Consider the following 65,508-nt stretch of genomic DNA (forward strand, 5'->3'; position numbering starts at 1 on the left):
GTGTAGACAGGATGGATGGGTATTCCTTGTGTGGGATGCCAGGTTGTTGTGCTCGTACCTTGGTGGTTGAGCAAGGTTGGGAGATATCCATCTTGTCATAATTAAGGACCGAGTTGATGTGTCATCTTGCCTAATTCCACCATCGTGCAACCACTCGACCGTTGTATGGGCAACGGCTTAGCATAAATCCCACTAGCTGAATTGTTAGTCCTCAGGGGTGCTGGTGAGCAACGGGAGCCCATGAAAAAGGAGTAAGATCTGGGTGACTTAGGTCCCGGTTACGGTCTCATGAATGAGCCGTGAACCCCTTGGGTGCTTCCGTGAGGGCTAGTCAGTCTTAGCTAAGGTGGGTAATGGCTTTGTTAGGATCCGCGCCGACACTACGGTGATCGTACTGCGGTACCCTACTTGTGGGAAAAGTGTACAACCTCTGCAGAGTTAAAACCTATCCGGGTAGCCGTGTCCACGGCATTGGATGAGTTAGCTTGGTCACATAACTAGTTCTTGGGCAAGAATGTCACGCGTGCGTGGGTGTGTGAGCGTGGGATTTTGGAAGATTCCGGCAGTTGTGCCGTGCGCTATGGCGGACGGGGGGTCCGATAGCGATAAAGACTTGGATCCTTTGTGTAGGATCAACCCCACTCAATGTTCGGGCACTAGAGGAAAGCTTTACAAAAACCCTTTCGAAAACAAACCCTTGCATATGTTGAAAATTTAGCTTTACTGCAAATAAACTCTAGCCTATCCTTGTCGTAACCTGTGCATAAACTTGCTTGTATCCCCCTCTGTGGATGGGGTTGGACTTGTTGAGTACGTTTGTACTCACCCTTGCTTCGTTGCTACAGAGGAAGACCCGGACTTCGTCGCCGAAGACCTTGAGTAGAGGTTGTGTCCGCACCCAACGCTGCCTGTGGCATTGGCCTACCCAAGATGCTGCTGCTGCCGTGTAGTCCCGAGTGCTGTCTTTTGGCAGTCGCTTGGTTAGCCGCCGTTATTTATTTACTGTTTATCGCTGCGTGGCTTTCACGCCCGCTCCCTCGGGAGTTGTACGGTAACTGAATTATCTGTCGAATAAATGTGCTATCAGCCTCCTGGGACTGATATTTGTATCACATTTAAACTCTACTTATCAAAGCCGTCGTTGGCTGTAGGACGCGACCTTAGGACTGGATTAGCCCTTTTTGACCAAAACAAAAGAATTACAAAATTTCTGCCTACCTCTGCTCCATTGTAAAACTAATTTGTGCCCCGGATCTTTTCCAGATGCCCGAGGAAGGATGGGTCAACAGCCACTGCCTGGAGGAGCCTGGTTTTCCCAGATTGCTGTTCGCCTGCATGGACTGCCTCGGGATTTATGATCGTCCGGAGTACACCAGCAGGGAGTACGAGGACCGCGGGACCCCTCGGTGTGAGATGATTATCTACATCGGGCGGAGTAGCCGCTACCCGGACATCCAGCCATGGAATGTGACTGCCACCGGCTTCCGGCATAAGGATACTTATCAAGTGGCAGCCCGGAAGGCCCTCCGTTTCCTGTGCCAGATCTATGAGGGGCACATTGGCCGCACTCCGATGAGGTTCTACCCGCCTGTCAAGAAGAACCGCCCGGTTTGGCTGGCCCAGGTAAGAACCTTGGAGGGACGTGGACAGCGCGAGGATGACCCCACCGTGCTGCACATGGCTGCCTACCTTCTCACCTTGGACGAGCTCTACGACGAGCAGGCTGCTAAGTTGAAGCAGCAGACTCGTAGGGCCGAAGACGCAGAGGTTATGGTGAGGAGGCTTCAGGTGAAGTTAGCCGCTGCCGAAGCTCGAGCCGCAGCCGCCCAAAGCAACGAGGCCATTGCCGTTGAGGCTCTCAAGGAAGCTGAGGATCGACACTCCAAGGAACTGAAGGATGCCCACCTCACCATCCGTGCCAGAAGAAGGATGGTGGCCATCGAGGACGAAGAGGCCCCGATCCTTTAAGGAATCCCCATTGCCCCAGGGCCCAGTAAGCGGAAGAGCCCGGATGCCACCCCGGCACCACCGCCTTCGGAAAGGAACTCCGAGGTGTTGGATGGAGTAGTGCCCGAGACCCCTCCAGCAGGTGGGACTCTGAAGGATGAGGTGCTGGCCCTTCTCCTTCCATTAGAAGACCACTCAGTCCAGGGAGAAGACTCGCCCCGTGAGTAGTATGCCCAGCCAGAGTTGCCCAAGGAATGCAGCCTCCATGGTCCGCAGTTTAGAATTGTACCCCTCCAGTTGTGTTGCTGTAACCGGTCGTGTAGTACGTGTTTTGGCCTTACCCCAGCAGTGTTGTACCCCTCCCCCCCGTGGCAAAATAAATAAAGTCGCTTGTGTTTGTTGCTTGTTAGTCTGTGTGTTTGTCGACAGGAGGTGGATTCTATCTCTTCGAAAATACGAATTAACCACTTTAAAGATCACTAAAATCCAAATCGCACTCTCATAAAGTCTCACTCAATCTGCAGATGCCGCCCAAGCGTGCCACCAGGACTTCCCCAAGTCAGGCCCATGCCACCCCCAGTGCAGAGAGGCAGCCAGAAAGGCAAGAACCGCCTCCGGCAGCGCTTCCTGAGGAGCAGGAAGTGAGCCAGCCAGAAGGAAGGGGAGAAAGCTAAGTGGGAACACAGCAGCCACCGCCCCCACCGGTTATTGATCTAGTTCAAGTGATGAACAACCAGACCCTTCTGCTGGAAGCTCTAGCCAACGCCGTTACTCGCCAGAAGCCCCGCGGGCAGAACATGAATGAGAGGTTGACGGACTTCCTCCGGACCAAGCCACCCACTTTTGGCGGGTCTGTCAACCCTCTGGACGCGGATGACTGGCTGCGCATCATCCAGAGGAAGCTGGAGCCATTTGGTTGTGAGGGCAGGGACAAAGTTCTCTTGGCTGCCCACCAGCTCACTGGGACTGCCCTAGCTTGGTGGGAGAACTACTGCTCGGCCGCCCAGGATGCCTCCACTATCACCTGGGATGAGTTCGTGACGGAATTCCGTCGCTACCATATCCCCGCAGCCACCATGAAGCGCAAGGCGGATGAGTTCCGTGAACTCCGTCAAGGCAACCGATCTGTGGAGGAGTATACCTTTCAGTTCATGGAGCTGGCCCGTTATGCTCCAGAGGAGGTGGACAAGGATGAGAAGAAGCAGGACATGTTCAAGAAAGGCTTGAACGCGGAGTTGAGGACCCTACTCACTCCCCAGATCTACCCCGACTTCAACACCTTGATGAACATGGCCATCTTGACTGAGAGGGCCAAGGCAGAAGAGCGGAGGGACAACAAGCGTCGGTTCCTGGAGAGCAAGGCACACCAGCAGGACCGATTCCAGAAGCCAGGGAGCTTCGGTCACCCCTTGCCCAGATCCCAAGCTCCCATGCATTATCGGACCCAGTCCCAAGCATCTGGCTCGCATCAGACCGCTGCCCCATTCAGGAACCAGAACCCTATCAAGGCCCCACAGAGCAGCGCCAGCCAAGTCACTGGCAATGGTAGGGCATGCTTTAACTGCAGGGAGCCGGGGCATTTCATCGCCAACTGCCCCTATGCCAACAAGCCAGCAGCATCAGCCTTGTCCAACTCAGTAGCTAGGCCCAGGGCCGCATTGTCAGGAGCCAACCGTGTGCCAGTCCGCAGCAGCGGCAACCCCAACAACAACAACAGCCAGCAGATGAGGCCGCCCCAGCAATCATTCGGACGAGCCCGCGTCAACCACATCGGCGCGCAGGAGGCTCGCGAAGCTCAGGGCGTGGTACTCGGTGAGTTTCTAGTCAACTCAGTCTTGGCAACAGTACTTTTTGATTCTGGAGCATCACATTCCTTCATATCCTCAAGTTTTGTGGAAGAACACCATATACCTACAGTACTACTAAAGTTACCCCTATTAACCCGGACCCCTGGAGCCGACATTCAGTGTCGACTAGGTTGTTCTCGGGTAAGGATCAATTTAAGTGGGGTAAAATTTCTAGCGGATCTGGTAGTACTTAAGTCTAAGGGGATAGATGTGATTCTTGGAATGGACTGGTTGAGCCTGCATGACGGTCATGTAGGTTGTGCTGATAAGGTAGTGCACCTGACCAATCAGGATGGTGTGCAAGTGACCTGCCACACCCGAGGAAGTGGTCCAGATCCCATGGTGTTCAGCTTGGAGACCAAGACCTTAGAAGAGGTCCCGGTAGTGAGTGAATACCCGGACGCCTTTCCTGAGGAACTACCTGGAATGCCCCCTGACAGAGACATAGAGTTCGTAATTGACCTCGTCCCCGGAACCTCCCCTATAGCCAAGAGACCCTATAGAATGGCAGCCTCAGAGTTAGCCGAACTGAAGAAACAGTTGGGAGAATTGCAGCAGAGTGGCTTCATCAGGCCTAGCTCATCCCCGTGGGGAGCCCCTGTACTTTTTGTCAAGAAGAAAGATGGGAGTATGAGGATGTGCGTAGATTATCGCGCACTAAATGAAGTCACCATTAAGAACAAATACCCCCTTCCCAGAATAGATGACCTATTCGACCAGCTGAAAGGAGCCAAGTATTTCTCCAAGATAGAACTGAGATCAGGGTACCATCAGCTCAAGATCAAGGAGAGCGACAGCCCGAAGACAGCCTTTGTCACCCATTATGGTCAATTTGAGTTTACAGTGATGTCCTTTGGATTGACCAATGCACCTGCTTATTTCATGAACCTCATGAACAAGGTGTTTATGGACGAGTTAGATAAGTTTGTCGTAGTCTTTATTGACGACATACTTATTTACTCCAAGAGTGTTCAGGAGCATGAACAACACTTACGGGTGGTATTGGAAAAATTGAGAGCCCACCGACTCTATGCTAAATTCAGCAAGTGCGAATTTTGGATGGAGAAAGTGGCATTCCTTGGTCATATCTTGACCGCGGAAGGAGTAGCAGTTGATCCTGAAAAGGTTGAAGCCGTTTCTAACTGGCAGCAACCCACCAATGTTAGTGAAATCAGGAGTTTCCTGGGTTTAGCTGGGTATTATCGGAGGTTTATTGAGGGATTCTCCAAGATAGCCCGGCCCATGACGGAGTTGCTCAGGAAGGACAAGAAGTTCACCTGGACCGAGTCATGTGAACGGAGTTTCCAAGAGGTGAAGAAGAGATTGACGATAGCCCCAGTATTAACCTTACCAGATATCCAGCGAGACTTCGTCATCTACTGTGATGCATCCCGACAGGGGTTAGGATGTGTCCTCATGCAGGACGGGAAGGTTGTGGCATATGCTTCCCGACAACTTAAGCCCCACGAGCAGAACTACCCAACACACGACTTAGAGTTTGCAGCCGTAGTGCATGCCCTCAAGATCTGGAGACATTATCTGATTGGGAACAAATGTGAAATCTACACCGACCATAAAAGCCTAAAGTACATTTTCACCCAGCACGATCTGAATTTAAGGCAAAGGAGGTGGTTAGAACTGGTAAAGGACTACAACCTAGAAACCCATTACCACCCCGGCAAAGCTAATGTTGTAGCTGACGCCTTAAGCAGGAAGTCCTATGGACAGCCCGGACCCAAGAATGCCAGTCTACAAGAGGAAATGGCCCGGTTGAATATGCATGTCATTCCCCAGAATACTAGCCGCAGGCTAAGTGTGCAGCCCATCCTGGAGGATAAAATCTGAGAAGCCCAGAATTCAAACCAGAACATAGTAAAAATCCGCAAGCAAACCGGAGAAAATAAAGCCCCGGATTTCAGAGTAGATGACAAGGGAACTTTGTGGTATAAGAACAGAATTTGTGTCCCCAAGGACGGAGAATTCCGGCAGACCATCATGGATGAAGCCCATAACTCGGCATACTCCATTCACCCCGGATCCACCAAGATGTATATGGACTTAAAGCAGAAATACTGGTGGAATGGGATGAAGGCAGACATAGCTCAGTTTGTCGCCCGTTGTGATACTTGCCAAAGGGTCAAGGCCGAGCACCAAAAGCCAGCCGGCTTGCTGCAACCCTTGCCTATCCCGGTTTGGAAATGGGATGAGATCGGCATGGATTTTGTAGTAGGCTTGCCCAGAACTCAAAAGGGAAAGGACTCCATATGGGTAATAGTGGACCGACTCACTAAAGTTGCTCACTATTTACCCGTACGGACCACTTATGGTGGAGAAAGGCTAGCTCGACTCTACGTCGACAACATAGTGAAGCTGCATGGTGTGCCTAGCAGGATCATCTCGGATAGAGGAACTCAGTTCACCTCTAGATTTTGGAGGAGCTTGCATAAAGCCATGGGCACCAAACTGGATTTTAGTTCAGCCTATCACCCCCAGACCGATGGCCAAACAGAGCGGGTAAATCAAATCATGGAAGATATGTTGAGGGCGTGTGTCCTCACCTATGGAAAGGATTGGGAACAAAGTTTACCCTATGCAGAGTTCTCATACAACAATAGTTACCAAGCCAGTCTAGGCATGTCACCCTTTGAGGCCCTTTATGGTAGAAAGTGTCGGACCCCTCTGATGTGGTCAGAAGTTGGAGAACGCTCCCTAGTCGGACCAGCTTTCATCAAGGAAGCAGAAGACCGTGTGGCAGAAATCCGAGGGAAGCCAAAAGCAGCACAGTCCAGACAGAAGAGCTACTCGGACAAGAGGAGACGGGAATTGTGCTTCAATGAGGGAGATTTTGTCTACCTCAAGGTATCCCCGATTCGGGGCACTCGAAGGTTTCAAGTACAAGGAAAACTAGCCCCTCGGTATATTGGACCATACCAGGTGTTAAAGAGAGTTGGAGCCGTAGCATACCGTATCCAACTGCCCGAAGAAATGTCGGATATACACCCGGTATTTCATGTCTCTCAGCTAAGGAAATGCTTGAGAGTACCGGAGGAACAAGTACCCGTAGAGACGATAGATTTACAAAAGGACCTTCGGTATCAAGAAGTGCCTGTCAAGATTTTGGACACTGTCACCAGAAGGACAAGGAATACCGCAGTTCGGATCTGCAAAGTACAATGTAGTAGGCATGGCGCAGAAGAGGCCACGTGGGAACGCGAGGACGCGTTAAAGAAGGAATTTCCCCATCTCTTCAGGACTCAGTCGAATCTCGAGGACGAGATTCAATTTAAGTGGGGTAGGTTTGTAACATCCGCAAAAATTACCAACTAAAATCACCCGTTAAAAACCGTCTTTAAAATCTTTTTACCACTGAGCTCCCGGAAATCGGAAATCTTCCCGGCGATTTCGCCGTCCCGGTACCCATGCCGACCCCTACCTTTTATCTGTGCCCGTAAATCTCGCCGCGCGCGTGCTCCGACCGCGTGCCACAATCGCCGCCGGTCTCTCCCTTTTTCTTTCTCTTTTCCCTCCCCCTTTTTTCCTTTTCTTTTTCCTTCCTTCTTCTTTTCTCTTCCTTCTTCCTTCCTTCTCCTTCCTTCTTCTCTTTCCTTTCTCTTTCTTCTTCCTGGTTACTGGCGCTACTCCTCCCGGCCGGCGTCACCTCCACCACCAGACCGGCCCCTCCCTGGCACCATTAATTTCCGCCGGCACCCGCACCCCCCTGGCGCCACGCCGCCCGGCCGCCTTGGGCCCCGCCGGCCACTCCGCCGGTCACCTCCGCCCGGACCGGCCCCGCCGGCCACTCCGCCCCGGCGCCTAGCGCCCGACCCCGCGCTCGCCCGGACCCAGCTGCGCCCGCGCCCGGCGCGTCGCGCCGGTCCGCCCGGCCCCAGCCGGCGCGCTGCGCGTCGCCACCGCCGGCGCAGTTGCCGGTCCCGGCCGACCCGCGAGCGTGCCCGCCACGCCGCGTCCCGGCCCCGCACGCCACCGCCGGCGCCCTCCCCGCCGCTTATAAAAGCCGCCCGACCCTCCCCACTCTCCATCCGCCAACACCACCACTCCCCGCTTCCCCTGCCTCCGCCACCCGAGCCGCCGCCGCCGCCGCCGAGACCCACCACCGGCCGCACCCCCTTCCCTACCCAAATCCCCAAGGTGAGTAGCAAAATGGGGCCTCCACGAACCCCTCCACCTTCTCCCGCCGCCTCCCCTCGCCGCCGGCGACCCTAAGCCGCCGCCCCTAGGCCCGGCCGTGCCCCTCCCTCTCTCTCCCCCTGTGTACTGTGCGCACTAAAGGAAGAAGAAAGCCAAATTCCAATCTAACCCCCTGAAATCCACTATTCGCAAAATAGTCCTCCCACCACTCTCATAGCATTTTCACAGATAAGCCCCTCCACCCCCGAAAGTATTTGCAAATAGGTCCCTGGTTTATTATAAATTAGTCCTAAACCTCCGTTTAAGCCCCTAATTCATGTTTAACCCGTCATTCCATGCGCCAAACTTCCTCCAATTAAGCCCAAATTTCACCACGTCATCCTCTGGAATACTTTCGCCGATCCATATCCAAATTTCCCGAAAATAATCCTTCTACCTATTTTCCGTTCACGTTTTCCGTTCGGAGCTCACGGTTAAAAACCGATCTTTGTTTTATTTATTTGTGTGTCTGTTTGTGTGTGTCGTAGATCGCGGTTTGCCCGAGGAGGAGCCCGAGGAGGAGTTTGACCGCGAGCCCGAGCCCGAGGACCAGTACCGCGAGCCGGAACTCCCGGAAGGCTTTGAAGACGGCAAGTCCAATCTCACCCTTTGATGCATACTTAATACCTAGTTTTTCAAACACAACCTACTGGCCCATTTTACAAAATGCATATTATTTCATCGCCAGACATGGTTGGATAGCCACCCCTTGATTGTTATGAACATTCCTTGTTATCCTATGGTTGTCTCTACATACGACTTGCTCTGTCTAGATGATAACCACTGCTAGAACGCTTAGGAATTTGTTACCCAACTGCAATCATTATTACCATGGTGTTTTCGGAAAATAAACGGGTGTGTGTGTACAAGTGAGAGAAATGGCTTTTCGGGTTCAGGGGAAAAGGATGTGTAGACAGGATGGATGGGTATTCCTTGTGTGGGATGCCAGGTTGTTGTGCTCGTACCTTGGTGGTTGAGCAAGGTCGGGAGATATCCATCTTGTCATAATTAAGGACCGAGTTGATGTGTCATCTTGCCTAATTCCACCATCGTGCAACCACTCGACCGTTGTATGGGCAACGGCTTAGCATAAATCCCACTAGCTGAATTGTTAGTCCTCAGGGGTGCTGGTGAGCAACGGGAGCCCATGAAAAAGGAGTAAGATCTGGGTGACTTAGGTCCCGGTTACGGTCTCATGAATGAGCCGTGAACCCCTTGGGTGCTTCCGTGAGGGCTAGTCAGTCTTAGCTAAGGTGGGTAATGGCTTTGTTAGGATCCGCGCCGACACTACGGTGATCGTACTGCGGTACCCTACTTGTGGGAAAAGTGTACAACCTCTGCAGAGTTAAAACCTATCCGGGTAGCCATGTCCACGGCATTGGACGAGTTAGCTTGGTCACATAACTAGTTCTTGGGCAAGAATGTCACGCGTGCGTGGGTGTGTGAGCGTGGGATTTTGGAAGATTCCGGCAGTTGTGCCGTGCGCTATGGCGGACGGGGGGTCCGATAGCGATAAAGACTTGGATCCTTTGTGTAGGATCAACCCCACTCAATGTTCGGGCACTAGAGGAAAGCTTTACAAAAACCCTTTCGAAAACAAACCCTTGCATATGTTGAAAATTTAGCTTTACTGCAAATAAACTCTAGCCTATCCTTGTCGTAACCTGTGCATAAACTTGCTTGTATCCCCCTCTGTGGATGGGGTTGGACTTGTTGAGTACGTTTGTACTCACCCTTGCTTCGGTTCTACAGAGGAAGACCCGGACTTCGTCGCCGAAGACCTTGAGTAGAGGTTGTGTCCGCACCCAACGCTGCCTGTGGCATTGGCCTACCCAAGATGCTGCTGCTGCCGTGTAGTCCCGAGTGCTGTCTTTTGGCAGTCGCTTGGTTAGCCGCCGTTATTTATTTACTGTTTATCGCTGCGTGGCTTTCACGCCCGCTCCCTCGGGAGTTGTACGGTAACTGAATTATCTATCGAATAAATGTGCTATCAGCCTCCTGGGACTGATATTTGTATCACATTTAGTCTCTACTTATGTGGGGACGCTTCAGGCAGGCTGGTTGGAGGCGACGGAAGTTGGAGGCGAAGGAGAGGGAGGGGTGCGGGAGGGGGGACCACGCGGAGAGGAGAGAGGAAGGGGGCAGGGTGTGGAAATTGGTGGGGAGGAGCACTTTTAGCCCCTTTTAGGGCCTCTTTGGGGGCTAAAGTTTTTAGTCCAAACTTTAGCTATTCTACACTTTTTGCCCACCTGTTTGGATCCCAAAAGCTAAATTTTGGACTAAAAGTGCAGAGCTAAAATTTAGCCCTTGGATCCAAACAGGCCCTTAATAACCGATGCTTCATTAAGCAAAAATAATGTGCGAATCATCAATCAATGATGCACATCCATAGTGCATTTGCATATGTACTCCCTCCATAGTTCCAAATTACTATTCGTTTTGGCTTTTCTATAAACATAACTTTTACTTTGTATCTAAACGTAGTATAGGTGTATATAAAAACTATGCACTTAGAGAAGCCAAAATGAATAGCAGAAAGATTATTTTGTTGTAAAAGTTGAGATGCAAACTCAATTCATAAAAAATCATACAAAAATGACAAATTTCATGTGTATGTGCACTATAAGACAAAATTCTTGGGCATTTGTATTGTAGTACAAATGCGTATGAAATTTGTTATTTTCATATTAAATTTTACAAACGAGTTTGTATCTCAACTTTGAGACAAAGTATATATATGGATGGGATGTGCATAGTCTCCATATTTTTTGAAAACTTCTAAGTATGTTTTTCGGAGGGGTTTCACGTTTCTGTCGAAGAGATGATTTGCACTAAAAATTCTACCCGTGGCAGTGAAGGAAGAAATCTACTTCTAAGCATACCGTAGAGTATTCGAGTATTGAAGATGTCCTAAGCCACTTAACATAGTCAAAACAAATGGCCCATTATCCCCGTGTCATTCAAAGGATGACCATGAACTATTCCGGCATAAGCTTCTCTGTTAGCTAACTTATCGTGTAAAGCAACTAAGATCCCCTTTGGCACGGCTTAGGTCAAAGGGGCTTCGACTAACGCGCATTATTTAGCACTGTATGTTACTATAGCGCGAAGTCGGGACAGATACTGAGATCTCAAAATGAACTGGAAAGGAGGTGAAATCCAAAAAAAAAAAAAGACTCCCCGCGACTTCGGTTCCGCTTACAGTTGCAAAACCGAATCCCAAACGAGCTCTAAGATTCCAAGCAAACTTTGAAAGCATCTATGCACTTGTTAGTCAAATGCGGTTCTGTTTGTCGTAGAGCTAGCATGGTTACGGCTGCGACCTACTAGAAGAATTGCACGTCAGCATTTTGGATGTTATAAAAATAAACAGAATGGAAATAAATTAAATAGGATGCACTGTTCTATACTATCCTAAACCCATTCAGCACCATATATAAAACCAAGCTGCCCAACTAGGTGTTTGCAAACGTTACCGAGTGCCAACAATCATGATCTATCCACTCATCACATTAAGGACAACGAAGCTCATCATGGACACACCCTTTGCACAATTAAAGGAGGTTGCACGAATTAGGTAGGCACTCTTTGGGCGGCTTTGCATTTCCTCACGCCAAGAAAGTTCGTTTGGTACGTTGGCAAACTGTGACTATATCAAAACGGTGCCAAAAACAATTGCCAAAGACCCAGAGAATCAGTAAAAAGTCAAGGACTATATTTTGTGGTGTGTGTAATACCGAAATTCAAAGCCAACGAAGCGTAAACCCTGCTTATTTTACTCCATTATTGATCACGTCGCACACTTGACACTGATATAAGTTGCAGCTGCGCTACGCCTTCCCTCCCTCACCACCCCAACCATTTCTCCGCTGCACTGAGAGCTCGGCGGCCACCTTGAGCCTCCAGGCCAACAACCTCTCTCCAGCAAGAAACCAAGAACCAGCGCGCGCGGCCAGCCAGCCATGCCGAGCGCCGCCGGCGGCGCCACCTACAAGGGCGGCATCAAGGGCTACTGGAAGCGCCGCGGTTACGACCGCCTGGACGCCGCCGCGGCGCAGCGCCGGCCGCGCCTCCCCACCGCCGAGCTCGGCGGGGGCTCCGGAGCTGTGCCGCAGCCGGAGCAGGCCAGGCGCCGGCGCGGGTGGCGCGTGCGCCGGCGGGCGGGCGTCGTCGGTCGGCGCCTCCTCCGCGCGCTCTCGCCGCGGCGGTTGCTGGCGCGGCTCCGCGACACCTACGTGAACGCCATGCTCCGGCTCGCGTCCTCCGCCGCCGTCGCCGGCTACGGCGCCGCCGGGCCTTACTGCACGGCGGCCGACCCCTTCGCGCGGCCGCGGCCGCTCACCGGGGATTACGACGAGAAGGCGCTCGTCGAGATCTACCGGGCCATCCTCGCGCGCGGGGAGGCCGCGCCGGTGGTCGCAGCCGCCCGGCTGCCCGCGGTGGTCTGATGATCTGCCGGACCCGGCGGCGATGCCGATGGGAGTGCAGGAGCTCGTCGCGCTCCTCTACGCTTCTTGTTCTTGCCTCATGCAAGACTCGTGTATGCTAGAATTTCCTTTTGTTACATATATAGCGCATGAACTTGTATGTTAAAATGGAAATTCTATTGCTCTCAAGTTCGTACTACTTGGAGTGGCACTCGCACGGTCGCACCAGTTCACCACACGCTTTGAAGTTGAACCTGTGAATTTCACTACAATCTGGAAGAAACCTTTCAATGAATGTCGTCTCTTCATAGGGGGTTTGCAAATTCTTTCAAATTGAACAGAATTACAGTGAACACGTACAAAACAGAGACCGAACAGTGCAGACTGCAGACCACACATAGCTTACATTTACACCATCATATACTTTCAGTACGATGGCCAATAACGTACAGAGAATTGACACACTAGCAGCCCTTCATTTTGTTTATTTGTTTCTTGGCTAGATGAATGGCTCGCTGTATTCGTTTCCCTCCATGTGAGTATGGTATGCGACTGACGGCTAGTGAATGATTGTGTACCAGTAGGTGCAGGTCAACCGAACTCCAGCTTCCCACGTAAGGCGTGATGCTTCTTCGGCACTACTAGCAAGTAGTATATTTTCAGAATGGCGACAGGCAGAATAAAATTCGTTGGGATTTGGCACGTCAAGTTGGGTGCCGTTTTGGTTGCACTCCCGATCATCCTACGCAGCCGGCTGCTTATCATCCGCTCTGCTTGTAGCAGTAGCTACCTCTTTGAACACAATTAAGGATCGAAAAAGAAATTAAAAAAATCACGTCCCAGTGAATCTCAAATTTAAACTACAAACTAGTATTATAATCGCTAGCGCAAGTTCTTCATCTCCGAAGAGAGTTCTACCGGCACACTCGCAGTCGCGAGCGTGATGATGCGATCTTTGGTGGTGCCACGCCTTGCCACGTCCACGTCTCGTCGGCACCCTCCCCATGGGACAATTTGCAGATGCGCCGATGCGGCGCCCGTATTGCCCGGCCGGCGCCCGCCATCACCATCATGGGACATCGCTAGCTACCAAAGTGCCCATCCATCCACCCCCATAGGCCATGGCGCCAACCAACACTAGCTCTGCTGCCGCCAATCCGCCATATCACCTAATTAAATCCGCGCGCAGGCGGCGCGTTTACTGCGCCGTGGGGGCGCGCGGCGGTCGCCATCGCCGCCGGCTGCCACGTAAGGCCCGCGCGGCGCCGGATGGCGACGGGACGCAGCGCGCATTGCCCGGGCATGGCCGCCTGGCCGGGCAGCAGCAAGACGAGAGCTTGCGTTGCGTCGGCCACGCCGCGTCACGGGTCTTTTGGGGGAGGAGGAGCGGGACTTGGCAGGGGGTGGTGCGGGCGGCGACGAGCGGAGGAATACCGCCCGGGCGGCGAGGGCGGGTCGCTTTCGCGAGGTTCCCCGTCAGTTTCGGGATAGCGTCAGGATCATGCTGCGCTTCCGCTTTGATGCCCCTGCACGTTAAACTTGGAATGATGCGGGGACTGGTGCAGCAGCACTGGTAGTCTAACAATTATAGCACGGGGGTGTTTGGATCTTTAGTTCCGGTTAAAATTCATGTCACATCGAATATTCGAAGGTTAAGGTAATTATAAAACTAATTACATAGATGGAGGCTAATTCACGAGACGAATCTATTAAACCTAATTAATCAATTATTAGCACATATTTACTGTAGTACTATATTGTCAAATCATGAACTAATTAGGTTTAATAGATTCGTCTTGCAAATTAGTTTCCATCTGTACAATTAGTTTTATAATTAGTCTATGTTTAATACTCAGAAATTTTAAGAGGTTCTAAAGAACCAAACATCCTCTGAGAATGACGCGCGTAGGCTTTAATTATGATGGATCGGCGGTGATGATGATGGGCACAAAAACGCTCACCAGGAAAACACATCATGGCTCCCGAGATCCGGATGTTGGAGGGCTCTCTACCAGGAAAAAAAAGTTGTAAATTGTCGTTCGGCAGTTTTGACAGCTTTTGTTGGAGCTGAATTTCACAGCTTATCTCTTCATGCTCATCGAATGCTATCTTCGGCTCTACTATGAGTAACAAATTCAACAATTTTGACCCCCTTTACCTTACCGTGCTATTTCCCTCATTTCTGTTTTTTCTTGTATGCCAATGCTGCCATCTGTAACCAAAAAAAAAACAATATTAGACGTGCTACTTACCTTGCTAGAGCCTCTATTGCCACGTTGACTCGAACCTAGATATATTCACATGTCATTTGAGAACCATCAGCAGCACGGCCTTTAATGAAGAAGGTGATGACGGTGGGAACGACCAAGCCTGCAGCCATTTGTGGAGCGGAAAGAATAGCACGTAAGCTCAGGCTATTTGTCACTTAAGGCGATAAAATTGCTGATGTCACCTTTAGTGATGGCACCTAGGAATGCGCGGGGCCATGCTTTGTCCTCCGACTTTGGCGATTACTGCTGCCGCATCCGCTACCACCGGTCACGTCCCTCAATCACCGCCGCGCCCCCTCTCCTCTGCTCTTCCCCGCGCCGCCGTCCTCAACCGTCTCCGGTGACTCACGCCACCGAATCCGCAGCCACCCTAACCTGACTTTGCTCGGGAGCTCGCCGTGACTCCCCCACCACCTCCACATGCTACCGGTTGTCTTCCACGACCCGCGAAGTCCCGCCCACAACCCGCCACCACCGCCCGCTACCTACCCGCTGCCGACCTCCTCTATATCCTGGCCACACCAAAGACGGTCTCGCGATCGACAATCCAGAACCAGAAGCTCCAGAATCCTGAACCCTAACCTTTCGACGGTGCAGCAAGAATGGCGGGGGCACAGCAGCGGGAAGATGAAGAAATGGGAGATGGAGGTGCTGACATGTGAAGCTCGCCTGTTAGCTGCTATAGGTCGCGCGTAGGCGACGGTCATTCCCTGTCGCATATGCGACATCTGACGTTCGCGGCCGCAAAAGCGTTAAACATCTGAATGGAGTCTGAATTTCTATGGCCCATTTAGGCAGCAGCTGGATTAGAAGAGAACTCCGCAGGTGTGAATGGGCCTGGGCCACAACCAGTCAACCACTTCTCAACAATCAGCCCTTCTCCTCCGCGTACGACTATAACCGTTTGTCGCCTCAAGGACGACGGATAGGCCGCATCAATCGGCCCAACAACATATTTAATTCGCATGCGTAGAAGGTCCACTTGTATGATTGCTCGGGAGCTCCTGCAATTATTTTGGCTCCGTTAGACTTCCGTAGCCTAGAGCTTTGTTTTAATTGGTCCAACCACTAGCTTCTACCTAGATCTGTGTGTGCGTCATGGACGGTCGTGATTCTTTTTTCTGATTTCGGTTTTCATGTTTTCTTTTTCGTTTTTTTCCTTTCGTTGTTTTGCTTTATTTTTCTTCCGTGTTTTCTTTCGTTTGTTTTTCCCGTCGTTACTTGCGTTAATTTTTTTCCTTCCGTTTTTTTCTTTTTACTGTTTCGCTTTCTTTCATGCGTTTACTTTTTTTTTCCATTTTTTTCTCCATTCTGTTTCATTTTCATTCTTATATTTTACCGTGGTTCTATTCTTTATTTATGCATATCAATTTATTTATTTTTATTACTTTGTTTTTTAACTAATTTGGATATTTTTTCTTAAATTATAATTTATATTTTTAATTCATATCATCCATCATTATTTTCGTATATAATTGGAGGTTATAGGTTTTCCCATAATAGTACTACTTCATAGATTAGTTGGTGATGCAAACTGATTTATTACTTTTACATACTAACTTGTTCGTCATATGTACATATTTTGTTCATCTTCAAGAGATAATTTGTTCACCTTCAGAGAATAATTTGTTCGCTTTTCAATAGTATTGTTTATCATCTGTACATATTTATTCTTCTCCAAGAATAATTTATTCATTTTGCAAAATAAGTTGTTCAGCGATGTCAATTTATTTGTTCGCAACGTTCAACCTTTTGTTCGCAGTATATTATTATTTATTTATCATGTTTAATATTTTGTTCTTGGTGTTGAAACATGTGTTCGCAATGGTCAAAATTAATTATCTTGTATTAAAAAAATGTGATTTTAAAAATATTATCAAAATATAGTCGAGTGTGATCTTATTCTGAATATGCAATATGAAATCGAAATTTAATTTGGATGCTCGGATTATGATTTATAATTTTTTAGTTTCGAATTTGCATGTACACGTGTGATGTTGCATGCATGTAGTCTCTCCTTCTCTCTGATCTTAAATGCTAAGCACGTTTCGATATATCACTACGAACAACCCAAATAACTAAGTTGGCATGTAGCCACATGTACTCTTGAGGTGATAAACCGCGGATCTGTCGCCCTCTGCGACAGCTAGCCGCACCCTTCTCCTCCTCCTCCGCGGCTCCGTCGCAATGGCCCACCAAACCATACCGTGCCCAGCCCTACGGCTAACCGTGCGCGGTGCGCCAGGTCCGTCCACGCTCCACGGCTCAACCTCGCCTGTCCTGTTACCATTTCCCAACCACCTCCTTCCCCAGCTTTCCTCTTCCCCCACGCTTGCCTTGCCAGCATCATTTGCTCATCACTCGCCGCGCCACAAGCCAACACCACCACACGCGCACACGCACGGCCGTTGAGAGAGAGACAGACAGGGAGGCGCACAGGAGCAGTGGAAGAAAAAAGAGGCCCAGAAACCGACGGAAAAGATCATCACGACCACCGCCCTCAAAAGCGGGGAGGAGGAGGCCGGCAAGGATAGAATAGAAGAGGGAATCCTCCTCCGGGGCTAGGGTTTCGTTCGATTTCGACCGCCCGCCATGGACGCCGCCGACGACTGGGGCCACTCCTCGTCCTCGTCTTCTTCCGCCGCTGCCGCCGCTGCCGCCGTGAGGCGCCTGCAGGCGCGCTATGGTACGCCCGCCGGCCGATCGGTTTTTTACTCCATTTCTGGTTCGTTCTGATTCCGTCTGACGCGGGGGGTTCTTTTTTGATGCGTGGTGGCTGTGGGCGCCGCTGGTTGCTTCGCGCAGATCTGTACATGGGGCTCAACGACGCGGACGCCGGCGGGGACGAGGCCGTGGACCCGCGCGGCGGGGCGGAGCTCTACAACTGCCCATTCTGCGGCGAGGACTTCGACTTCGTCAGCCTCTGCTGCCACATCGACGACGAGCACGCCGTCGAGGCCAAGAGCGGGGTGCGTTGCTTTTTATTCCATCTTGTCCTAACTCTTTTCTGCTGATACCTGAGATTTTTTTGATAATTGCTGATACCTGAGATTGGTGGTAATATGCATTTCTAGGCATGCGTTTTTTGCCCTTTTGGTGGGGGTGCTTACATCGTGGGGTTGTGCCTTAGATGTTGGCAATTCACAATTATGATGATTACAAGGACTGCAGCTTAGAGTGCCTGGAAATATACCTAGGTTTGTCGTGTCCAGTGCGGAATACGTTTATTGCCTGCTGAAATACTAGAAAGAAGGGATGCTGTGCTGGGAGATTCTTTGTCCCTTCTTTTTTCTGGAGGTATTTTGGATGGAAATAAATAAACATATAAATTCTTTCTGTGGGTGCTGTGGTTTTGTGAATGGGTTGTCATAGATTGGAGCAAACAGGTGTCAGCTCTTAAGAACATCGTTGATTGGAATTGTGGGATGGGTTTACTTTATGGGGGTTTAGGTTGGTGGGTTTCTTGCTGGATTGGAGAAAAGGTATTCTCAATGATTGTGTTTGTTGGAAAAGAGGCTGGTTTTGGTTTTGGGCTGCACCGGGAGGGTTTTATCATATGGGTTAGCTGAACTTTTCTCTTTTGGGTTGGCTTAGGTGTTAGCATTTCTTGTTATCCAGGTACATTTATTGTTTATGGTCTGCCATTTCTTGGAAATCAACCAATGGAGTAGGAAATCTGTTATTATTCTTGATGTTTTAAAATGTGAATAGCTTCCTCATTTATCCATAGTCTCTCTGTTTCTGTTGATGTGCAGCACCCATGTTGGCGTCTAAACGTCTAGATACTTTTCCCCCCCTTTTTCCTTTTTTTTTTTGGGGGGGGGGGGGGTTCTACGATTTTGTAGGTTTTAGGTTGGAGAGGCTCTACTATTTTTCTTCGCAGCAGATGCATGCTCTGGTCAATAAGACTGTTTTGTAAAACTGTGACTTGGTAATTACTCCTGTGATTGGTATGTTTGTTATGAATGAATGTCTGTTAGTTATTGAATAGATTTATAGAACAGCTAACGTAACATTGTCCATCCATCTTGACTTTGATACAACTTTCTGCTCCTTAAGAGTGTAAAAATATCTGTTTGGGAAACATGATTCTGAAGATGTAGGATTACATATTGCATACCCTGCAGAACCATGCTCTTGGTAATGTAAATGTTTTGTCAATATATTAGGTGCTAAGTGGCCAATCAATTTAGAAGCAGGAAAGCCTTGAGCATTGGTTTTTCATCCAGATGCTGTTGGGCCTCTAGCCCAATTCAATCAAGCCTCAGTGGGCAAATGTTTACCTCACATATCTTGGAGCTGTGAACGCATACGTCAGCGTTTGGGTTCTTACCATTTCTCCCAAGCTTTAGTTGGATTGTTTTCGGTACTTGTAGAAACAGGTTTGCTTATTCTACCAGAAGTGCAAAACTAAACCATGGTTAACCAGCACAAAACGTGATTGACATAGATCCCACATCATTTCTTCAATGTTGCTAGTACATGAGAGTCATTACCATTCCTTGCAGTAAGACATATAGTTCATTCGGTCTATTGTACCATCCAGAGTTTATTTTTGGATGCCAGCCCAATTGCCTGTCTCTGCTTGTTGAAACTTGAAGAAAAGTTTGGCGTGTTGTCATTTTTGCCTTTATCACTTCTGCTAGACTCATTGCTGTCTCCCATCTATTGTTTTTCTTTTGCTACTCTTTCTTTTCCTTGTGATGAATCTGTACTTTGTTCAATGTTTCTCTGTTCAGAAGATTGAATATGTAAATTTCAAGCAATGCACTCATATTCTTGAAGATTTCTGTTTTGACATTTAACATTGTGATTCCTGGTGCTCAAACTCCATTGGACATTTTTCCTTTTGGAAGTTTACATGGGTTGAAACCGGTTCGAAAGTGTGAGTGCTCACCTGGAACCATGGCTATTTTGAAGGGGGTACAATGCTGGGTTACTTGGAGTCTATCAAGTGAACTATCTAGATTCTTGCAAAGTTCTACAGAGCCATCTGAAAAGTGGTAGCTATTTTAAGAGTAATAATGCATACTAGTTAGGGAAGTATTCCAGTTTGATTGCTTCTTTTATTACTTTATTACTCCCTCCGTCCCAAATTACTATTCGTTTTGGCTTTTCTAGGTACATAGCTTTTGATATGCACCACCTAGATGTATACTATGTCTAGATACATATCAAAAGTTATGTATCTAGAAAAGCCAAAACGAATAGTAATTTGGGATGGAGGGAGTAGTTTTTAAGGCGGGATAGCTCTTTAACCTTCCTTCACAACTAGAAGCACCCTACACAATGAATTTAAACAGCAAATACTCACGGAGTTTGCTTAAATGCTCTTTCAGGTATGTCCCATCTGTGCTACAAGGGTTGGGATGGACTTGATAGGACACTTGACTATGCAGCACGGGAGTTATTTCAAGATATCCTTTTTTTACTATGCTTCTGCTTCTGCTGATGTCTTTACATGCATTTCTACATTTTCGCATTGTGCTACAGTTGAAGATATATAGGCTTGCTGGGAACACAATTTACACATTGATTTCCTTAGCGAATAATACATGCAACGCAGGCGCAGAGTCCGAAAAATATCTTCAGGGTCCCATTCTTTGCTATCTTTGTTGAGAAAGGACTGGAGAGATGGCAGTTTGCAGTCATTTCTCGGTGGATCATCCTATGTATCCAATCCTCCTGCTGCAGCACCAGACCCATTTTTGTCATCTTTAATTTGTAGTTTGCCTGTGGCTGAACCATCCAAAGATTTACATTCCAACTCATCTGACAATAACTTTTTGCTAAATAAATTCCCAGATGAAAAGACTGTAGAGAGGTATGTCACCTCAAGCTTGTTCTTTCTGCCGCCTCATTCAGCTCCCTCTTTGCCACGATACCATTGTATCTGGTCAGTGGATAATAGTTCATAGTTTTTCATGTTATGTTCAATTTTCATTTTTTTTTGTGTTTGTGCATGATCCTTATTGACAAAACTTGTGTTGTGCAATGTTAAAATCACAGCTTTCATACTAATCATTTCAATTTGTTATTTTTCTTAATACATCTTCCATACTAATCATTTCAATTTGCTATTTTTCTTAATACGTTCATAATTCATCCTTCATGGATATATTGGTCATTGTACCCCCTTTGTGATGCTAAGATGTACTTTATGCTGATTGTCATCATTCTTAGGTCTATTTGCAATGTGCCACCGTTCAAAGAAATAGGTTGAAAAAGTTGCACTTTGAATATGTCATAAGGGTCCATAGATTGATGGTTGATGTCGTGGTCCTTATGGCTTTGTGCTTTTACCAGAAGCTATAATTATATTCATGTTGGAATGATGACTGATTTTGCTTTCTGGGCTTATTTTTTACATTTTCATTTAGTGCTAACCAATGCTGTGGATATCTACATGACATGCATGCATGATTGCATCCCAGAATGCCCTTCTTTTGCATCTGCTTGTAGGCCTATGAAATGAACAAACCTTGATTTTGTTTGTCTGCTTGCATGTATTTCTTAATTTCTCAATGCTAGTTGTAAACGGCCATCTGAAACTTGTGTGCTGAACAAAATCTTGAACATTACAGAATGATGTGGTTACCATATTCACTTCAGTGTCTAATCTTTGATTAAATTGGTGTGGTGGTGAATCTACAGAGCTGAACCATCCCTGTCGGAGAAGGATCAGAAGGAGAGGGCTCAAAGGAGCAAATTTGTCCGTGGGCTTGTGCTCTCGACAATATTTGATGATGATGACTTGTAAAGGAGATCATCTTCCTTTGATAGCAGCTACACTGCACAATATAGTCAACGAGCACAAGAAAGGGAACAGTCTGCACTTTCTCAATGTTGCTTCTGCTGCTGCTGCTGCTAGCAGACCTTCATGGCCAAACAGATGGTCCATCTAGGTTCATGTATGTACACATGGCATAATATGCATGTATGTATGCATGTTTATCTCCCTACATGCCCATAGTGTAACAAGAGAGTAGGGGAGGAGGAAGGTCGTTGTATTCCAAATTTCCATGCCAAATAAAACAGGACAATGTCCGTGGAGTGGAATTGTGCATATAAGAGTAGGGATGTACTCGTCATGTTTTAGGACATTCTATTTAATTGTTGTAATAATATGCTGTGTTTTGTATATGCTGTTATCACATTCCATCACCGCTCACTTGAATCCCTTCCACCGCTACACGTGAAACTTAGGCTCAGCTATTTTTTACAAGCTACCCCCTCCATTTTTATTTGTAAAGGGCATGCATATCAAAATTGAAACTTTACAATTTTTATCAATAATTTAACTATCAATTTTATATTTTTATAGTGTAAACATTATACGGTTGGATTCGCAATCAAATATACTCTACAATTCAAATATACTCTACAATGATCATAAATTTATAAAGATAAACAATATAAATTAAGATAAATGAATGATCATAGTGTAATTTGGAAGATCGTGCCAAGTCATATCATACGTAATAATTAGTTTTTAAGGGATCCAAAATCCAAATAATTCCTTAGGATTGCTTGGGGGCAAATTTGCCATTATTTTTTGTGAATATGGCCAGCAGCTCACGCAGATGTTCTGGGATGTTTACCAAGGTGCTTCTGCAATTACACATCTTAGTTTCTTGCTCGTCGGGGCTGATTTTAAATTTTTACCTGAATCTTGATCTGAAACATACATGGTGAAGTTTAATAAGAATCTTTACGGCCATGGTCCAAGCCTTTGATGTTACCTCAATAATAGTCTCAGTTTAAGCTTCAAAAAATATTGTGCAATTATGTCCTGAAGCTAAATTATGCAGTCTGTTTGCATATTTTAGAAAAAAATGCACTTCTTCTGTTCTTCATGACACGGAAACATTGTGAAGCGAATGAAAATATTGGCTTTCTTGCGGAAGAACAGCATGCTAGGTTCCAGGGCTCATGTCAATCCGTTAGGCACAAAATCGAGTAGGGGATTCCACGAGTTCAGTTTCTATTCAACCTCAATATGCAAAACATACTCCTTTCCTATATCCGTTAAACCATTGCACGTAACAATCAAGTAATTATTATTAGTTTGTCTTCTACATTGAGAAATAAAGATTTTCTATCTACCATGACTTGGGATTAACACCATATTTGGTTTAGTCTCATGACGTAGTGTTTATAAACCCAGCCCTGAGAAGCTGCATGGATGCTCAGCACATTGTTCTCTATCCTGTTCGTGTTTGAACAAATAAAATTTTACATTACAAGATCTAGGGTAATAATGGGAGCATTTAAGTCACGCTTCAATTAGGTATATGGAGTAAAGACGACATTTTAGAAATCTAATGGACTAGATAGACATTAGTGTCAAAGAGGAAATATACCCTAATTCAAAAATATGAAATATAAAACGTATTTGTACCATATAGGTTGCCGCACCTTTCAGTTTTAATAAACAAATTTCTAGCTCCATTAATATATAAAAAAATAGCCTTTATCCTTCATCATCAAGCACCACCTTTTAATCTTAATCTTTGGGTTTTAGTCTCATAATTTAACTTAACAAAAACTTTTCATAGTTCCTACTAACCATTTTCAGAGTTCCAACTAATAGTTTCAAGTGTCAAACTTGAAAATGTAGGGTCGGCAATTGTTTTTGTTAACTTTAAGATTCCAAGTTGCAGTTTTAGCTTTTGAATCATTACTAAAACTTTCAACTCAAACTTTAATTCTTAGCTCGATTACATGTTTCTCATGTAGGCGTTAAATTGCAACGGAAAGTGTAAAATGGATTCTAAAATGTTTAGGAAAAAGTAACACAAGTAAGAATACTTTATAATTATTTAAGTATGTCTAAAGTATAAAACGATTACGACAAATCATCCTCCATTCCAAACTAAAAAATGTTTTTTAGTTTTGTCCTGCATCAATTTTCTTTAATTTTGGTCAAATTTATAAAAAAAAGATTGACAAACATCTACAACATCTTTATAGTGCATTTATTTAGTATATTATAAGTTACTTCCCCGTTCCAAATTGTAGGTAGTTTAAGTTTTATGGAAACATAGTTTTTTGCTATATCTAGATTTTGCTATGCACTTAGATATAGGTCATGTCTAAATATATAGAAAAATATTTATCTAAAAAACTAAAATAACCTATAATTTAAAATGGAGGGATTAGTGAAATTTTCTATAAAACTTCATCAAAGTTAAGAAGTTTAAGTTAGGAAAAGACACTAAAACATCTTACATTTACTAGGATAAACGAGTGATTTTTTTGAGGGGATAAAAGAGTGATTTGCCTAAGAGACAATCCAAAATATCAGTTAACCGACACCATCATAAAATTCAAACCGAATCAAACACTTAAATACAAAGTTACTTGTGAGCACGGGTAGTTTGCGCCGGAGGCAAATGCAAAAGATTTATCATTTATATACCACCACCGCGAAACAAACCCAACCAAACACCTCCTTAGCCGTTCGATCAAAATTCAACGGGTTTTCTTCCTTCTCCCCCGCCACCGTCTGGTCGTCGTGTCCTCGTCGCACAAGTCGCCACCGACTCGCATCTCCGTCTCGGCGTCCGCACCATGCCCATCCGGCGTCAGCGCTAGGGTTAGGGTTTCCGCTTCGCCTTCACCGCTATGGCTCCCAACGACGCCGCTACCACCGCCCCGTCCGAGCCCGAGAGCGTCGGCGGCCGGATGAGCAGTGAGGACACGGTCGCCACGAGGCCGCTCCTCTCGTCGCCCTCCACCTCCCCCTCCGCGGCCTCCACCGCGCCGGTGCAGGAGAGTATAGAGGAGCTGGACCGGAGGTACGCGCCGTACGCGCGGCGGGACGCGTATGGGCCGATGGGCCTCGGCCCCGTGGGCGCGGCGGAGGCGTTCCGGCTGGCGTTCGCGGCTGTCGTGCTCGTCCCGCTCCGAGTCGTGGCAGGCATGCTTGTGGTCGTGGTCTACTACCTCGTGTGTCGCGTGTGCACGCTGCGTGTGGAGGAGGAGCGGGAGGGCGGCGAAGGGGATGGGTACGCGCGGCTCGAGGGGTGGAGGCGGGAGGGAGTTGTGTGGTGCGGCCGTGCGCTCGCTCGCGCCATGTTGTTCGTCTTCGGGTTCTACTGGATTCGGGAATACGACTGCCGCTTCCCAGATGCTGAGGTAGTGGACTAGTGGTGATGAGTAGTTAGTTTGGTTCTATAAGCAAGCTTCTGATTGTTTTATTTCTGCTTCTTGATTGCTTTGTGCTGTAATTTCCTGAGCAAGGGAAGAGCTGGATAGTGACGCCATATGCATCATGTTAGCTATGGGACTGGGTTTCGTGGGCTAGTGTTTTCCTGTGGGGATCAAAAATTGGATCAGCACATAGGTCGATGAAATCTTATCCTTACTATGTGCATCCTGTCATTGCGCATATGTTATCTATCAACTTAAAACAAAGACTTGCTAGTTTGTTGCTGCCACTTCCCACAAGCCACATTGCCATCCCATGTGTTCATTTGCAGCTAAAATGTTACTAGGTGTTAGAGAAGTATTTGTGATGTGGGGTTTAGATATCGGAATGTGATGATAGTGTGGTGGTTGTGTAGTGCAGTTATCATTTGTAGCAGAATATGATATCAATGTACTTTTAGCCTTTATTGATGACTGTCAGCCTCAATGTAATAACAGTGAGCCCTACTTGAGGGCTTGAATGGTGATTGGTATGAATATCATATATTGCTAGTTTTGTGTCTCTGTCATCTCCAGCTATGTGGTTCTTTATTTTTCCAGGTTGAGCATGTGGACCAGTCTAAAGAAATGGAAAGGCCTGGGGCAATTGTATCTAATCATGTTTCTTATGTGGATATTCTTTATCACATGTCAGCCTTTTTTCCCAGTTTTGTTGCTAAGGTACTGCAAACATTTTATGACATTGTGATTGTTTATATGGTTTCTCAAATTTTTTGCATTAAGGTATATTGATTTTGACATGTCTCTTTTGCACATTTTGTCCTTCTTGAAGAGATCAGTTGCCAGATTGCCCCTAGTTGGTCTCATAAGGTACTAGCATTCTCTACTGTCTTTGGAGTTATGTTTTCCTGAGTTTCCTACCAGAAATTGTGACATGGACTTGTTGTAGATAGTTTGATTAGATACATGTTTGTATTTATATTTATCTTGTGCAAGATGAATTAAAAAATGACTTGTGCTATATAATCATGCAGCAAATGTCTTGGATGCATTTTTGTTCAGCGGGAGTCTAAAACATCAGATTTCAAAGGCGTTTCAGGTACTTGGTGATGTCCATGGTCTTAAATCAAGATAGTTAGTATTTTGCTCTTTTTTGTTTAGTTTCTATGGATAAAAACTTATTTTCTCATCATTAAAACATGAGTGTGTTTTGGAATATAAAGTACTAGTGACTACCAAATTTTGGTTGAAATTCTGCACCGAACCTTTCACTAGCTGATGCCACTATTAATTCCATCCATGCGCCTGGAACTAAAGTGCCCATTCAATGCAGTGTCCTGTCAACTATTAACTGATCGAATATTCTACAATAGACGAACCATATTTTGATGGGACAATACCATTCTTGGCAACACTGAAGTTTTACAGGTGGGTCGGGAAGGAGGGAGTTGCTTCCGTAACCAACTAAAAATCTAAGAATATTAAGGAAACAAAGACAGTTCAAGAACCATAAGAATGGGTAAAAATATTGAAAATTCATGAAATATCTAATGGGGTTTAACTAGATTTGGAAGTTTTGAGAATTAATTAGATGGCACTGCTAGCTTTTCTGTACAAGCACTAGGACGAGGCACCTTTTCTGGATACAGACATTGGTTGGAAATTAATCTTTGATACACTGCTAAAAGAGGCACTTTTGCTCATCTGTTATATATCTCATGTAGTTTTCTATGGTAAGGAATACTGAATACGTGATTCCATTTTGCTTCTTTCATCTTCTGATGTTCTATTCTGCACATAGGTGCTGTAACTGAGAGAATCCAGCGTGCTCATCAGCAGAAAAATGCGCCAATGATGCTTCTCTTCCCTGGTAAGTTGAATAAACTTTATATTTGATGTTATCTATTTTTAAGTCTTGTTTTGGATACCAACTGATGATTTTCTAGTTCAGAGGTTTTTGCTAGAACATATATGGAATATAATCCCTGATTTGTGGCTCTTGTTGGGTTTCAACTCTAGCCTACCCCAACTTGTTTGGGACTGAAAGGCTATGTTGTTGTTGTTGTATATATGGAATATAATATTTACTTTTTCATGGAACCAGTGACACATCTTCGTCGCATTATCATCTTTGATCTTTGTTGTCATCTTGTGATTCTCTTGTTGGTTTTGCTATCCAGTCTTGATAGTAAGGCCAAACTGTTGCTTATGAACATAATTAATGCTTTGTTTTAATTACATTTACTATGGCAGAGGGCACAACTACAAATGGGGATTACCTCCTTCCATTCAAGACAGGTGCTTTTCTTGCAAAAGCACCAGTTCAGCCTGTCATTTTAAGATATCCTTACAAAAGATTTAATCCGGCATGGGAGTCCATGTCAGGGGTGAGTATCACTGGCAATTACCTTTTTCTGATTGAAATTTGCAATTTAAATGCCAATAATAAGGAGGCAGGTGAGCAATACCATGAAATATGCTATTAAAAACATGGTGCGATCCTCATTATTGCAACTTTTTACTCGTAGAATCATATGGATCTGATTAATTTTAGGCTTAAAAGTTACAGCCATTCATTTTGCTGCCATTTTGTACCTCTACGACTACATTATTTATTGACAATAGAAGCCATTGAATTTTTGTTTAGCTTGTAGATGCAAAATAATACAGAGAATAGTCACCTCTAAAATCACCAACACTTAGTAAAGTTTATGAGACAGCTGTGGCCAGATCCTTTTTCTCAATGTTTGTATGGTATTATGATATTATCTGTAATGATGTTCGAGTGCCGTGGGGGAGTTGTTCTGTTTGTTAACTGGTTTAAGAAATAAGAATAGATTCTGTTTGGAAACAGTCTATATGTGACTTACTAAAAATGCCTGTTGTCCCTTGTATCTATTTATGTTTGCTGAATTCGCATGAAAAATTTCCAGGCACGCCATGTATTTCTGCTCCTCTGTCAATTTGTAAATTATGTAGAGGTGACCCATTTGCCTGTCTACTATCCTTCTGAGCAAGAAAAGGATGATCCTAAGCTCTATGCAAATAACGTGCGGAAATTAATGGCAGTGGAGGTATGTTAATTTCTTCTAACGCTTATAAATGGTTAATGTCAAGGAATAGTTTCATTGTATAACATTTTTTGTACTATGGTAAGTTCCATGTGAAAATCTTGACTTCCTTTTTTAGGGAAACTTAATTCTTTCAGACCTTGGGCTTGCGGAGAAGCGAGTGTACCATGCGGCACTGAATGGTAATAGTCTACCTCGTGCTTTACATCAGAAAGATGATTAAAATTCCATGCTGTCGTGCTTCCATAATACTGACAGTTGAGTGGCTTGTTTGTAACTCTGTATACATGCTTGAGTGTTGTCATGGCTGAGAGGAGTGTTGTGAATACCCTATTGGGACATAAAGCTGTAAAACGATTTACCAACTGTCATAGTTCATGTGAAACTGTCGATTATACTTCTACATGACAGGGCATCTGCACATTTGGTCTTGTGGTCACTCCATGTGAAACTTTTTACTATTGCTTGTTCCACAAACTAAACCATCTACTTGGTCTTCCCTGCAGGATTGTTGTGTCAAAGCTAGTTTGGATAAAATTTGGAAATGCTTGCTGTTAGTTTTTCCTAGTTGTCCCTGTACCATTGTTGTAGAGGAAAAGAAAACAGATTTTGTCACCAATCTTACTCGTCAAAGACCATCTGTAGATGACCACACCATTTTGCTGCAAGAATCACATAGGCTTTTAAACCAGGAGTTACAAATAGGGAGCAAGTGAGGCATAGCGGGGAATTTGCCATTTTCATATACTCGGCGTCACAGTCGTGAGTATGTGTTTTGAGTTGCCATGATGTACCCGATGTATTTGTTGACTAACATGTGATTGTCTAACAAATATAATAGCCTTACTTTGTTCTTAAACCATTGCAGGCTTATTAGGTGTTTTCACCTTTTATTTTCTTTGCTAAACATTGAAATATGCATCCTTTCTTTCCACTTCATCTTGGGAATCTGGAATGGTTGTTTATGGCTGGTTGTGACAAATCATACTGAGTTTCGAATCAGACTTATTATCTATCTGTATTGCCACTCCAACGGTTCTTTTTCTTTGATTATACCCCGTATCTCTCTGAAGCTATATTAATCGGTTCCTGCTTAAGCACGGTTTGCTTTGTGTGTTGCAATATTTGATGGGTGCCTCCCTGCTGTGTTTGGTATAACCGGATGTTTGGTTCAGCAACTTCTATTGAAAGAAACGGAACCATATTGTCGTGCTAGGCTGGGGTTTTCTGTGTATCATTTGTGTTGTTGCGAAGGTTATCTGTGTATCACTTGGGTTGTTGCGAAGCTGATGATTGCTGAGCTTGTTTGGCGTTGAAGTACGCATGCCTGCCCAGGCATGGAACCAGCTACTGTCAGTTGGTCACACTACTAAGCATCTGTGGTGACGCAACATGACTCCTCGAAACGTTTGTCACACACTTTATACACGAGTTGTTATAAGATTATGGCGCCAAGGCTCGATTACTAGATGATCTTATCCATGGGAGAGGCCTGCCCGTGTCATCTGCACGTGTGTGACTAGTCCATGGATTCATGCTGTTGATTTGCCGTCGCACTGGAACAGGCTGTGTTTCCCGACTAACGTATGGTTGGAGTAGCCACACAATTATTACAAGATAGTGTTCCATCTTATAGCTTGCCTAAAGAAAGAGGAGAGATCTTCACGAGTGCTACTTGGGCGAAAGACTATTCCTTGGTTTGTTCTGATCAAGCTGGGTAACAAAGCAGTAAAAGTAATGCAAAGAATAAGCGCATATGCAGAGTTGCAGACACAAAGAAAGTGATTGCAATTTGCAACAGAATTTGTCTTGCAACGATTTTTGGGCCAAGCAAATGAGGTCACAATTACTTAAGCATTCCACATGATACTTATGCCAAGATTGTAAATAACACACCACAAGACCAATGCACCATCCAGCAAAAATGAACCTTAAGCTTAAGGTGTGGTCACAAGACAATAAAATATTTATTTGTGCAAACAGTAAATCAACAAAAAATATTGTATTTTATAGTCGTTTGACCACAGCTTAAACTTAAGGTTCATTTTTGCTGGATGGTGCTTGTGGGTGTTATGTTCCCACGATGGTAAATGTTAATTAATGTAGCAGTATTTATTGCTTAATGCTATCTTTGGGTCACATTGTGGATGCCCTAATGGCGCGCGTGACCGGCAGTTGGCCGCCATCTCGTAGGGCGCCAAGCCTGCCTGTGTCTCCTGCACACTGACCACTGCTATCTAAACATTTAATGGAACTCCTGGAACATAAGGGAGAAGGAAAAGAGTTACATAGCGGAAAGGAAGCCTCTCTCCTCGATGGAGAAAGGACTCCAAATAAAATTACTATCAACTGGCCAAACTACTTTTCTAATTGGCACCTGATCTACCATTCTATTCCATCCCTTCCAAATTGTAGGTCGTTTTAACTTTTCTAGATTCATAGATATTATTATACATCTAGACATACTCTATATGAATCTAGAAAAGTCAAAACGACCTACAATTTGAAACAGAGGGAGTATATTTTATGGTACCCGCCCACGACATCGAATGTAATCCTGTTGCTTTTAATAAATGAAGCTCCTTGTTTCTAAAAACTAAAGTACCTTGAGGTATATATCATTTTTGGCCTTTGGAGTTGAACTAATAATTTAGAAGGAAGAAACTTAAGATCCTTTTAAGCACAACACACCTATATTTTATGAGTCTTACGAAAATACTTGGCTTTCTCAGTAAATACAAGCCAGTAGGTGTTTCCATTATTATCTTTAAAAGGTCTTGCCATTACATACAAAGATCTTTTTTTTTTTCGGAATACGCAGGAGAGCTGCGTATCATTGTATTAAGAAAGGAGATAAAAGGCTCATATAACCATACAACACCACACACACCAATACTACACACACCTCATAGGTTCTAGGTTACATACGCGCCCGTTAAAATTTAAAGGTCGACCACCCCTCACCAACGGACGTTGCTAACCCTCAGGTCGAGCAGCGACCAGATCACTAATGCCTTTGGCACCTGCCAGCCTCCAGAGAATAGCTTCTTCCTGTGCAAGGAGAAGCACCCGCTCCATCCTGGGCAAGGCACCATTAAACACAGTATACAAAGATCTTATTAATGCTGACAATAGAAGTGGACGCTGTATCTCTCCCGTTTTCATCATTGCTTCTCTAGATTAATCTTATATGCAAGAGATTTACCTCAGATCATTCATATTCTTGTTTGTGTGGAATTGAATGGTGTTGTTGCTATATTGAGCGGTCCCCTTGAAGTATACTTTCCTGTTTGATCAGTCAGCACAAGAGAGTATCTTATTGCCTCCTCGGCTGGACATCCCTGGATTCCATTCTCATATGTTGGTTCCTCCAGAGCAACATATTTCCCCAGTGGCTTGCTGTTCCTCGAATCATCCCTTGGACTATTAAGTCCTGAATGATCAGAAATAGAGCCTAGTATGCCATTTGTTCTTGGTTGGACTGTACTATTTTCATGTCTAGTCTGCACAGGCGTGTGTTTCAATGGCTCCTCCGTCAGCAGTTGCTCATCAATGACACTCTCGGGAGTTGTTTCCTCTGTCTCAACTGGACTCTCCCTGGGATCATGGTGTACAGCATCATCCATTTCACTGCTGAGTCCAGAATTGTTACAAGTGGAAAGAGGCATATGTTGTACACAAGAAGGTCTGGGTGCCTCACCACCCTCATGCCTTGATTCCTCTGGTGAGGCAACTGGGTTCTTTTCATTATCATTTTCCACCAGATCGTTAACATTTACAAAAGGCAAAACAATCGGCCTGTTAGGATGGTTCCGTGCTGCTTCTTCCCATTCTTGTCTTGCTGGCTCACTGATTTCAGGATGAAGTTCGATCTCCTGAAGCATTCTTAGGTGTCTAATTTTGATGCCTGAAGGACCAGCTAGATGTTCACATAGGAGCTGGAGGGAGACAAGTTCTGGCAGAGCTCCTTCTTCGATTTCAGGGAGGACAGGGTTCTGATGTCGCACAAGAAAACACAGACGTCTCAGGCTTTGGTACGTCCCACCTTTAATGACGAAACCATCAATCTCATCAACAATCAGTTTGAGGTAAAGCAAGAATGGCATTGCACTAATCGCAAACAAAAGATCCGTAGAAACAGTGGTACATGAAAGGCACAATTCAGTGAGTCTTGAAAATATGCCAACAAACTCAGGATATGTTGATAAGTTGCCATGCAGTTTCAGTGAGCTGAGATAATATGTTTCCTGTAAAGATGTGCTATGACGACACAGTTCTTGCAGTGCATTCAGTGATCCTCCAGGCACTCCTTGAAAATCAATTGACAGGGAACGAACATCTCCAGCACCCATGGGAGTTTTGATGTACTGCCGAATGGCCTTTACCAGTTCAGCATTCAAGTGGTCATTGCCTTCAATGTCTGCAGCGGACTCGCACCATATCTTCACCTTTTTCAGGTTCTTCATATGGACCATGAGTTGCAGAAATCCTTGCATGTGACTCCCATCGCCAACAAATCCTGCTAAGGTCTCCAGTTTGCTTTTTCTAAACAGGTCCTCAAGTCCTTCATTTTTAGACAGTCTCTCCATATTACTATTTGATGTGCAGTCTTGATCTGAGAGCTTAAACTTTCCAATTAGATTAGTTAAACAAGGAATCCCAATGACTTCAACTGGCAGCACATTTACCACCGTTTTACTCAGAACGAGTGTCTCTAACAATTTGAGTTTTGCAATTTCCTTAGGAAGATTTGTAACATTGCGACCGAGGCTCAGGTATCTCAGATTCCACAGCTTGCATATTTTCCTTACATGCCTATCATTCACATCAGTGCATTCTTCGAGATCCAAGACTCTCATCAGTTTATACCTGCCAAAATCAGAAATAGCAACACCTGCATTCCCACGGACTGTCAGAGACCGTACGCGAGATAAGTCTGTCTTGAAGGTCATTTTGGACTGTGTATCATTGACATCATCATGGACGAAGAGGTGACGGACTATTTGGTCACTTGGAGTGTGAGAGCACAAGATGAATTTCTCACACATGGCCCTGTGCAGCAGGAACTCATGCATGATGCCATGGGTTTTACACATCTTAACTTCCGCATTTTTTCTTGTTTTGACAGGCAGGACTATATTCCGGTCGATGAGGGTCTTAAAATTTCCATTTGCAACACTCTGTTCACTCAATGTAATGTCTTCGCTTCGTGCATATCCTTCAGCTAGCCACCGCCTGATTATGACATTCTTCCTGAGAGGACGGTCATTAGGGAATATACCAAGATATAGCAAACAGGTCCTGACAGTGAGGTCAGACAGACTGGTGTAACTATCCATAAGCACATCACGGAGCCTTGCGAAGTTGGGCTCACCATCTTCTCGTTCAAGATAAGAACCCAGCTTGCTGCATAATTCTGAGCAGAATTGCCCTGTAGGTTCATCTTCACCACTCAACTGTCTGGCCACACTGACAAGAGCAAGTGGAAGGCCGCCACATTTCTTCAGGAGTGTTTCTGAACCCTGCATCAACTCAGCTGTACATCTTCCGCCAAGAGCAATTGTCATAGAATCTCTCATTCCAAGAGTTCTCATTTTGTACACACAACCGTTAGCATTGCTGCGTCTATTAGCTGTGGCCCGAAAGGTTGTAGTCACTACAATTCTGCTGCCTTCTCTATTTTCTTCAAAGGCTGATGTTATAATATCCCACTGCTCCTCCTCGATGTCGTCGACATCATCAATAACAATCAAATACCTTGCAAAATAAACAAAAAATCGTTAATTCTGTGACTTTAGTTTACAAGAGTGCTGCAACCCAGCAAGTGCACTGAAAACCACAAAAATATGACGTTTTTAGAGCTTATTGCCCTTTCAGGAATGACGTTTCAGAGTGTGCTTTTTACCTTTTCCAAATAGTGATCCTTAATCAAATGCATATTAAAACATTAGTAATGGTAGAATCGTTTATTGGTCATGATTGCAGATTAAATATAGTTGGGGGCTCATGTTTCCCTGGAGTTGAAGGAAGATTGAATCGAAACATCTTCATGCATCTAGTAGTACACGCGCAAATTCTTCGGGTCATGATACTATCACCTCGCCCACGAAGCAATGAAATGTGTAAATTAATTTGACAGCGCCAGGAAAGATGAACGCGCAGTACCTCTTATCCTTGAGGTATTTGGTGAGCGAAGATTCGGAATATTGCTGCCCCGGGAGAAGCAGCTGGTGTATATTCTCCAGAATCCCGGCGACATCGCCGTCCTCCGGCGAGCGCACGGCGACCCAAGCGCGACAAGGGAATGCATCGGCGACAGGGGCGGCGTGATAGACTGCCCTGGCGAGAGTAGTTTTCCCCACGCCGCCAAATCCGACGACGGCGATAACCCTCGGCTGGCCCTTCTCTTGGTCCAGGTCCAAGAGCGCGAGGAGCACCTCCATCGGCTTGCCTATGCCCACGGGGCGGCGCGCGGCGTGGTCGGCGGCGCGCCGCCTGGCGCCGGGGAGCTGGCCCTCGGGAGGCCTGAGCACCCGGGCGCTCGCCTCCTGCACGCGCTTCTTGAGCCTCTTGATCTCCGCCGCGAACCGGTAGCAGGTGCGGAGCGCGCACGCCCTGTGCGCGGCGCGGCGGAGCCACGACGCGCCCTCCACCCCGTCGCGGGCGACGCGGTGCACGAACCGCTCGATGGAGTCCTCGACGTCGTGCGTCAGGGCGCGCATCTCCCTGCTGTAGGCCCGCGCGACGGCGGTGCGGCGGGCGCCCCTCGAGCCGGTGAGCTCGTCGTCCACGGCGGCGGCGAGCATGCGGAGGTCCTGCAGCAGGGACTCGCTCTCCGGCTCGAGATCCTTCAGCATCTTGTATGCCTGCCCCAAGCCGAGAGCTTCGAAGAGCCTCCCCATGACGTTGTTCAACACAGCGGCCGCCGCCGCTTGCTCCAGTGGTAGCACCATGGCCAGTGTCCAGTGATACTTACTTCTTCCTTTGCTGCTAGCTCAATAACATCTTTTTGGAGAAGAGGACTACTGCCACGGAGAAGAGGAATCTGCGACTACTTTTCTTCCTAGTGCAGTGACTCAGCGAGGCATTGACTACTGAGAGCCGGCCGCTCTCCTGATTGAGTGCTTATATTTATTATTCCGTGGAAGACGGATCCAAGGTGAATATATTTTAAATATGTAGTACTTGTCACCACGTGTAAAATTTGCAACTCAGTACATGTGAATATACTGATGGGTTGTAATTTGGACACAAATGCATGTGAATAGTTACAATTTAGGCATGCAAGTTGATGGTTAATGTAGCATATGGATGATGGAATTGAGCAAATGCTTGGATATGAACAATTGTAATTTGTTGGTGAATTTGGTAGCGCTAGTGGCAAGTTCGAAGGTGGTGAGTTTTGTGGCGGTAGTGGCAGTCGTAGGGGTGGTGTAGTTGCAGTTGTAGAGATGGTGATGAGACAAGCCAAATTTAAGCTCGGTGGAACTTTGGTGTTGAATTCGACGGACAGGTTGAATTTTTGGACTATCTATGTTTCATCATGTGTTGGTTGAACTATTTATAATATTTGTATAATAATTTGTAACTAGAAGTTGTCATTACTATGTTTCGAAAATTTAATTATGGATTTGAATATGGTTGATTTTCATGCGATGGACATATTTGTTTGAGTTATTGTGGTGTGAAACATGGAGTAGACACTTAGAATATATTGAAATAGAAGAGAAAATAAATGTGGATTGTTAATGGAGTTGGAGATATTTTGTGACCTTTGTAAATAGTGGCAGCCCCAATTTGGTGGTGGGTATGGCCCCTTCCAAAATAATCTACGCCGTATTCGATACGCAGTATATTGATATAATAACACCGAGAACATATAATATAGGGTATTCTAATAACCACACGTACTTATTCAATTCCTATGTCTCCAACTCTCTATGCTATCATTAGGTTTCAGGTACGATGATTCTTTCCAAACAATGTACCACCATGAGTGGTAGACTGCTGGTTTAAACACTGACAATGTACTACCATGAGTGGTAAACTTCCGGCTTGTGCTGCAGTCACAACCGCAGCTAGTTGCCCATAACTTTTATTACGTATCTAAACATAGTATATATCTACATTCATATCAAAAGCTATGTACCTAGTGAAAGGATTGTGTGATGTCTTGGAGGTGAATAGGAAGTATATGAAATTTATTCGCAGTGGTTAGATTTGTCGGAACTTCTGAAGTAGTGCCGGAACTTTCGGTACTAGGTCGGAACGTACTTCCGATGGTGGAAAGAAATGTACTCAAATTCAAATACAAACTTGTTTTTGCAGATTCCACTTGAATCAAGAAAACTCACAAACGCATATAGATCGGGACCAAACAAGTTCTAGGTCAACAAGAACCTGAAGAACACAATAAGCACATGAGACAAATGATTTGTTACCAAAGTTTGCTCCCACAAAGGAAGCTACGTCTCCGTTGAGGAGCCCACAAAGATTCGGTTATTCACTAACCCTTTACCTCTCCTAAGCAACCACAAAGGAGAATTAGGTCACTTACTATGAATCTTCCAAGAGCATAGACAATACAAACTTCCTGGGTGTATCACAACAAGAGGGCTCTCAAACAGGCGACACCTAACCATCTATAAGCAAGCTTCAAGAGTAACAAATGTGAATTGAGGACCAAAGATGTGTTAAGTGCTCTTGAGATGAACAAGGTTGACCTCACACTCAAAGCTAGCGTCACACACCTCAAAAGAGATCCAAAGAATACCCAAACAAGAACAAGAGCTAGCCTAACATGTTCTTCATGATTTTAGAAAAGTTATGAAATTGGTTTCATAATTTTTGGAGTTAAGATGAATTAGTTATGAATTTTTGAAGTTTAAACCGATTTCTGGAATTTTAATTAATTCATGAAAATAAGAAAAATCAGGGGTGCGACACGTGGCAGTACCAGAGCGTACCACGCGTCCTGCTGACGTCATCAGTGGGCCCTGATGAGGTCAGCATTGACCCGGTCAACTGGTCAACGGGTCAACGGTCAGTGGGCCCCACGTGCTGACGTGGCGCCCGGCTAGCTATAAGGTAACTTTAAGGTAGTGCTAGGCTGGCTCTAAGCTAGCTATGAGGCCCACGTGGTAGCTCTAGGTAGCTATAGCACCGGATGTGTCAGCGCTCGCGTGGCGGCTACGGGCTTGTTGTGAGGCGACTATAGGCGGGCTTTATGCCGACGTGGCGTGACACGTGGCATCAGATGTGGCCTCTCTTCCCCAGCTTCTTACGGGATCTTCTGTGGAAGTTGTGGCCTCTTCTCCGTGTGGCCGGCAGTGTGGTGTATGCCTATTGGCTGGCGGACTAGCACTCCCCAGGTGTTTGACCAAACGCCTCAAAGGCGCTCAGCGGCGGTGCATGGTCGGAGGTGGCCCTTCCGGCGGCCGGCGGCGAGGCTCGGCTTGTACCTTTCTACGACCTAAAGGTCTAGCACTTTGGCCCTAAATAGGCGCACGCTCCCGCAGCCAAAGGCTTTGCCTTGGCCGCGGAAGAGGCAACGACGTGGCGGCGGCGGCTCCCTGCAAAACCCACAGCTCAACAGCCAGGTCACAAAGGCAAGGCAAAATGAGGCGATAGAGGAATGCAGGCACGAGAACACGTCTCGGCCGCGGCGTTGCACACGCACCCGCGCACGATGTTGTGCGCGAGTGCGCAGCGACTGCTCCCGCGGCGCACGGTGTTTTCCAGGTGGCGACGGTGGTCTATGGCGGGACTACTGTTCTGGTAGGCACAAGTCTATGGATAGGAGAGGAACAAGGGTGCGGGGTCGTATTGAGCTCACCGGCGGCGAAGGAAGCGGCAATGATGGTGTCGGAGAAGACGGCGCGGCGCGACGACGTCGTGGCGAGGTCCCAGGCACGGTGGCGTCCTTCTCCTACGGCGGCGGCCTCTTCTGCTCCTTTTCTCCCTTCCCCTCTTCCCCTCTCGCCTCGGCTCCCTCTCCCTCTCCTCTTCTTCTCCGAAACTGGCGACGGACGAGGGAAGAAAACCCCAATCGTGGGCAGACAAGGGAGAGCGGCCGGTGCGGGGCTTATATAGGGCAGTGGATAGGGTTCCTAGCGGTGGGGACAATGGGGATGAGGCCAGGCGGTGTGGCGGTGATCCACGCATGCTAATGCAAAAGCGCCGGTGGCAGGTAGCGGCGGTGGTGAAGCGGGGCTGTCTCTGTCGCCGCTCACGCGCGACGCGCGTACGGCCGAAGGAGGAAGATGCACAGTGGTGGGCTGACGGGTGGGGCCGGTTGGTAGTGGCTGTGGGTGAAAGCGGAAGCAGCCAGGGCTAAGGCTGATTCGGTGAGGCAGAGCAGGCTGGTGCTTCATGAGTTGCATGTTGGGCTGGTGCGCAGTGGAGGCATGCTGGTTGGTTTGGTGGCCTGGGAACGGAGAGGCGGCCCACGTGGCATGCGAAGACAGGCCATCGGCTTGGTGGGCTTCATGGGTCAGACGGGCTGGCGATGAGGTTTTGGCCCAAGGCCGGTTAGGTAGCTAGGGGAATTAGTTGAAGTTCAAATTTGAATTTAGAATTCAAATTAGAATCCGCTTAATTCAAAATCCAAATAAAATTCAAATAAAAATCCAAATGACACTCTAACATTCATTCAACCCTAATTTCTCAAATTTTATTCAAGATATTCTAAGAATTAGGATAGATTCAAAGAAGACACTAAGCACAATTTTTTTGAAAACCCATATTTTTGCAAATAATAACATTAAAATTCGGGATGTTACATAAACTGTTCACCTACCCACCTTCTTTTGGCAAATACGATACCCTTGGGAATACTCTTGGGTGAAATGCTTCAACGGTATATCCGTGCGCTTGCGGATTTATTCGTGATCGTTAAATATACCAACAGTAGTTACCCCTCTTTGGATGATCCCAAGGATGCTGTCAATAGGATGATCCCGTTGAATATTTTGATGAACTCTTGGATGAGGCACTTGTGATTGATGTTGAATTGACCCATCATCATCATCTTCATCTTGTGGTGCAACTTCTTAAGTTTCACCACCTTGTTCTCCCCCTTGATCAATGCCATGATCTTGGTCGTCACCACAAACTTGACTTTAATCTTGGTTTTGTTTAGAATTTGGTGGTTCAACTCTTGTTGATGATGATGGATCATTGTTATCGTTTTCAACCAGAGCATGAGCCTCAACTTCACGTGGTCTCACTTTACCCAAGCCCATTCTTATGATGGATTGGCTTGGTGGCTCCTCATCATCTACAAGGTTTTTATCAACTTGCTTTACTTGAGAGACATTGGATTCATCAAAATTCACATCTACCGTGATCTCAACACAACCAGTGGTTTTGTTGAAGACACGATAGGTGTGTTCGTTAGTACCATAACCAAGGACAAAGCCTTCATCAACCTTTGGTGCAAACTTGGAGATTTTGAGTTTCTTGTTAAGAATGAAACATTTACTCCCAAAAACTCTAAAGTAGTGCACCTTGGGTTTGTTACCCATGATAATCTCATAGTCTGTCTTGCCCAAGTATTTGTGGAGGTAGAGGCGGTTGATAGCATGGCAAGCCGTGTTGATTGCTTCCACCTAAAACCTATCCGGAGTCTTGTACTCATCAAGCATTGTTCTTTGACTACAATCAAAGTCCAATTCTTCCTCTCCACTATGCCATTTTGTTGTGGAGTATATGCATCGGAGATCAAACTCATGTTTTTTTCCTTCTTCATCAAGAAATTCTTCAACATTAGTGTTCCTAGACCTAAACTCTGAGCCATTTTCACTTCTTATACTCTTGATCTTCAACTCATATTCATTTTGAGCTCTTCAAATGAATTTCTTGACTATCCCTTGAGCTTCACTTTTATCATGCAAAAATAATACCCAAGTGAAATGGGTAAAATCATCAATAATAACAAGACCATATGTGTTACCGCTGTGCTAACATAAGCAATAGGTCCAAATAAATGCATGTGTAGAAGTTTCAATGGTCTTGAGGTAGTCATGATGTTTTTTGCGGAAGGTGGAGCACCAACTTGCTTCCCGGCTTAACATGCATTACACTACCTATCTTTCTCAAAGACAACATTTATTAGTCCTAGGATGTGCTCACCCTTTTGAAGTTTGGGCAAGTTCCTCATCCCAACATGGGCTAGTCGGCGATGCCAAATCCAACCCAAGTTAGTTTTTGCCACTAAACAAGTTTTGAGCTCAACTCTATCTATTGTGAAATCAACTATATAGAGATTGGCCTTCATACGACCTGTAAAAGCAATAGAGGAATCCTCCCTTCTAAAGATGGTCATACCCTCATTAGTAAAGAGACAATTGTAGACCTTCTCACCAAGTTGTGAAATGGAAAACATATTGTATCCCAAAGATTCAACCAAACAAACATTAGAGAGAGAGAGTTGTCATTTGAGATAGAAATGTTAGCCATACCATTTACATCCCTTTTGTTATTGTTTCCATAGACAATACTTTCGTTAGGTGTGTCGTAATGCTCGAGGGATGTGAACAAATCCTTCTTCCCGGTCATATGATTTGAGCATCCACTATCAAGCAACCATGTGATGCCACAGGAGGAGTAGGCCTACAAAAACAAATTAAGCTCGAGATTTAGGTACCCAAAAATATTTGGGTCCTTGAGGGTTAGTGAGGTACATTTTAGGAACCCACACACTCCTTAGAATGTCCTTCTTTGTGTAGGCACCAACATATTTGACCACTATTTTACCATTGTGGTCCAACGTAACCATGTAGTTGGTGGTGTAGCTTGGTGAGGGCTCATGAGCAACCACTTTGTCCTTTGGCCTTGTCATTGTGGTACCCACAACATTTACCTTGGTAGTGGCTTTAACAATTGGCTTGACTTGAGTTGGAATGGTCATTGTTACATGAACCATTTCCATCAAGTCACCAATGTTTGCACCCTTGTTGAACATGAGGACCTCCTTACCATTTACCACCTTCCGAACATTTACCTTGCTACCCTTGTAGTTGTCCAAGCCTATCCATGTGGCTAGGATGCCTCCCAGCCTTGTACTTGATTTTGGGCTTAGGCTTGACATTACCTTCATACCCTTGTGCCACTAGCGTGTTCAATCTCTTGATTGGAACATCCTTTGCTTGGATTCATATCAATCTTAGCAATATTAGCAACACAAGCATTCACATCAATTTTATAACATCTTGAGCAACCTTCACTTGTGGAGACATTGGAGTCAAGAGTTGCCTTGGAATTAGTTTTGGTGCTGTCCCAAAGAGCACTATAGTTAACTTCAAGGTCTTTGAATTTGACCTTTAAGCATGAGAAGCTTTCTTGAGGTTCACTATGAGTGGCCTTTAGAGAAGCTAGAGATTCATTTGTAAAAGTGTAGTTCCTTGACATCCTCTCACATGAATCATTAGCTAGAGACAAGTCAATAGCTAATTTTTCAACCTTCACTTTTTCCTCGGCAAGGGCCTTCTCTAAAGCAAGGTTTCTCTCATTTTCAAGGATGAGCAAGTCTTCTTGCTTGTCAAGAGATTCCTTCTTTTTCTCCAATTTCTCCATAAGCTTTTTAATTTCTTTATAACCCTTCTTCCCAAATTATTTTATCATGTTTTGTTTCTATTTTCCCTCTTCATCTTCCAAAGCATTTTGCACTTCACTAGACATGGAGGAAGAGGATGAAGAGGGTGTGATTGTGTTTTCAACATTGGTCCATCTTGCCATGAGATAAAAGGGAGGGTCATCATCATTGTCGGAGGTGTTGTTGAAGAGTTTTGTCAGTGTAGATTGGTTGAGTATGGCTAGAGTTGCCATACAATCTTTGTTGGAGTCTTCATCACTAGAGTCCCATTCTTGACCAACATGAGCAGGACCTTGATACTTCTTTTTTGTAGTGCTTGCTCGTCTCCTTGTACCTCTTCTCCTCATTGTCCTTGTTCTTCTTGTTTGGACAATCGACAATGTAATGACCCAACTCCTTGCACTTTGTAACATTCCTAATTAAGCAAGATAATTAGGAGTGTTTAAAAGAGTCATTAAGTGTTAATCTTCACTTAACTTGAGCATCACCTTGTTAAAGTCAAAAGCACTTAAGCACTTCAAACATCACAATTAGGGGCTAATTCGAACCAAACCAAGTCAAACCAAAGCCTAAGTATGAAAAATACCCAAACTAAGTTTGAATGGTAGTAAACATCTCAAAGACCTCAAAAGACCACATTTGAATTGAAGTTCAAACAGTACAATGGACCAAAATACCCTCAAAAGGCTTAAATTAGGGGCAGTATAAATTCAAATTTTATATAACTACTTCAATTTTGGCCAATATAGAAGTGGTAGGACTTTTCAAAACAAACAACTTTGCTTATTTGAGTTTTTTCTATTTTGGAGTGGAACCCCTTCAAAAATTGAGTCAAAGATCAGCCCAATTCGTTTGCATTTCAAAATTGTGCTAAGTCGTGAAAAACAAATGTTCTTCCATACTTTGTCTATGTTTATTTTCAAATCTAAAGCAGTTTTGAACCTGAACCCTTTCTAAGAGTTGAATTTTGAATCTGGCCACATCATCGCCAATCACCGGTGCTTCCCCGTCCGCCTCTCGCCGGCTTGACCCGACAACATAGCTCCTCCGCTGGCTAGTAGCAGCGTGCGACACAAAGCATCTTGCGCTTCGCAAATCCTCCATGACCAATGGTCGGAGATCGCACTCGAGCACTCGCATCTCCGCCTGCCAACCGCCACGCTCTCCCACTGCTCCGCCAGTGCCTTCCCGGCCCTCTCCTTGCGCCCAATGCTCACCCAAGCCACCTTGAGCCATTGGCTCCTCCCTCTCGCACCCTTGCACCCCTCCCAGCTATATAAGCCTTTAATCGCAGCTCGCCGGAGCCTCACCCGAGCCCATCTCCCTCCGCCGCCCAAAAATAGAGCACTGCCGTGCCCCACACCGTCAAGCCCCACCCTCTGGTGCCCTCCGCCGCCCGCTAAGTCCTCCCGTGCCTCACACACACCTCACCACAGGTCACCGAGCCCCCGCCAGCTCATCTCCACCGTCGACCTCGCCAGCGTAGAAGCTTCCCGCCGCCGTGACAAGCGCCGCCATGGACAGCCCTCTTCTGGCTACCTCCGCCCCTGACTCCTTCGGCGGACCTCCCCATGATGAGCAGCACGTCACGCCTGAACCCTTCCCTCCCCCTCTAGCACGTCGCTCGCCGGCAATCTCACCGGAAAGCCGTCGGTCGGGCCAGGCGTCTATTTGAAAGACCCCAACTCTTTCTGAGGCCTTTAGCGTAAAAAGCCAGAACCTGTTCATAATAGTTCGAAAACTCTAGGGACCCCTGTGTAAAATGTTTTATCCCTTTTCTTTTTAAAATGGTTTAAATCGGCTAAAACTTTGAAAAGATGTAGAAAGATGTAGAAAAATGGTAAAAATACAAAACCAACTTTGCTAGACTCTATGAGTTGATTAGTTTCACAGAAAAATAATTTTGTGCATGTCACTATTGTATTTTACAAAATAAGATTGTGTGGCTAATGGGCAAAGTTCACTCTTGCAGATGGTGCACGGTACCCGCCAAAATCCCGCTGGTTTCCCTTCCACTAGCGGCCAACAGACACCACCACCACCACCACCACCTGCGTCGCCTACCATGGAGGCTATCCTCACCGCGCAAACAGAGCTGCTGTGCCATATCATTCAGGGCCAGCAGCAACAGCAGCCGCCACACGGTGGGAGAACTCACCAACCCTGCATGGCCAGCTACGAGGATTTCCTTGGCACTCAGCCTCCTCTGTTCCACAAAATGGAGGAGCCGCTGGATGCTGATTCGTACCTCCGGACCATCGAGTCCAAGTTCACCCTCCTCACTTTGCCTTGCCCTAATGAGAACAAGGCAAAGTTTGTAGCCTAGCAGCTGAGAGGTTCCTCACGGCTATGGTGGGATCACTACCATGCCATGCTTCCAGCTGATCATGTGGTGATGTGGGAAGAATTCAAGACCGCTTTTAGGGTGCATCACATCCCTAAAGGATTGCTTGAGAGGAAGTTGAACAAGTTCCTTACGCTCACCCTAGGCAATCGCAATGTGCTCCAGTACACCCAGGTATTCAACGACTTTTGTTAGTATGCTGGTTACCATGTTGACACGGATCAGAAGAAGAGGGACAGATTCTATAGAGGCCTGAGTCTCAAACTCAGGGAGAGGCTGAATCTTGTGAAGGTGAATACCTTCAACGAGCTAGTGAACCTGGCCATCTCACAGGAGGACTGCATCATGGATCTCAAGGCCAACAAGAAAAGGAAAGCACCGATGCCTTCTCCTAGTGCCCCAGCGCAGAAGTTTTGGTTGGTTCTCCCAAGAGCTCCATAGAGGACCCCGCAGCCAAGACAGTGGGTTATCCGACCATCGCAACAGCCGCAGGGAGCGCCTCGCTTTCTGAGATTTTAGCAGCAAGGCCCAAGGCCCAATGTTCCACTGCCACTTCACCCGAACAATGTGAATTGTTGTTTCACTTGAGAAAGTCCGGGCCACTTTGCAAAGGAATGCCCTCGGAACAAGAACCAGAGTACAGGACAGAGCTCGAATGGAAACAACAAGGGCAAAAGGCTGAATGTGCAGATTCACCAAGGATGGCTGAACTTCACCAATATCGCAGATCTCCCAGAGGGTGCACCAGTGTTAACGAGTAATTTTTCTATCCACCATCAACCCATCCTTATTTTATTCGATTCGGGAGCATCTCATAGTTTCATCGGGAACAAAGTTGGTAGTCGATGTGGGTTGGAGTTTTATCACACTAAAGGATCAGATATGATCTCCACAACTGGTGGTAAAGTTGGGTCAAATCAGGTTAACTGCCTTGTGCCACTCAAGATGGGAAATAAGGTTTTCAAAACTGACCTGATTATCCTTGGTTTAGAAGGGATAGATATAATCTTGGGAATGGACTGGATGACTAAGCACATAGTCACCCTGGACATTGCTACACGAGCCATCCACATAAAATCCCCCACATGAGGACCCGTAACCCTACACCTACCTACGCGAGAGTGCGTAAATTCCTGTGCCTTCCCAGCCATTGAGTCTCAGATAGAGGACATTCCAGTGGTATGTGAGTATTTCGATGTGTTCCCAGATGACCTGCTAGGCATGCCACCAGACAGAGACATTGAGTTTGCCATAGAATTGCAGCCAGGCACAACACCGATATCCAAAAGGCCATATTGAATGACACCCGCAGAGCTGGTAGAATTGAAAATCCAGTTGCATGAGCTGTTAGAAAAGAGTTTCATTCACCCAAGCACATCACCTTGGGACTGCTCAGCTTTGTTTTTGAAGAAGAAGGATGAAGGGTACAAGCATTTATGATAGGATTGGAAAGGAGTAGTAGGGTACCAGGACCGACTAGTTGTCCCCGCCAATCCTGATCTCAGGAGGAAGATTTTGGATGAGACACACCTCTCCAAATTCTCTATTCACCCCGGTAGCACCAAAATGTACCATGACCTTCGACAAAATTTTTGGTGGTCTGGGATGAAGCCAGAGATTGCTAAGAATGTGTCAGAGTGCGATACGTGCCAGAGAGTGAAAGCAAGCCACTTGAAGGTAGTAGGTACACTTCAACCGCTACCTATACCCTCGTGGAAATGGGAAGATATCAGTATGAATTTCATTGTAGGATTACCTGACACTTCCCAGAGGCATGATTCCATATGGGTCATAGTGGACAGACTCACGAAGACGGCCCACTTTCTCCCAGTAAGAATGACCTACTCAGTCCAGAAGTATGCGGAACTCTACCTAGACTAAATTGTTTCATTACACGGAGTGCCCAAGACGATCATCTCAAATCGAGGTGTTCAGTTTGTAGCATGGTTTTGGGAATAGCTGCAAGCTGCACTTGGCAGCAAGTTGATTCGCAGTTCCACCTACCACCCTCAAACCGACAGATAGACTGAGAGAGTAAACCAAATATTAGAGGATATGCTACGAGCTTGTGTCATCCATTATGACAAGAACTGGGACAAGTGTCCACCATTAGCCGAGTTCTCGTACAACAACAGCTACCAGACTAACATAAAGATGGCATCATTTGAGGCCTTGTATGGTAGCCGGTGTCGAACTCCGCTAAGTTGGTCTCAGGCAGGAGGAAGAACCGTGTATGGACCAGACTTGGTAACTGAGGCGGAAGAGAAAGTAAGGATGATACGAGAAAACCTTAAAGCTGCCCATTCAAGACAGAAGAGCTACTTTGATAAAAGAAGAAAGTCATTATAGTTTGAAGTTGAAAACCATGTATACCTTCGGGTTTCACCAACCAAGGGTGTACACAGGTTCGAAGTAAAAGGGGAGTTAGCTCCTCGATACATTGGTCCGTATGAGATTACCAAGATTTGTGGACCAATTGCTTATCAGATAAAGCTTCCACCAAAACTCTCCGCTATCCACGATGTCTTTCATGTATCTCAACTGAAGAAATGTGTTCGAGTCCCCGCTGAGATTATTGAGCAAGAAGATGTGTGGATCGAACCCGACCTCTCATATGCGGAATACCCAGCTAAGATCCTTGATTGTAAAGAGAGGAGAACCCGAAGACAAGTAGTAAAGATGTTCAAAATTCAATGGAGCAACCATACTGAAGATGAAGCTACTTGGGAAATGGAAGAATATCTTAACCAAAGCTTTCGCGGTTTTCTTTTCGACCAAGGAGGTACGTACACAGCCACACTAGTCTAACTTCACTCAAATCTCGGGGCGAGATTCCTTTTAAGGGGGCTAGGCTGTAACGTCCCTAATTAAACAAGATAATTAGGAGTGTTTAAAAGAGTCATTAAGTGTTAATCTTCACTTAACTTGAGCATCACCTTGTTAAAGTCAAAAGCACTTAAGCACTTCAAAACATCACAATAAGGGGCTAATTTGAACCAAACCAAGTCAAACCAAAGCCTAAGTATGAAAAATACCCAAACTAAGTTTGAATGGTAGTAAACATCTCAAAGACCTCAAAAGACCATGTTTGAATTGAAGTTCAAACATTAAAATGGACCAACATACCCTCAAAAGGCTTAAATTAGGGGCAGTAAATAAATTCAAATTTTATATAACAACTTCAATTTTGGCCAGTACAGAAGTTGTAGGACATTTCAAAACAAACAACTTTCCTTATTTGAGTTTTTTCTAGTTTGGAGTGAAACTTCTTCAAAAATCAAGTCAAAGATCATCCCAATTCTTTTGCATTTCAAAATTGTGCTAAGTCCTGAAAAACAGATGTTCTTCCATACTTTGTCTGTGTTTATTTTCAAATCTAAAGCAGTTTAAAACCTGAACCCTTTCTAAGAGTTGGATTTTGAAGTATGGAAAACAACTTTTATATTTGGAATTTTTCTACCTTGGTTTAAACTTTTGGAGAAAAATCAGTTTGAAGTTCGGTGATAAATTCAAACTTGGTTTAAAATCCCAAAGTCCTGCAAATCGGCGTTCTTCCAAAGTTTAGACTCTTTTATCTCCAAATCTAGCCAATTTTTCATATCAAAGCCTTTGTAGAGTTTGCAGAGTATACTTTGGACAGCAACTTTGATATTTGAACTTTTCAAAGTTTGAATTCAAAATCAGCTGCAAAAACACCTCAAAATTCATTGTCTCACACGCCATCGCATTCCAGCCCCATCGTCAGAGCGCGGTCACCACGCACCCGTGTTGCGCCGTGACACGCATCTCCTTGACGTTCGTGCAGGCCGCCGGCCTATCACCTTCGGTGACATGACCACACGGTGCACCCCTTCGCCCAGTAGCCAGCCGGTGCCATCCCGTCCCTCTGCACAGCATCTCCGTTGCCCAGTCGCCGCGCCACGCACACGTGCACCCACAATGCCACCGCCACCACATCGCCGCCAGTCATTGGCGCTCTTCGCTCCACCTTGCGTTGGCTTGATGTGACAACACAGCTCCTCCGCTGGCCGGTAGCAGTGTGCAACACAAAGCATCTTGCGCTTCACAAATCCTCCATGGCCAATGGCCGGAGATCGCACTCAAGCACTCGCATCTCCGCCGGCCAATCGCCGTGCTCGCCCGCCGCTCCGCCAGTGACTTCCTGGCCCTCTCCTTGTGCCCAATGCTCACCTAAGCCACCTTGAGCCATTGGCTCCTCCCTCTCGCACCCCCGCTCCCCCTCCCGGCAATATAAGCCTTTAACCGTCGCTCGCCGGAGCCTTACCCAAGCCCATCTCCCTCCATCGCCCAAAAACAGAGCGCCACCACATCCCTCACCGTCGAGCCCCACCCTTTGGTGCCCTCCGCCACCCGCTAAGTCCTCCCGTGCCTCACGCACACCTCACCACAGCTCACCGAGCCCCTGCCAGCTCATCTCCACCGTCGACTTCGCCGGCGCAGAATCTTCCCGCCGCTGTGACAATCGCCGCCGCGGACTGTCCTCTTCCGGCCACCTCCGCCCCCAACTCCTTCGGTGCACCTTACCATGGTGAGCAGCAAGTCACACCTGAACCCTTCCCTCCTTCTCTAGTGCGGCCGCTCGCCGGCAATCTCACCGGAAAGCCAGCGACCGGGCCAGGGGTCTATTTGAAAGACCCTAACTCTTTTTGAGACCCTTAGCGTAAAAAGCCAGGACCTGTTCATAATAGTTTGAAAACCCGAAGGACCCCCGTGTAAAATGTTTTATCCCTTTTCTTTTTAAAATAGTTTAAGGGGGTGTTTGGATACGAGGTGTTAAACTTTAACAGTGTCACATCGGATGTTTGGATGCTAATTAGAAGAACTAAATATGAGCTAATTATAAAACTAATTGCAGAACCCTGTGCTAATTCGCGAGACGAATCTATTAAGCCTAATTAATTCATCATTAGCAAATGGTTACTGTAGCACCACATTGTCAAATCATGGACTAATTAGGCTTAATAGATTCGTCTCGCGAATTACACTCCATCTGTGCAATTAGTTTTGTAATTAGCCTATGTTTAATACTTCTAATTAGCATCCAAACATCCGATATGACGGGTGTTAAACTTTAACACCTGGTTGCCAAACAGGCCCTAAATCTGCTGAAACTTTGAAAAGGTGTAGAAAAATGTAGAAAAATGGTAAAAATACAAAACCAACTTTGTTGGACTCTATGTGTTGATTAGTTTCACGTAAAAATAATTTTGTGTATGTCACTGTTATTGTTTTATCTCTAGATTTTATTTTGTGTTTAAGCCAATAAATGCCCCCATAAATCACACAAAATTGATAAAAAAGATAAATCCACCTCTGTTAGTTTGGTTATGTCAAGCTTGTGTTAGATATAATTTTTGTAGCACTAGTCTATTTGTTTAACACACTGATTTGAATCAAACATTGAAATCTTGGGTGAAATCTTACTTTTTGCATAAATGATGAAAGAAAATAGAGAAAAATATGAAACCACTTTTTTTTGGATCATTGATGCAGAGCCCTCACTAGGAAAAATAATAGTCCTTGTTTGAATCTTGATGAAACATGCTTAAACTTTTGTGAAAAGTTAAAAGCAAGTAAAATATGGAAAATAGATCTCCTTCACAATAAATCATGGAAACATAAAAAAAAACCTCTGTTGCTCTTGCATAACCCATTGTGAAACTTTCAGAACCAGATTCTCTGTAGAACTGAAGATAAAAATAGTTAAGTGCAATCAAGCATAGGATGTTGTTGTATTTTTAATGTTTTTTTGTAGAAGTCAAATGGATCCCAAATTTTTACAGTAGCTCAATCATAATGTTAAGAAGTCTCTGTAAAATTTTCATAGCCATATCACATCAAATGCAACCGAAGTGAATTATTGAAGTTAAAGCCAAGAGAATCGAATAGAAACAATTAATTTATGAGAAGGGTAGAATGGTAAAAACACATCTAGGTTGTTAAGCACACTTAGAAATAGGATAACTTTCCAAAATGAACTTGATCAACCGTAGAGCAACCCTACCTTTTCTTTTAACAAGTTTAAAAAGAAATAAACTTATAGGTGTACACAATTACTATCAATCACCCAAGAGTTTAAACACGAAAACGCCTTTACCCTGTAATGAAAGTTATGTTTGATGTTTATCATACAACTTAATACTACTGCAATGCTTATGAATCCATCATGTTCGTAAACTCGGGAAACTTGAATTTTGCATATGCATCTCGTGTAAAAGCGAACCTCGCAGACAGAACCTACGAGTTGCTGCTGACTGCGGAGGAAGGATCTGCCAAGCTGTATCACACCGAGGCCGAACAAGACCCGAGCCAAGCTTTGAATGAGCTCCTTACTAACGTAGAATAGGAAGGCAAACCCCAAGCATAACCTTGTTTTTAAGATTATGCAATGTCTATGTTACTTATGCTTGTGCATTTACGTGCATAGGAGTTGATTCAAAACTTAATTGCATGATCTTAGGTACCTATGTTTGAATACTAGTATGATAGGTCAAGTAGTTGTTGTGCTAATAGGATGCGGTAAAAGTCGAATGATTTCCTATCACTCGCGAGTTATAGGAGTTGCTTGGTTACTCATATTGCAACTATAAGGATGATGGACGAGATCGAGATTGGTTCCAACTTGGTGGTTTTGTCCCGTCTGTCCAGTGATGAACATGATAAGGTCGAAATGTGTTGGCATTCGCAGTCAAGTGTTTGAAAGTACCACTCTCATACCTGGTATGGGATGGGGAAGCCTAGTACCTGATTGAACCGGGACGTGGGCGTAACTCCCCACTGTCTCTGGAACTTGGTTCCCCTGGTACATCATGTGGGTACAATGCAGTCACGGTATGACATCGTTTCAGGACCGTGGGGCATTGTGTACCAAGGGAAGTGGGCTCGGCCACGTGCCTGGGGATTGATGGGGACGGCTGACAAGTGAAGTGAACCTACTGTGGTACGGGGATGTCGTGGGGTTAGGTCCGCCTTGCAAGGTTTAAAAACTAGATTTGAATTGTCTGCCTCTCATAGTTTTAGACTACTTGACTACTATGCTGCACTGAGTAACAAGTGGAACAGAGAATGATTATCTTAATGATGATGCTTGAAATAAAATGTTTGCTCAACTTGCTTGCTTAGAACGGGTTGCTTACCTAGAATAAATAATCTACTAGAACCTACTACTAAAACTTGAAAGTAAGGACCTACTTAGATGCTTTTGGCAAAACAAACCCCTCAGCCAAAAAGCCTTGCATGTCTAGAGGTCGGTGGAGTAGTTATCACCTGACGGGTAAGTCTTATTGAGTATTAGTATACTCAGCCTTGCTTATGGCTTTACTTTTAGATACCATGGATGTTAGTGATCTCGCTGCAAGTGTTACTTGGCCGTCTCAACTCCCTCCGGGTTGGACTATTGAGTGGGACCTATCCTCGGTCGGCGAGGATTGCGGTAACTGATGGCATGGCAGGCTTCACCATGGCATCCCTATTTTGACGTTTAGTTATCATCGTTTTTCCGCTACTCGAACTCTGAACCATTTACCTTATGCACTTTGAAACATTTGTGATGTAATAATTTAAGTGGGACCTATGTTTAATGCTACTGGAATGTTGTGATCTCTGGACTCGCCTTCGAGTGAGTATGCTTTGTTACGATCCGAGTTAAGTGGTTTATCGGGTATAACCCGATAGACTATCGAGTTAACTTGATTAAAGTGTTAGTTCACATGTAAGGTGAAGTTGAGCACACTTTAGCCACGTTAATTTGGGTGGTTCTGCCACACACTCATAGCATCTTCTTTGTGATGTCTTCCTCCTATCTTTGCGATGAGCACGTGGCACACAGCCCCCATGCCATTACATGACTAGTTTGGGTATAAGGGTCAAGCATTGGTTAACATGACCATTTGCCAACAGTAACCTTATCTCTTTTCGAAAAAAATGTAAACTGTTAAGCGATAACTTCGGGCGCTTAAAAATGGAATATTCCCGTTAATCTCGCCTTTGTTTTAACTGTTCTGCGGTTATAAATAATAGAGGGAATCATCCCTTCCGTGTCACCTGAGCCATTCCGCCCTTTCATCCTCCTCACTGTAGTCCTAGCGCCGCCGCTTGCATTATCCTTGAGCTTGAGTGCCATCATCCCCCCACCGCTTAGCCCCTGAGTGCATGCGCAAGAAGATCCTCGTGGCAACACGAATGGGGAAGAAGGCGACCTCCAGTAAGGCAGCAGAGAGTAAGAAGAGGAAGGTAGTGAAGAAGGAAATCCAATTGGCGACGGCGAAGTATGGGAAGCCTGACTAGACGGCCCCACCAACCTAAGTGTGCGCCTAGAAGAAATCCGTGCTGAAGGAGGCGGACATCCAGGCATTGGTGGATGCCAATCTACTCCAAGATCAAGAGTTCATCAATTGGAGAGAAGCCTGTGGCAACCCCTGGCCGATGGAGAACTACACCCACGAGACAGTGATGTTCACACACTTCATCGAGCGAGGTTTGGCTTTGCCTGCATCTAATTTCTTCCGCAGGTTGTTGGAATATTATAAGTTGGAGTTAGTCCACCTCAACCCAAACTCAATTCTGCACATAGCAATTTTTGTGCACCTGTGTGAAGCTTTCCTTGGAATCCAGCCACATTTTCAACTTTTCCAGAAATTCTTTAGAGTCAAGCCCTTGGCCAGAATGGACCGTACAGAAGTAGTCGGGGGGAGGGGGGGAGGAGGGGCAGGCATTCAATTGTGGGAGAAGGTGAAAGGTTTGTACATGGATTACGAGCTAATTGACTCCCAGTCTGGCTGGACTGAGAGTTGGTGTTACATCAGGAACCATGAGCCCCGACTACCCAAGGTGACAGGCTACTGCCCAGTTTGGAATAACTAGTTGTTGGATGAGCCTACGCATGGAGGCAGCCTTCAGCTACCCGAGCTATTGGAGAAGATCACCGTACTCAAGTCACAAGGGCTGACCGGAATCGGGTTAGCTTTTAGTTTTATGAAGAGGTGAGTCCAACCCCTTCAACTGTGCTGCACCTGGGGGTATGACTACTTAGGCCTTAATGATCCATCCCGGATGACATTAGACGACATCTCCGTGGATGAATTCATGGCGCAATTAAGGTGTTCAAGTGCACGAGCACGATCCCGACTATTGTTCGGGAGTTCAGCACTGCGAATCTGCCAAGCAGTGTAAGTACCCGTGGCCTTAGACCCCGACTACTAATTTTTTCACTTGTCAATTTTCTGACTTGTCTTCTTTTGCAGGAGGAAGTTCACTTATTTTGCTCCGCTCCTCCTCCACCTGGATCGGATGGCTCTAATGCAGCTCCACGTGTACATACAACTGTGGATGTACAAAAGGCAATCGAAGAGGAGTCAGAGGGTTTCTCATCTTTCAGCAACTCTGACTCGGAGGCTGCTGAAAAATTTGTTGTCAAGCCCTGTCCATCAGACAAGGTGGGGTCTTCTTCTAGGACATAAATGCATGAAGCCGAAGATGACCTGGAAGCTGGACTAGTGACGCCACCAAAGAAGAGGCGCACTGTTGCAGTCAAGCGTGTGAAGAAGCCGCTCATCGCCGATGACGTCCCTCCTCCGATAATCATCTTCGAAGAAGGACAAGATCCTGAGGATCGAGTATTCGTAAGTAATTTTCTTACCACCATGCCTTACTTAGTACTAACATTAGCGGATAGCAGGTAGTTGAGGAGGAGACAGAGGCAGAGAAGACGACTACAGAAGTTGTGCAGCAGGAGCTGCCGGCGATCAAGGAGGTCATCGAATTTGACAATGAAGAAGAACCACATGTCGCTAGGGCCAACCCTATCGGCGTGCAGGCTACTCAAGAAGTGGAGATGGCGACCAAGGCTGGTGAGGATCAAGCTGCAATCCAGCAAGCCGCACCGAAGAAGCCGTCGCCCACAACCAAGCCCATGTGCCTGGTGGGAGAGCCCTCCTTGAAGATAAAGCTCTCCACAAAGTAAGTACTCGAGTACTGATTGTGACTTGTCTGCGCCCTTGTATGTTGTTTTGATGCTTGTCTTTTCAGGAAATCCGCCAGCATGGACATCGGGGGTTCGAGCCCGAAGTCGGCGACCGATGGCAGCAACCACTCAACCCAAGACCTCATCCCGATGCCTATAATCCCACCGCCGGTGGAGCAACCTATGCTGGAAGTAGCTCCAGGTGTTGTATCCCTTATCACTGCGCTTATGCATGATGTCATTGCATCACTTAATGTTGCTATAGTGCCAGCCCCTGAGCTACCAGTAGCAGAACTCATCGTGATGACTACTTCTGGTGTAGCAGCTACGTTTGTAGCCCCCGAGTCAGAGGTGGAGACTAAGGCAGCAGAGGCGACTACTTCTGAAGTTGTGGATACCCGTGCAGCCCCCGAGCTAGAAGTGGAGATTAAAGCCGCTGGCGCTCTCCATGTTTTGGCGGCCATCCCACCTTCTGAGGCGGGTCCGTCAAGTAGTCATGCGCTGGTTCCTCTTGGTGTGCTAGTCGCTGAAGAGCACGAGGAACCTTGGATAGCTGAAGGAGTAAACCTGGAGGATATCCAGCTCCTCGTTGATCCTTTGACCACCATAGAGCTGGAGGCCACGATCAAGGAGATGCACCGCCGTGTAGGCGAATACACAGTTGTAAGTTTCTCTTTTTGCGTTTGTCTTCAACTTAAATTCGCTACTCGTTCCTCATACAAGTATTTACCCTATTTTGCAGAAATTGATCGAACGCTCCTGCCGAAAGTCCGAGATGATCTAGGGCTACGGAGAGACGATAATTTGAGCTCAAGCACTTGAGCGCAAGCTTGCCAAGGAGCAGAAGTACTCCTCCCGGTTACTTATGAAGTACAACGGCCAAGCTGCCGAGTACCGCATCCTCATCTAGAAAGCTTCGGAGGAGAAGGATCGCCTCCGGAAGCGTAACTTGTTTGCTCTTGTTGGTCCTCGAGTACTAATTGCCTTTGCTGATTTTGAGTTGCTCCTTTGTGTTGTTCTTGTAGAGGTTCAGAAGCTTAAAGAAGATCTCCAATGCTGAGTCAACAACTGGCAGAACTCGTACTATAGAGTAATAGAACAACACGACAAGTTGTCCGCTCTATACGAGACTTTGGAGCACCACCTGGAGAAGGAGTGGAAGATGTGCACCGATGGAGAAGTCGATATGGTGAACGCCATGACAACCCTTCGAGATCACGAGGCTGAGTTAGAGGTGACCAAGCTTGCTCTGAATGAGCTAATAGAAGCCGCTCAGCCCATTGTTGGCATGGTGGAGCCCCTGGATAACTGGCTACATCTAGAAGATGGCAGAGTCCATATCAAAGCATCTGTTGGCGATGGTGAAGTCCTTCTACCGCAAAGTTGACTTGGCTCCAGTTGTGGAAGGGATTGCCCAAGACTGCTCTGGTGAGCAGTTTCAACAGTACCTGCAAGAGGTGGCTCCTATTGCCAAGGAGGTAGCCGGTTAGATAAACCTTGAGTAACTATATGTAAAGACATGAAGTTAATGTAATATAAACATGATTCGAATGAAATGTAAATTATTTTTAAAGTCTTGTCACAAATTTTATTGCTGTCAACTTGGTTGGAATGTTGTGTAGTGCATCTCCCGAACTACCTTGATAGTTTCTCATGCGGTAGTCATGAGTGTCTGCGCACAAGGCTACTCTTGTGAGCCTCTTCAGATACATGGTGTAGAGTATATTTAGGATGCAACCCCTTTGTGCAGAATGCAAGTATTCAGGTATCTGGATAGTCAGACTCTTTAGGCGAGTGGACTCTTCAGGACTTCATCGGCTGGAGCCTACCTTTGCAACCTCTTTGGGTTGTTCAGGTCTTGTGCTCCGAAGATCTAGAACTATAGACTTGTTATTACAAGCTACGACTAGATAGACATGTCAAGGTGAGAATTCGGGTAGTATAAATAACTTCCAAAATACTGATGACTTCTTTTCTGAAGGCCACCGATGGACAAACTTGACCAAGGAGCTGACTAGCTCACAATCTTTGTGTGCATGCTTACTTTTGCAAGTTGCTGCTGGACAATAACGAGTTGAATAACTCAAAAAATGTGTGTGCAGACTTGTTATTGCAAGCCGCATGTAGACAATTTTGTCCTATGAGTTGAATAACTCAAAGATATCTTTTTGCAAGCTTGTGACTACAAGCCGCGAGTTGGGCGATAGTACCCAGGGAGCTAAATTGCGCAATGAACTTTCTTTTACAAGTCACGATCAAAAAGAAATAGGTATTCATTTTATGACAAAAATAAATCTGCTTTATTGAATTGTAATTGTACAAAATGAGGTAGATGGCCAATTTATAAGAATATGTAAACTATGGGTAGAATCGACACAAATGCTCAATGTTCCATGAGTTATTGATTTCTTTGCCTGAGAGAGTTTGTAGCCTATACGACCTAGGTCCAGTGACCTTGGAGATGATGAAAGGACCCTCCCATGGCGAATTCAGCTTGTGCAGCCCTTGGTGTCTCGAATATGCTTGAGGGCCATGTCGCCTATGTTGAACGAACGTTCCTTGATGTTGCAATCATGATAGTGACTAATTCCTTCAAGGTATCTTGCTAACTGGACGAGTGCTGCACAACAAGCTTCTTCGAGGCTGTCTAAGTCTAGACGCCTTGTTTCTTCAGTTGCGCCCTCCTCATACTACTCGACTGCTAGAGATTTCCACATGACGTTGGAGGGGAGGACGGCTTCTGATCCGTAGATCAGGAAGTAGGGTGAGTACCCTGTAGGCTTGCTCGGCTGTGTGCGAAGCCCCTAGAGGACATTGGGTAGCTCTTTGAGCCACTTGCCCCCTTTGGTGTTTCCAATGACCTGTAGTCTTTTCTTGAGAGCCTCCAGTAACATCCTGTTTGCACGCTCAACCTAGCCGTTAGCCCGCGGATGAGAGATAGAGACATACCGGACATCAATCCCATTGTTCTCATAGTACTCCCAAAACTCGTTATTGTTAAAATTTGAGCCCAGGTCTGTGATGATGCGATTGGAAAAGCCGTAGTGATGGACAATTTCGTTGAGGAAGTCGAGTACTCTATAGCCTTGGGGCAGGTTGCTGGCTTCACCTCAATCCACTTGGTGAACTTGTCGATCGCCATGAGTACTCGGTTGAAGCCCCTAGGCGCCATAGGAAGAGGGCCAATCATGTCTAGCCCCCAGCATGCGAAGGGCCAAGGGGGTGGTATGGTGATCAACTTGTACACAGGGACGTGTTGTTGCTTGGCGAAGAATTGACACTCTTGGCATCGGCGGACTAGTTCTTTGGCGTTAGCAAGAGCTATAGGCCAATAGAATCCTACTCTGAAAGCCTTGCCCAAGATCGTTCTTGATGATACGTGGTTGCCATAGATGCCTTTGTGGATCTCCTCTAGTATGTCCTTGCCATCTTGCAGTGAGACGTACTTCATGAGTACTCCTGATGATGCACCTCATCTGTAGAGCTTGTCCATGACTAGAACGTAGTTCTTGCCACGTCGTGAGACTTGCACTACTTCAGTATTGTCCGGAGGTAACTTGTGCTCCTTGATGTAGTCGATGAAGGGGATTCTCCAGTCTACGTTGATCATCATAACCTCCCGGTCTGGTGCATCATGACCTCGATCGGTGGTTTTTGACGGTGCCAGCTCTATTATGGATGGCTTGTGTAGTTCATGGATGAAGACCTCGGCTGGAACTTGAGCACGAGTAGATCCAAGTTTGGACAAGACGCCTGAGGCAACGTTGTTATCACGAGCCACGTGATGGAACTCCAAACTAGAGAACTTGTTCTCTAGCTTGCATACTTCTAGGCAGTATGCATCCATGCTATCCTTGTGACGATCCCACTCATCGTTGACTTGATTGATGACTACCAGTGAGTCGCCATAGACCAACAATAGCTTGATTCCCAACGAGACTGCTAGGCGGAGTCTGTAGAAGCGCTTCGTATTCAGCTTCATTATTGGATACCTCCCAAAAGATTTGCAAGACATATTTGAGTGGTTCATCTTTGGGAGATATTAAGAGTATTCCTGCGCCGGTGCCCTTGAGCTTAAGTGATCCATCGAAGTACATGACCCAATGCTCTGGGCGTTCTACCGGTGTTGGTACTTTGTTTTCCTGCCACTCTGCCATGAAATTGACTAGTGCTTGTGACATGATGGCAGTCATTGGCTTGAATTCCAGGGACAAGGCTCCGAGTTCTACCGCTCACTTGGAGATTCTTCCTGTTGCATCTCAATTGTGGAGAATTTCTCCCCAGGGGAAGTTTGTGATGACGGAGATTTTGTGTTCCTAGAAGTAGTGTTATAGCTTCCACTAGATGAGTAGTATTGCATATAGCCGCTTTTGAACTAGTGGGTACCTGGATTTGGAATCCGATAAAACCTCGCTGACGAAGTAGACGGGCCTGTGTACTTTGTATACATGGCCTGGTTCTAGTCTTTCGACCACGATCGCCGTGCTGACAACATTGGTAGTTGCGGCGATATAGAGCAGCAAGTCTTCATTGGTGTCAGTGTTTTAGACCGGCAACCCGCCTAGGGGGTGCCCTAGGTGGTCTTTTGTGCAGTAAGGATCGTCGAGAATTAAGGAATCAATGGTGACGCAAGGAACACGATTTAGACAGGTTCGGGCCGCTAGATCGTGTAATACCCTACGTCCTGTGTGTTGATTTGTATTGATCTTGGATGAACTGGAGTTGTCCTTGAGGGGGGTCCCTGCCCGCCCTTACATACACGGGAGGGCAGGGTTACAAGTCTGAGTCCTAGTCGAGTACTATTACAGAGTTCTACTCGGTATGGCCCGAGTAGTTTTCCATACACATACTTGACTAGTCCGAGTGGGATACGCCTATGCCTTGTCCTGATGGTATCCGAGTACGCCCCTCAATGGGCCGTCCAAGGTCTACTCGTGGGCATTGGGTGCATGCCCGATAAGCCCTCGAGTACTTTGTAGTCGTGCACCACAGTCTTGGGCACTGCGGGCACTATCCGAGTAGTTCGTCGTAGAGGTTGCGGACCGAAGTGCTCGAGTAATGTCGCGTGGCTGGAAGGTACTCTTCTTGTTCCTTCGAGTTGTTTCTGTTCTGACAATTTCTATATGGTAGTGCGTGTCAATCGCACTCCATATGGAGTAGCCCCCGAGCCTTAGGTTGAGTCGAAGAGTTAGGCTTAGGGTCAATCCTGCTTTTTGTCTGTTTTACCCTTGGAAATTTTGAAAAAGAAAAAACTGACCATCGGGTATGGTACCTGCAGCCCCCGAGCACTTAGGCAATCTCTGTCGTTGAAGTGGTCAGCAATCCGTTGAAAAGAGTAGCCGTTCGGTGTTGAAGGCAATTAATCAGCTTAAAATCCGTCCGTTGCATAACTGACGCTTGGAATTCGGAGGTGGCGGAGATAAAACTGGAGGGCCCCCTTTCGGTTAGGTTTACCCCCTTCAGTAATCAGATTTGTTTTTCTTCCTTCCCTGTGCCTCTACTCCGCGTTTGCGCCGTCGCAATTGCCAAGTACCACCACCGCCATTGCTCCCCTTTGAGAGAGATCCGAGAGTGAGTGCTTTTTGCTGAGGTTGAAATCGGCGAATGCGCACCAAGAAGATCGGCAAGAAACCCGAGAAGATCCAGGGCAAGGCTCCGGCGGTGGGCAAGGTGAAGTCCAAGAAGGGGAAGGAACTGGTGCTGCCGGTGCCGAAGGTGGGACCGACAAATCAGACTGCGCCGCCACCGCCTGGAGTGACATGGCAGCATTCGGTGATGAAGGAGGAGGCCGTGCAAGCTCTAGTCGATGCCAGGCTTCTCCAGCTGAAGGAAATACTTGAGTGGCGCCCATCTTTTCCAAATGCGTGGCAATTTGAGGAACATCCAGGCGAGACAGTGATGCTCACACACTTTGTGGAGTGAGGGTTGGCAGTGCCCACCTCCGATGGCTTCAGAGGTATCCTCGAGTACTATAAGCTTCAACTTGTTCATTTGAACCCCAATGGTGTACTGCATATGTCCATTTTCGTACACCTCTGCAAAGTTTATTTGGGAGTTCCTCCAAGCCTCGAGTTGTTTAGGAAGTTGTTCCGCTGTAAGCCACAGCCAAGTGCACAAAGGACAGAAGTCTTTGGAGGTGCCGGGTTCCAACTTAGGAACTCGGGTGCATATATTGAGTATAATCTGACTGACTCCCATGGGGAGTGGAAAAAAAGGTGGTTTTACATCGGGAACCATGATCCTCGCTTGCCTGTGGTGACTGGTCACGCGCCCAAGCATGCAGAAACCTGGGTGAGCGAACCCGAAGACACCCCAGAACTTGACCACATGATGCAGCAGACTACCGAGTTGAAGGCACTCGGTCTTACTGGGATTAATGTGGCGGCCAGTTTTCTGAAGAGAAGAGTCCAGCCACTTCAGAAACGTGCTCACTCGGGGAGTGAGTACACATGTCTTAATGATCCATCACGTATGTCCGATGAGGATATATCCGAGGATGATGTAGAGGCGCTGCTAGCTAAGTTCTTCAGGAAGTATCAGGAAGTACCAGTGATCCCTGCCGCTCTTCGGCAGTATGATGCTTGGTACGAGCCAGAAGTGGTACATTCTGGTGCTTGACTTGTACTTTTTGACTTGTTGTGATATTTGTTTAATATTGACTTGTTGTCTTGTCTCTCGAGTTCTTGCTGGCTACTTAGCGTAGTCGGAAGAAGAGGAAACTGTTGTCGAGGAGTCGGAGGATGAGCCCTCTCCTCCTGTGAAGAAATGCAGAGTAGTCCGCAAAATGTCTGCGGCTAAGTCTGCTTCAACCCCTGAGAAGTCTCGGGGTACCAAGGTATGTAGTCGTGTACCCAATTGTAGCTGATGAATTTGAGTTTGCAATCATTGTGACTACTTTGTCTTGTTCAAAAAGGTTGTTGATACGGCACTTGGTGATGATGAGGCTGCTTCTGAAGAAGTAGTCGTGACCGACCCGGATGTCGGTAATGTATCTGTTGATATGGTGCCAGAGAGGGTGCCAGCAACGGAAGCTGGAGTAGCCCCCGAGCTAACGGCACAGGTTCCGTTGGCTACCATGCTGCCAGTTACTGACCAGGCAGTCCTGGGGTTGCCTGCCGGAGTAGCGGGTATTGCAAAGGAGGTGTCGCCAGTAGTCGCTACTGGTTCCTTGTTGTCCAGTGTAATCGCTAGTGGTAAGCTTTCTGTCCCAACTAATTTTGTTTGTCTAAGTTGTATTGTAGTCTTGACTTCTGCTTCCCAGGTTTTGGCGAGAAGACAGCGCCGGTAGCTGTTCCTGTGGCGCCGAGTACTCGGCCGCCTATCGCCGAGAAGAAACATGTGCGATTTCCGCCACGCTCAACCCGGTGAGCTTTCTTGTCTGTTGTATAGCTTTAAGTTGTCTTGAAGTCATGTAATGACATATTTTGATGCAGAGATGCAGAGGAAACTATCCCTGTAGAGACAAGGGTAGAGTCAGATCCCCCGACTACATTATCTGCTCCCTTGGAAGATTTGATTATTGAGGAGGTACCCGGAGTCAACGTCGGTCGCCTTGGAGCTACTATGTCTATGCTTCAAGACGTCATCCGTTCAGTGGAAGTTCCCGCCGTCGCGTCGGGTTCGGGAAGTGCTATCTTATCAACATCCACTGGCGGATCTCTAGCTGTAGTGGGTGTGGAAATATCCAAAGAGGCAACTGCTCCAGGTATGTTTCTGTAGTTCTATTATTGTAGTCGTAGCAATAAGGTGACTGATGATAAATGTTTTAGGTGCCACTTTGGGTGCAACTCCTCATCCTGCCATCTGACTCGGAGTTCCAGAGGGCCATCGATGTTTTCCGGAGCTTCCAGGTGAATTTCCTTTGTGTTGTCACATAGATCGAGTAATTGTGAGGCTTTTAACTGATCGTATTGCTTTGCATACTCGGACCCTTCAGGAACGAAGTCATCAATTGGAGCAGGAATGCGCTCGACTCACAGAAGGCTTGAGGGTTCACGAGGTTGGAGCGAAGTCTTTTGCTGTGGAACGGTCGGATCACGAAGTCTTGCAGCAAAAGTTGGAGAGCCGCTACAAGTCTTTGAACAAAAAGTTTCAAGGTGAGTACTTTGCATACTCCAAGTATGTCCGATTGTAGTCGGCTATGGTTGAACTTGTTTGTTTTGTAGAGCTCAAGAGGCAAGAGGCGGCTGCAAGGAGCCAAGTCCTCGACTGGAGAAATGCGCACGACCGAGTGGCGGATGAAGCTGAACATCTTCGGGCCGCGCTGACGGAGGCACAGGCTGCTTGCGAGCATCAGCGGGATAGGAAGATGCAGAATGGCGTGATGCTTGCCATGGCCATAGTGGCATGCAGAGATCATGCCCAGACCATGGGAAGACTCCGACGTGAATTCCAAGAGTTGACTGTAGCAGCTGAAGATTTGGTGAACGCCATAGCCCCCGTGGAAGAGGGCGCAGGGCCTCAATCACTAATCGAGCGATTGAAGGCTGCCCCGAGTAAAGTGGCGGGACTTTGCAAAGCTGTTTGCAAATAGGTCCTTGCTGTTGTGAAGTCATACTACCCGAGGGCGGACTTGGCGGCGGCTGGTGACGGCGTGGCTCGCAACTGCACAGAAGGAGCATATGCGTAGTACCTTGAGGAGGTGGAGCCTATCGCGTCAAAAATGTCCGAGTTTGTCTCTCCAGAAGAGCCTTGAGCTTTTTATGTACTCTTGAAACTGTTTTGAGTACTTTGAACAATACTTTGACAAATGAATGCTTGCCCATTGTTTTGTTGCTTGAAGTGGTTGTCTTGCGAAGAGTAGTTTTAGTCCGTCTCGCCCGAATTGAAGTGGCTGGATCAGCGAAGCCCAACCCCTAAATGGGGGAACTCTGCCTCCCCCAATCCTGGGTCCCAGGGTCGGGTGCGGCCGACCCTTTTGAGGAAAAAACTCCGCCTCGCCTGACCCTGGGTTCCAGGGTCGGGTGCGGCCGACCCCCGAACAGGGGGTCGGATCCTGCCAAGCCCCCGAGACAAATGATGTGAACGTGGGCCATGCTTGGCTAGAGTAATTCTGAGTTTTCGAGTAGTCGTGATGCTGTCGAGTACTCTGCTTTTGAGGGTGCACGGGTGTACTGTATTCTTGTCTTTTGTGGATGCACGGGTGTACTGTACTCTTTTGTCCTTTGTAGCATAAGTGCCTTCACATGGGCAGAGTCAGAAGTCGTCAGACTCAGTGATCACAGGCGCATAGTAACTCTTGGGTAGGTTGTAGTCGTAGCTCTCGGCTATAAATAGGTCCTTCTGGATGTCGACCCAAACCAAGTTTCTGAGTAGCAATGGATTGCCTTCGGTTGCTATTGTTTGAGTGTAGAGAGCCATCAAAGAGTGCACTGGTGCTAGAAGATGTTGGAGGTATGCCCTAGAGGCAATCCTAGAGATGATGATATTCCATTTGTATCCATATTTTATATTGTGTTCCTTGAATATCCATTAAAGGCTACTTGAATTGATTTGCAATTATGTGAATTGTGTGTGAAACTATTTACTTGTATGATTATTCTAAAGTTGTCCCTAGTCAGAGTTCATGTGAGGACACACATGAATATTAGACTAGCACATGTATTAGTTGATGACTATATTTCACAAGTCATGGACATGGAGATGTTGAACTAATAATGTGGGCACATGTGGAGACATGTGCTAGGACTGACCCAACACGAGAAGTAGTTCTCTCTTGAAACAACATATACGCTTTGTCCTTAGACCTGAGATTGTCGCATGTATTCAAGATGTGGATCGACCTACTTAGGGGCTATCAAACGCTACGCCGTAACAGGGTAGTTATAAAGGTAGCTTTCGGGTTTGTCAAGAAGCATGCTATGAGACATGGTCAATCAAGATGGGATTTGCCCCTCTCTAATTGAGAGTGATATCTCTGGGCCCCTCGAGTGATCGGATCCGAAAATGCATGGCCATGCTACGTGCGGTTAAGAGTTAACCTACAAAGGGATTCCGAATCACAGGATCGAGAAAAAGTGGTCGGCTTGAAGCTAGACCAAATATCGTGAGGCAAAGGGAATAGCATGTATATAATGTTGTGATGGTTCGTCTGATATGATCTTCGTGTGCATATAGGAGTTGGCACGTCTTGCTAGAGGCCGCTACCGACTATTGGGCCGAGTAGGAGTACTCGGGCCATGTCTATACGTATCCGAACCCATAGGGTCACACACTTAAGGGGCTGGAAGCCCAATTCGGATGTGATCCGAGTTGGATTAGGTTTAGAAATACTAATAGGCCTCGGACCCAGAGGCCCGTTAGGAACCCCTATAAATAGAGGGGTGGGGGCGCCCTAGGGTTTACACCTTTTTGGCGAAACACATCTGCCGCGCCTCCCACGCCCTCGCCTGTTGTAACTCACGGATCTAGCAGTCCGGCTTGCGTCGCTTCCTCCCTGCACGTGTGGATACCTTGGAGGTGTTGCGCCTGCAGCACTTGGACGAGCCGCTGACGAGCCACGACGAGCCAACGACGAGCCGCGGCACGAGGGCGATCTTGCTACACGTGGACGAGCTGCTGAGGAGCTGCTGGACGTCGACGTGATCAACTACGTACGACTACGCTGATCGACTTCGCTGCATCGACGCGAATCTACATCTTCCGCACCAGTGCGTCGAGTGGTAATCCCGTGATCTTTATACGACAGTTTTCCTGGTTTACGCGGTAGAAATTTTTGATTTACGCTAGTGTAGCCTACCTCGTATCCCAACAGTGGTATCAGAGCCGTGCTGTTTAGTTTTGGATTCGGGATGTGTGCATATGGAGATATGCGAGTTTTCAATTTGATCTATGTCCTGGTTTCGTGTCTTGCTGCAATGGTAGTGTAACGACATACTCCTACCGGTCGGGTTTCCGCCATCGGAGTTATGTGATACACGTAATTCCAGTTGTAGTGAGCGAAGATCAATGTCATTGGTCGAATCGAAATCCAGGTTCATACGCCAGGCGCATGAGATGTGCAATAGTAGATGGGATCTATTACCGGGGTCGGGATTTTGCCGTGTGCGTATGCTTCGGTAAACCAGCCGTAACTTTTCGGTACGATCTCGGATCGGGGCGAATTTTATATGAAAATTGATCTACAGAAAAAGTTACACATGAAAATCAACCGCCTCGCCGTTTTCGGAGAAATTAGATTTCCCAAATTCGACTTGGAAGATGGAGTTTCGGGCCTTCGAAGTTTGGAACGTTAGGATGCTTAACTCTGTTTTGCAGGATGTATGTATCTTGTGATCAGTATGGCCCCTGTGTGTATGTGATGCATGTGTGAAACTCATTCGTGACCTGCGTGTCGCGCGTACGGCAACACGGCAGGAGCCATATGTGTTGTCACTTTAATGTATTTAATGGTCTGCGTACCAATCTGTGATGATCCAAGCAACTATGTAATCTTCATTACTAGCTTTTTACTAGCTATTAGGCGTAATAGCATGTTCTAGTTCTTGGAGGACTCATCACCAAGAGGATGGTGCACATGGAACATGGAGATGGAGATCACCATGGTGAACAGGTTCTATGGAGATGGAGATCACCATAAGAAAACGGGCCATACTGTGTCACAACTGTGTGAATGCTATTCTGTTTATGTTTTACTTTCTGCATGCTGTGATGTTAGAAGTAGAATGATCCCTCACAAATTTTAAGT

At 46.2% G+C, this 65,508-nt stretch overlaps 4 protein-coding genes across 6 annotated transcripts; 3 read left to right on the forward strand and 1 right to left on the reverse strand.

Moving 5' to 3' along the window:
* Window positions 1-11,445: 11,445 nt before the first annotated feature.
* On the forward strand, window positions 11,446-12,732 carry LOC117848027 (uncharacterized). Its single transcript, XM_034729329.2, has one exon. It carries the CDS (start codon window positions 11,945-11,947, stop codon window positions 12,428-12,430), a length of 486 nt encoding a protein of 161 aa, XP_034585220.1. The 5' UTR covers window positions 11,446-11,944; the 3' UTR covers window positions 12,431-12,732.
* A 4,196-nt stretch (window positions 12,733-16,928) lies between these two features.
* On the forward strand, window positions 16,929-21,820 carry LOC117849749 (protein DEHYDRATION-INDUCED 19 homolog 2). Of its 2 annotated transcripts, none has more exons than XM_034731415.2 (5): window positions 16,929-17,365; window positions 17,485-17,648; window positions 20,019-20,096; window positions 20,235-20,575; window positions 21,334-21,820. In XM_034731415.2, coding segments are annotated over exons 1-5 (678 nt in total). In that variant the 5' UTR covers window positions 16,929-17,271; the 3' UTR covers window positions 21,335-21,820. The 2 variants fall into 2 exon arrangements, with proteins under 2 accessions (XP_034587306.1, XP_034587305.1); XM_034731414.2 differs by having other exon boundaries at window positions 16,930-17,365; window positions 20,235-20,503.
* A 2,328-nt stretch (window positions 21,821-24,148) lies between these two features.
* LOC117847493 (lysophospholipid acyltransferase LPEAT1) lies at window positions 24,149-28,761 on the forward strand. Of its 2 annotated transcripts, XM_034728708.2 has the most exons (9): window positions 24,149-24,819; window positions 25,432-25,551; window positions 25,664-25,701; window positions 25,866-25,930; window positions 26,633-26,701; window positions 27,085-27,218; window positions 27,765-27,905; window positions 28,021-28,084; window positions 28,409-28,761. In XM_034728708.2, the coding sequence occupies exons 1-9, from the start codon at window positions 24,307-24,309 to the stop codon at window positions 28,426-28,428; spliced, it is 1,164 nt and encodes a 387-aa protein (XP_034584599.1). In that variant the 5' UTR covers window positions 24,149-24,306; the 3' UTR covers window positions 28,429-28,761. The 2 variants fall into 2 exon arrangements, with proteins under 2 accessions (XP_034584599.1, XP_034584598.1); XM_034728707.2 differs by lacking the exon at window positions 28,409-28,761 and having other exon boundaries at window positions 24,150-24,819; window positions 28,021-28,305.
* A 1,848-nt stretch (window positions 28,762-30,609) lies between these two features.
* Window positions 30,610-35,012, reverse strand: LOC117847492 (disease resistance protein RGA4). Its single transcript, XM_034728705.2, has 3 exons — window positions 34,068-35,012; window positions 31,108-33,659; window positions 30,610-30,981 (listed from the first exon to the last, which is right to left on the reverse strand). Exons 1-2 carry the CDS (start codon window positions 34,853-34,855, stop codon window positions 31,118-31,120), a joined length of 3,330 nt encoding a protein of 1,109 aa, XP_034584596.1. The 5' UTR covers window positions 34,856-35,012; the 3' UTR covers window positions 30,610-30,981; window positions 31,108-31,117.
* Between the last annotated feature and the right edge of the window lie 30,496 nt (window positions 35,013-65,508).

Source organism: Setaria viridis, chromosome 3 (assembly GCF_005286985.2).
Source record: "Setaria viridis chromosome 3, Setaria_viridis_v4.0, whole genome shotgun sequence".
NCBI classification, from domain to species: domain Eukaryota; kingdom Viridiplantae; phylum Streptophyta; class Magnoliopsida; order Poales; family Poaceae; genus Setaria; species Setaria viridis.

Coding starts and splice junctions, on each gene's coding strand:
- LOC117849749 (XM_034731414.2), top strand. CDS start 17,272: ATGGACGCCGCCGACGACTGGGGCCACTCCTCGTCCTCGTCTTCTTCC. Junction 17,366..17,484: donor GCGCCTGCAGGCGCGCTATG/GTACGCCCGCCG, acceptor TGCTTCGCGCAG/ATCTGTACATGGGGCTCAAC. Junction 17,649..20,018: donor CCGTCGAGGCCAAGAGCGGG/GTGCGTTGCTTT, acceptor ATGCTCTTTCAG/GTATGTCCCATCTGTGCTAC.
- LOC117847493 (XM_034728707.2), top strand. CDS start 24,307: ATGGCTCCCAACGACGCCGCTACCACCGCCCCGTCCGAGCCCGAGAGC. Junction 25,931..26,632: donor AGATTTCAAAGGCGTTTCAG/GTACTTGGTGAT, acceptor TTCTGCACATAG/GTGCTGTAACTGAGAGAATC. Junction 27,219..27,764: donor CATGGGAGTCCATGTCAGGG/GTGAGTATCACT, acceptor AAAAATTTCCAG/GCACGCCATGTATTTCTGCT.
- LOC117847492 (XM_034728705.2), bottom strand. CDS start 34,855: ATGGTGCTACCACTGGAGCAAGCGGCGGCGGCCGCTGTGTTGAACAAC. Junction 33,660..34,067: donor AAATACCTCAAGGATAAGAG/GTACTGCGCGTT, acceptor TTATTTTGCAAG/GTATTTGATTGTTATTGATG.
- LOC117848027 (XM_034729329.2), top strand. CDS start 11,945: ATGCCGAGCGCCGCCGGCGGCGCCACCTACAAGGGCGGCATCAAGGGC.